The 62,445-nt window shown below is 35.0% G+C and overlaps 5 protein-coding genes across 6 annotated transcripts in view; 4 read left to right on the plus strand and 1 right to left on the minus strand.

Moving 5' to 3' along the window:
• The first annotated feature begins 1,040 nt into the window (after positions 1-1,040).
• On the plus strand, positions 1,041-2,529 carry LOC137718696 (BRI1 kinase inhibitor 1-like). The gene has a single exon (XM_068458243.2). The coding sequence runs from the start codon at positions 1,282-1,284 to the stop codon at positions 2,260-2,262; it is 981 nt and encodes a 326-aa protein (XP_068314344.2). The 5' UTR covers positions 1,041-1,281; the 3' UTR covers positions 2,263-2,529.
• A 6,414-nt stretch (positions 2,530-8,943) lies between these two features.
• Positions 8,944-15,466, plus strand: LOC137718516 (phosphatidate phosphatase PAH2). The gene is made up of 12 exons (XM_068458070.2): positions 8,944-10,728; positions 10,945-11,830; positions 12,378-12,709; positions 12,858-12,931; positions 13,192-13,276; positions 13,678-13,764; positions 13,866-13,938; positions 14,273-14,316; positions 14,466-14,594; positions 14,690-14,788; positions 14,877-15,025; positions 15,122-15,466. The coding sequence occupies exons 1-11, from the start codon at positions 9,697-9,699 to the stop codon at positions 14,931-14,933; spliced, it is 2,898 nt and encodes a 965-aa protein (XP_068314171.2). The 5' UTR covers positions 8,944-9,696; the 3' UTR covers positions 14,934-15,025; positions 15,122-15,466.
• Positions 15,467-15,689: 223 nt separating this feature from the next.
• Positions 15,690-16,285, minus strand: LOC148695214 (calcium-binding protein CML24-like). The gene has a single exon (XM_088698770.1). It carries the CDS (start codon positions 16,259-16,261, stop codon positions 15,974-15,976), a length of 288 nt encoding a protein of 95 aa, XP_088554896.1. The 5' UTR covers positions 16,262-16,285; the 3' UTR covers positions 15,690-15,973.
• A 39,137-nt stretch (positions 16,286-55,422) lies between these two features.
• On the plus strand, positions 55,423-58,578 carry TIC22-IV (Tic22-like family protein). The gene is made up of 9 exons (XM_068457104.2): positions 55,423-55,876; positions 56,131-56,190; positions 56,557-56,631; positions 57,018-57,065; positions 57,442-57,501; positions 57,604-57,675; positions 57,859-57,894; positions 57,986-58,127; positions 58,210-58,578. Exons 1-8 carry the CDS (start codon positions 55,481-55,483, stop codon positions 58,076-58,078), a joined length of 840 nt encoding a protein of 279 aa, XP_068313205.2. The 5' UTR covers positions 55,423-55,480; the 3' UTR covers positions 58,079-58,127; positions 58,210-58,578.
• A 1,491-nt stretch (positions 58,579-60,069) lies between these two features.
• The window catches only part of LOC137717666 (UDP-glucuronate:xylan alpha-glucuronosyltransferase 2), a 4,209-nt gene continuing 1,833 nt past the window's right edge, over positions 60,070-62,445 (plus strand). The window contains exons 1-2 of one of the 2 annotated variants that reach the window (XM_068457103.2): positions 60,070-60,825; positions 61,120-61,765. In XM_068457103.2, coding sequence (XP_068313204.2) covers positions 60,625-60,825; positions 61,120-61,765 — 847 coding nt within the window. In that variant the 5' untranslated portion in view covers positions 60,070-60,624. Of the gene's footprint in view, positions 60,831-61,119; positions 61,766-62,445 lie in introns of both variants that reach the window. The other variant, XM_088699243.1, reaches the window with a different exon arrangement.

Consider the following 62,445-nt stretch of genomic DNA (forward strand, 5'->3'; position numbering starts at 1 on the left):
AATAAGCCTTTGAATTTTGTGGATGATAGCCTCCCGTCAAGTCCTCAGCTTCTGCCAAGAGCATGCTGATAACGTGTTATAGATTATTTGATTGAACGATCTAGGGTTTAGAGAGAAAGGGGGGCCGACCACAATTAGAGAGAGTGATTTAATTATGAGATGTGTTTGATTCATCCTATTGTGTCTTTATTTATAGTAATATGATAGGTAAAAACCTTTTCCCTTTAGGATTACAACATTAAATAAGTAATCCACTCCTAAAAGGAATATAAGATATGTTCCTAGCTTCTTTAGAATTTACATATTCACATTCGTATTCTAAATATGACTACAACGTATTTTGCTTGGTTTGAAATCTTATCTTCTCGATCAAAAGGCCTTCAACTCCCACGAGTGACATCTGACATCACACACCAACATACATAGATATACTAAATATCTCCAACAGCAACACCTTCCCCAACGTTGTACACCACTACACTACACATAGTAATTAAAAGCGAAAGGCAGGAGCAGATAAGTGCCTTTGGTTTATAAACTCAAAGATTCTCTTGATATCTGGGGCAGTAACAAACCCTAGCTAGCTAGGGTTTTGCATTTTTCACTATGTGGTGTGTACAGTGTACCTGAGAGAGAACATGAGAGGAGGATGGAGGACCAGTCCTCACTGGCAAAACAGTTAAATACAGACTTGTAGCAAAAACAAAGTGTTGCCTCGCCATTCCCATCTCCCTTTTTAGAGCAAGTTTGGATCTTTCTGACCTCATTTCCCAAATTCTCCTCAGTAGCTGTTAGATTTCGACAAGGACCCACCAACCTATAGAAACACAGCTAAATTTATCATCTCATCCCATTCTATTATTTATATTATATAACGAAAATTGCTTGGCTCCTTCTCAAAATGGATCGTTACTCGTTTTAGCAAATCACAGTTAATGATATTACTCTAAAAATTTATACAAAACATATTAGACAGTGACAGAATTATCTTATAAAAGGAGGAGTGAAGTATTCTCCATCGATAAGCCATTATTCATAAAAAAGAACTAATAATGCGTGGCAGTATGGATTATTCTGCATAAAAGACATTGGAAGCCCAACTGCACAAGACTGACAAGACTCCTTTTCTCTCTCCTCTCCTCTCTCTCCACTGCTTCCTGATCTTCTTATCCCTCCCCCAAAGGTTTGGTAGTATTCAAAGAACCAAACTCTTTTAGAGAAAAATAATCAGAAATTGGGTTTTGATCCTTGTTTCAGTTTTTCAACAAAATCATTTGAGTTATGGCCACCCATCAGCTGGAAAAAACCAGAGAAATTGCTCTAGACACCCTCAGCAGGCATGAAGAAGAAAGGTTAAAACAGTTACCAAAAACTGCCCCTGCCTCACCACCTTCATCTTCCTCCTCCCCCTCCCATGAATTCTCCTTCACAATCTCTCTCCACACTTCTTCTTCTTCCACGTCAAACCCTAATCACCAATCCAAATCCAAAACCAGCACCACCCCACCTTCTTTCGCCATTGATTTGTCCCCCGCAGATGAAATATTCTTCCACGGCCACCTCCTCCCCCTCCAGTTTCTCTCCCATCTCCCCGTCTCTCCTCGCTCCTCCACCAACTCCCTCGACAGCTTCACCCTCCCCCTCAAAGAGCTGGTAGAAGATCAAAAACCAACCAGAAAAACCGCCACAAACAATGCCGAAAACTGCATTCGAAACCGAAACATCCTAAACAAGAAGAACAACAGCTGCAGCAGCATCGACAAGAGAATCCCACGTCAGGGAAGCAAACACGAGACCAGGGGAAGAACAAAGTCCAAGTCCTTTTCGATTTTCGGGCTTCCTAGATGGCGAAAATATTGTGAAAATAGCGAAAAGGAGGAGAACAACAAGGAGATGAAGAACAAGAGGAAGGTAAGGTTTGATGTGAGTCACATACTGAAGAGGTACGTGAGAATGGTGAGGCCGCTGTTGTTGTTTAGAGGGAGGAGAGAGAAGGGGCAGTTCCGGCGGCAGCCCTATTCGTTTTCGGGGAATTTGAGCATGTTAAACAAACATGAGTTGAGAGGAAGGATGGGACAGTTTTCGGCGCCGGCGTCAATGAGGACATCTCCGACGAATAGTGGGCATCTTGTTGCAACTGCAGCTACTAATGTTCCTTGTTCTTCAAGTGACAGCACCATGGAAGAGTTGCAGGCTGCAATTCAAGCTGCAATTGCTCATTGCAAGAACTCCATTGCCACAGAAGAGAAGCCCAAATGTTGAAGAAAATTAGATAGGAAGGTATAATTCAGGGGGAATTTTATATTTGTATTTGATTAATTATTTGCATATAAAGGGGATTTTCATATATATATATATATATATATATATATATATATATGATGATGGTGCATGTATTAAATGAGTTAAAAAAAAAAGTTCAGTAGATTACTCCATCTGCATTCAAATTGGTTTAAAATCCAAACATGAGCAATTCACGAATGTAGATGCATTTTCTTTTTATGGTTACACAAGTAGACTTGTTTTTCATGGCACTGATTTTCGCGCCTCCATTTTTGTCTCTTGATTCTCCTTTTATTTATTTGATCTAAAAATTAGAAAAAATGAGAATAAATATAGCGAGAGAAAAAAAGAGTTTGAAAATCATTTCCCCTTTTCAATTATATCTAGGCATGTTCTTGCATTCTCTGGGGACCAACTGTTTTTTCTTTCATGTAACACAGTTAACTTCGGTCTAAATTTCAATCAAGATCTCCATCTTCCAAAGTTTTGGAAAAAGTTAAAAATACGAGTATAAAATCATCACGCAAATGAGCATGAGAAGAAAATTTATTATGTTATCAGTTGTGTACAATCAAATATTTATTTCTCTCCTCAAAAGAGACAAATACAAAGTTGTATACAACCGATGACACTCAATAATCTCCCATACACAAGTATAGAATGTTATAACAAGAAACAGTTGAGCTTTGACATGATGACTTCCTAGTCCCTACAAAAAGAGGCAGTGAGAAAGGAGTGGAATCCTTTCCTATCAAAAGTGTACTGGAAACAGAAATAGAAATGTAGGGGCTGCTGTGATTGTGGGTCGTTAATGGCCCCAGAATTTAGAAAAAGAAAGCAAGTTCACAAGTACAATTATCATTCAAGATAACAATAATGCACAAGGTACAAATGATAATCTGGTATCACAAATAAAAAAACACATGAGCAAATCAGGTAGCTCTAATTGAATCAGTCATACTTAGGATTAAAGATGTGGTGCTCAAGTGATTCGATGACTCGTTATCTTTTTGTGGTTTCATCTTTTATGTTTGTTATAGTGTCACATGGCATTCACAATCCCACCAAAGCAAAAAAAACCACCCAATTCCTTGAAAGTGCATGCCTTTTGTTCCTTTTAATCATTTAATCCTACAAAAAAGAGAAAGGGGACTCACCAACAAAAACCCTTTTCTAATTGGAAGTTACAGACATAAAACACACTAGAGAGAGTGCTTTGTGTGTCGGTGCTCACTAAGACTAAAGCTCGTTGGCCTTAGCTGCGCAGATAAACTTCCATAAAACCTGTTGCATGTCTTCGCTCTGTAACTCTCTTATCACACGCCATCTGACGAGAGAGATGAAGATATCAGTATAGACAACATGTGCTAGTAAGCTTGCTTTTCTCCTCAGCTAGCTGCACATATGCGACAGTTTTCAAAAGCATTAGATTTGACCAATACAAGTTTCTCTTTCTCAGCCACCAAGGAAAACAAGATAATAAAAGTTGTTTGCTGCTTGGCTCAAGGAAATCTTGCAACTCATGATTAAGTTTGCATCTTTTCCTAAAGAACATTTTTTTTTAAGTCAATAGAAGCTGATCAAAGCCTAAAGGGGTTGAGGCTGAATAATGAGTTCTCAGATGCGTTTTACCCTCCTTACCAAATATCAGAATACAACTAAATTGGAAAACAAGCATTTTTACTTACACATTAAACACTTTTAGGCTTCATTTGTAAAGTGTAGAAATATATCCACTCGAGGCCTCTCAAATAGTTCTAGAGCCCCTTGGGTAGTGCTCGAACTTCTCCTCTGTATGCTCGAGCTCTTTAGATTGGTTAAAATTCCGGAAGTCTAAACAACTAGGCTGAACTTATTAAACATATCCCAAATTTAGCTCCGTTTATAAATTTTGCATAATTCAAAGAAGATCACCCAACAGAGAGGGAGGATAATTTGTTTTCAATTTCATTAGAAATGGATATGAAGCCTGCTTCGTGTAAGCTTATTATTTGAGTCGGGGCTCATATGGCGATGGTGACAAGGCTCAACGAGGACATTTTGTATAAGTTGGGACTCAGTCCAATTGTGTACCAACCCAAAGCCCTAGTCGCGTATGGGCTATAATAGGATGAGAGACTGGTACATGAACCAAATTTGATGTCTGTGACATTTAACTATTTAAGTGAAAGGTTTCAAATTCAAATCACTTTTTAATTTTTAATTTACAATAACATACTTACACTTAAGAGTAAAGTGATAAATTAGTATTGAAATCATCATCCATGAAATTTAAAACTTAGACCACTCACTTACAAGAAAAAAAAAAAGTAACATTTATGCAAAATCAGTCTCCACCCAAAGGCTAATAAGAGTCTGCCATAAAGAATTAGCTCGCCAGCCCTTGGCTTACTTTTTCCGCGAGTCCCACCATCACCATGTGCAGCCAACAAGTGCATTGTAAATTTTGTTTTGAACAAACGATATTATTTACACTAAGGATAAAGGGTGAACTTAACCTCACAATGAGCTAGTGATAATGTGGTTTAAACTCGCATTTTATGAGAATCGAACCTAAGACCTCTCACTTACAAATAAAAATAAATATCATTAGACTGTAGTACTAAATGATACAAATGAATTGTAAATTGAATACCAAACTCTTAATAATGACTTATTATGTGACTTAACTCAAATGCTATCATGCCTTAAAATAGAATACCCATTGACAAGTGGGAGCAATAACAATAGAAGCTGTGGAAGATCGTGTAGTAGTAATATATCTGCCCATCGCACAGTTCAAGCTACATATGGGTGGCGTACAACCTAAGGGCTTCTTAGCCGAAAGAAAAAAAAGAAAAAACTATGCCCGGTTTGGTACCTTTAGTCTCAAGATTATATCAAAAAATTTAGTCTATTGTTTGTCCAATTAGATATAAGTTTGTTTTTCCTAGTGCCTCAAGCTCTTCTTGGTAAATACCTAACAAGGAAAATATTGGTTCAAGATTGTTTTGCAACTTCAAATGCTTCTAAAAGGAATATATATATATATATATATATATATTTTTTTTTTTTCAAATGAAAAATATTGTTATATTAGTAATCGACGGGATTTGAATCTAGCATGTCATGAAAAGATCCAACATTTTTTCACTACTGTGATAAATGATTACTTGCAAGGACTCAAAACCCTTTTTATAATCTAAGCACCTTGAAAACTAGAAGAAATATCCTAAAAACATATGCAGATATTTTAAATGGCCCGCTTGTTTGCATGGTCAACACCCAACCACCAGCAACTAATGAATTCCATCTTATATTATAGTTTAGTAACTGGGATACAAAACTGATCAGGATCATATCATGTGCATCCAACAAACATATACATAAACGTTTAAACGTTTAAACGTTAATCAGTTAGTATTTTGAGTTGAACCTACTGTCTATGTCGCTTCCATTTTATCCAAATTGTAATTTTTTGACTGGTTTCAAACACCGTTAATTGCTGAGGTCTGGTCTTGCTCGACAGTTGATGACGCACATTCGAAGCTATTTGTATTGCCTTGATATGTTTATTTGATGATTAGAGCAAATGAGAACCATAGTATAGACAAATTAGTACCGTTTGATTTAATATGCGGTTAACTGCTGAATCAAGTTGACGGCCAACTTGACTTATGTCACAACAGTTGCTGACTTGGTCTACATATAACTTAACTTTCCTTTATATATTTATATATCCATGTAAATGATGTATTACAAACCAACAGGATCCTCTCCGGATCGGATCTTGTTGGTGAGGATCCTAAAGATTCGTAAATCATGTCCGTTCATCGTACATGTTGCGTTTAGTTTTAATCAGGTACTGTTTGTATTTAATTTTAAATAAAAATATTTAAAATGATTTCTGACCGCATGACGTAAGATGAACGGATATAATTCACGAATTCCCGAATCCTCACAAAAAGGATCATGATTCTATAACAAATAGCAGAAGGGACAAAGAATGGTTGAAAAGCGCAAAAAATTGGAAATTGGAGGTCTCAAGTTCGAAATCCACTGTTGATGTAGAAGCCAGATTTGTGGTCAGGGGGAGGCTGAAATGCCTCTACGAGTTTTTCTGGCCCCTGAAAGGGATGGATAATCATGATTTGCCACCAGTTGTCCTCATTTTTAAAGAAAAAAAAAAACACAAAAACGACAACAAAATTAACCATTGTAAATTATGGGTTTTGAGCTCCAATTTGGGTCTGTACTAGTCTACTAGAGTCAAACCCACTGCAATGATGCGATCTATGAACTTTTTAATCCAAATTTATATCATTTATTATGTTTAATTCGGTTTTTAAGTTTTATAGATTTTTTTTTCAAAATTTTTTAATCTTTTTTCGATTATGATTCCCAGCAACCCTAGGGTTGAATCTCATTCAATCATAAATCTTGAGGATTGAAAAAATGGTGGTGCTGTTCACACTTATATTTTTATATCTAGCACAACCCTTTATCTCCTGTCATTTGATTATCTTTATTCATTTGACGGTCAAAAATTGTTAAGTGTTAAGTAAAAAAAAGTGTCCAGATACCACAAAAAATTATAAATTTAAGATAATCTCATACGTTTTTGTGTTGTTGATAATATAACCAGAGTTACCATTTAATTTTCTTTCTTATATTTTCACACATTCTCAATCAACATACAGATGCAAAACAAATCATAGAACAAAATCCATCATGAGAATCAAAAGATAGGATGATCAAATCATGAATGGTACTTATATTTATCTATTAATTAATCACTTAATTTATTTATCATACAAGTGACATTCTATATTAATTTACATCAAATAAAAAAAAATTATATTCAAGACGCGTTGAAAATAAATTATATATGATAATTTTTTCGCTGTAAAATATGTACACACCTATTTTCTATTCTACAAGAAAGAAAGTCCGACATGTTTCCACATGGCGGCAAAACTTAACGTGTTGAAGAAAAGGTTACATGGAGCCCACTTAATTCAAATGCTCACCTGTCTCAAATAAAATGCCACCCCTCCTAAGAAAAATCATGTTACATAAAGAACAGACTTTTCAGATATCTAGAACTAGTCAGAACATCGCATAGCATATTATAAATAATACTATATCGAAAAATATGTTATTGTTTCTTATACCTTAAGAAATTTTTTCTTGAAATGTTATATGAATTTATACATTTTTTTTTTAATTTGTCATATAAATTAAAATTTTAAGGGATTTTTATATCAAATTTTCAAGATTATGATATCAATGTTATTTTGGACATTTTAAGGGAGTTGTTCTTTAGAATCAGGGCCGACGAGTCGACTTCCTCAACTTCTGCATGATGCTGAATCTATCTTGAGTATTTACACACTCAAGGGGGAGGGGGAGTGTTGTGAACTTTTCTAGTTTAAGTGTGATTGTATAAATCCTAGATTAGATTTGATTTTAGTTATTTTTTCCTATATGAACTTGTATTCCTTGGGGATGAAGGATTTCTTTTCTCCTTTTATTACTATAAATAAAAACATTACGTAGGGGATAACATATCCTCAACACACACATTTTCCTACATTCTACAAATACATCTCTTCTCTCTCTCTCTTCCTTTGCCGCTGACCATCTCTTCTTTATCAGATAAAATAGACTACAATACATTCTACAAGAAAGAACGTCCGACATGTTTCCACATGGCGGCAAAACTTAACGTACTAAAGAAAAGGTTTACTTGGAGCCCACTAAGTTCAAATGCCACCCCTCCTAAGAAAAATCATGTTACATAAAGAAAAGACTTTTCAGATATCTAGAACTAGTCAGAACATCGCGTAACATATTATAAATAATACTATATCGAAAAGAGGTATGATATTCACATACCCTATTTTACTTTTCACACATTTTTTTAATTTTTAACTGTCGGATCGAATGAATTGAAGAAGATCAAAGGACATAAATTATCAAGAGGTGTGTGAGAAGTAAAATGGGGTGTGTGGATAACATACCCCTATTGAAAAATATGTTATTGTTTCTTTTATGTTAAGAAATTTTTTCTTGAAATGTTATATGAACATATACATTTTTTTTTCAATTCGTCATATAAATTAAGATTTTAAGAGATTTGTCAGATCAATTTTTCGAGGTTATGATATCAAGGTTATTTCGGACTTTTTAACTAACCGCATCCCTTTAGGCTTATTTCGAACATTTCAACCCCCTTTTTCTTAAGAACATGGTAGACGTCGTTGAATTCTCAAAACTTGCAATTAGTTAAATTCCATATAAGTGAGCCTAATGTACTTTTTAGTAGTTCACTATAAGTTTTGAAATGAACACAAGTCTAATGTCCAAATCAATTTATTCGTCTACCTGCTAATGTAAATATATCTTTGTGTAAAAATAAAAAATAAAAGAAAAATCATGAAAATTAGGTCAAAAAATTGAAATAATCCTGAACACAAATGAATGTCACTTACTTTGGAAAAAAAAAAAAAAAAAAACTTAACATAGTTAAAATGAGATGCATTAATAATTTCAAAAAATTAATACAACAAATAGCTTAAAAGTTTGTTCATATGACAAAATCCGTATAAAATTTATATGACTTTCCAAAAAATTTCGTTCGTGATGTCTTGACATTTCAAAAATCCCTCCACTTCAACCATCTCTCGTATGCTTACGTGCAACAACTCTCTCTCTCTCTCTCTCTCTCTCTCTCCCTCCCTCCCTCCCTCCCTCCCCTGACCTGTTTCTTTCAGCTCAGTTCATTTCTCGACCCTTTTATTTATTTTAGTTTAGATTTATTCCTCTTTTTTTTCTTATTTATTTCATCAATCATCACTGTCAGAAGAATAAGGGGATGGGAAAAAAATGAAAAAAATGAAAAAATGCGGCGCCTTTAAATATTTGTTGGAATTTTAATGGTGATTGAAGGCTCAGCACATTCGAATAATTAGCACCGAATATTCTTTCATCACCATAACTGCTATTCCCTCTTCCTTTGGCGGTTCCTCAGAATTATATCTTTAGTTTTTGGTCTTCCGTTGATGCCTTCTTTCTTGGTTGTCTGTTGATTTCGAGCTGTTGGGTTTTTAAAATCCAATGGTTTGTGGGGGCTTCTGATTGAAAAAAGGGATCTCAGAGAGGGATTTCGTTGCTTTTCTGATGATGCAATAACTGCTTGGAGTTAAAACTGTGGTAAATTGTTAAATTTTGGGTTTTGATCAATTGGGTTGTTAAATTCTTGGTAAATTGGTCATCTGGGTTGCCTCAGAATTCAATCTTTGGATCAAAGTTTGTTGCTTTGAAGGTTTTTCGTGAGGAAATCGACCGGGTCCGGGTGTGCGTAAATTATGATTGAGTTTTGAGGTTTTGGTTAATTGGGTGTCCTGAGAAATTAGATAGGGGAGGAATAGGATGTATGCGGTTGAGAGGCTAGGGAGTTATATATCCAGAGGGGTATACACCGTCTCCGGCCCGTTCCACCCTTTTGGTGGAGCTGTGGATATAATTGTAGTTGAACAACAAGATGGGAGCTTCAAATCGTCGGCGTGGAATGTGAAATTTGGGAAGTTTCAAGGGGTTTTGAAGACAAAGGAGAAGGTGGTCAACATTAATGTCAATGGGGAGGATGCTACTTTCCATATGTATTTGGATCATAAAGGGGAAGCTTATTTTCTTAGGGAGGTTGATGCAGAAGAAGGGGAGGCTGTGTTGTATCCTTCGTCTTCGAGTGATGAGACGGATGAGCAATGTCGGGAAAACAGGCAGCCATTGAAGTCCATGAGTTGCAATTATGATGCTGAGAATTTGACAACAGTTGATCAGATTGAAACGCTTAACGGGAAGATTTTGTCCAGGACTAATTCCCGGAGGTCACGAATTTTTGGGCTATTTGGGAGCAGGTCGATGAAGGAGCGCAAGAGTAAGGAGGAAGAGGGGGTTGATAGTGAGGTGAGAAGGGTGGATTCATTGAAGCGGGCCGAGTTTGCAGCTAACCTTTTGGAGGTGAAGTGGTCCACTAGTCTTGCCACTAAAAAATTCAGGAAGGATAATGCTTCCCGTTTTTCGTCTCCTAATATGTTAGTTAATGAAGATATGCAGATTGATGCCGAGGAAAGCCGGCTGAGCTCATCTCTGCCTGTGTCTAGAGTATCCAGTGATGTTGGTGAATCTTTTATTGCGGCAACTGAACAAGATGGGAATGCGATTGCTGTCATATCCAATGTCACAGGTTCTGATCTTGAAATTCAAAGTTCTTTTGAGCTAGAAGCTTGCCCTGGCAAGCATTTGGATGAGAAAGATGTTGTATTACCTGGCTGTGACATTTCTCATGCGGCGGGTGGGATAGATGGAGTCCAACCCTTTATTTATTGTGAAACATTGTACATTGCCAGAGAAAGAAGTGGCCAAGTTCATGTTCATGCCAGAACTGAGCTGCTATCTAAGGTAATCTTTCTATCAAATCTGTTGCAATAGGAACCAAAACTTTTAAACTAATTAGGAATTTTAAGATACAATGTTTACTATGACTTATTTACCAACGCAAATATGCTCGAAATTTAGGAAACGCAGTTTGGTTATAAATATCAATTGGCTAATATTATTCTTAATTAAGTGTACACCTGGATTGTCGAGACTGAGATATTTAGTGTACTTCATCAGGATTCAGTTACTGAGCAACATGCTGATGATACTTCCATGGAGGTACATTCAGTGGAGGCTACTGAAATTTGTTCACAAGAGACAGATGCACATTCATGCACAGACTGTAATATTGACCTTGACGGGCCAGCAATAGTTCAACAATGCAATATTCAGACAGTCCAGCGAAATTCATTACCTGGTTCAGTTAAAAAAGTTGAGTCACAGAGCATGTCTAGTTTAAACAACTCTGGTGATCAAGTTCAAGAAGAGAAAAATACGAAAGAGGAAGAAATTGGATCATGCGATTTACAAACCCCGTCTGGGTCCGTTATTGGCCATGTCATGACAGAAGCAGCAAGTGTGTTGCCAGTGGGATTAGAGGAAGAACAATTTCTCTTCAGTGACGATGAAATCAGAATCACTGAGGTTCAGTGCACGGAATCGTGTTCTTCATCATGTGTAGACAGAGAAAATAGTCTCTCGTGTAGTCCAAAAGACAGTACAAACTATGAATCATATTCATCTCCAGAAAAGTTTGTTCCAGAAGACCCCTCAACTGATTTTGAGAAATCAATTGGAAAACTGGAGGCAGCATCAACTGCAATTGGTATTCCTAGAAATCGTAAGGCTGCTGCTGATAAGGAAGTCGGGAAGCTGGTCGCGTCATTACCCAATATGTGGCCTCATACTGACAAGTTGAGTGCACTTGATCTTCATTATCCCTTGAGCTGTTCATTGGACTCAAATGTCAATCCCTTGAAGTCAATATGGCAAGGTAAAGATGATTTGAGCTGTAGAAAGTTGGACACAGAAGAAGAGAAACAATTAGCACAGGAAACACTAAATATCGAGAATACTCAGGGTTCAGTGGAGCTCAAAGATGGTCCTGCCATTCCTGCAGTTGGTGAGAAACTTAGATATTTACATGTATGCTATTTCCTGCACTGAAATGCTGAAAAGTATTCTGTTTGCTTTCTTGTTGGTAGTGTGTACATACTACAGTCTACATGATGATATTACAGTACTAAGAATTCATATTTTCCAAAGTCAGAGTGAAATATGATTAATCTGACCATTTTTTCACTTCATTTTTTGTTAGACTTATTGCCAGAATTTTCTCTCTGATGAAAATTGGAAGGGCCTAAATTGTTTTTTGGTGAACAAATATGTCTCAAGTGGTAAAATGTAGAAAGTGAAATAAATTTTGCTTTGTGCAAAAGCTCTCTCGCTGGAAACACTTCTTATATGAAGGGATGAAAGCTGGTACTGCCTTTCAAACAGTTTCGGAAAAATTCGATCTTGATAAATGTACTAATTGATAGACTTGTTATCTGTAGTTGTTTTCCATGGGATGTAGCTGCTTTATTGCTTTAGATTCCATTTTGGAAAGTGCAAATATCTGAGCTGAAAGGCATATTAGCTGTCGACTGACTGGGATAAAACTATTACAGGAGATCCATCTAAAGCAAATGTTGCCACCAGTGGAAGTTGGAAACTCTGGCCCTTCGGTTCAAGGAGATCAAATTCCAGGAAAGCAATGCAGCCAGATGTGAATGGTGGTAAAAGTCCTGATGCTCAGAATGCTACAGAGAGCACCGTTGCCACTGATGGAGATAAGAATATGCTTACAGATGGAGATAAGAATATGCTTGCACCCAAGGGGATGAAGAAAATGGAGAGGGTACTCGCTCCAACGTCTGAGCAGCTGGCGTCCTTGAAACTCAAAGAAGGGAAGAATACAGTAATCTTCACATTCTTTACTGCAATGCTGGGGAAGCAGCAGGTTGTTTATTGGTCTGATTTTTATTTGGGTTCTCAACCTGGCTGGTCATTTTTAGTCTGATTTCTTTCTCATCGTTTGTTTTTCAGATGTAGTTACTGTCCCTTTGATGTAGTTACTGTCCTTTCTAACAATTCTTGTTGCTCAAAAGGTTGATGCCAGAATTTATCTGTGGAAATGGAACACTCGCATAGTGATCTCAGATGTGGATGGGACAATCACAAAGTAAGGCTGTTCTTTCCAAACAATTCTTTGGTAAATTGCATTTTGAGAAATTTTTTCTGTCTTGCATAAGTAATGAAGTACAGTGATTTTTAGGTTTTTTCTTTTTTTTTTTTTTTTTTTTTTTTAAATCAAATATGAGCAACAGTTTTTCTTTAACGATTCAGTTGTTCTTTATGCATTCACTTGTTGATTACTTGTGGGGGGAGGGGGGCGGTTCTCTTTGATTTGTCTGATCCCGCTTGATTTGCTTTGTTTTACAGGTCAGATGTTCTAGGTCAATTCATGCCCTTGGTTGGGGTAGATTGGTCACATATAGGTGTTACAAATTTGTTTTCTGCCATTAAGGTTTGTTTATCTCGTCCTTTTTATTTCTTGTGCTCGTGATCATGATTATTTTTAGTTCATGCTTATTTATTGACTGCAATTTTCACATTGCATTTCATCACTCCTTACAATGCATTTTGAGTACTCTGGTGGGTTGGCCTTTAGCCAACATAGGTAGCCGAAAACACATAGAGGGACTTCTCATTAACCTAATCTGTTGGCCCATCTGTGGTTCACTTATTCAGTCATACAGTGTCATCAGCCTACAAATTATAGGCATGATTACCTTTATAATGTGCCCGCCTCTCATCTCTTATTGCCATTGTCTCTTACACAAACATGTTACATTTTATGTATGAATTACTCATAACTACACTGACATTGCATCTTTAAAGGAATTGATTGTTATTTCCATGCTGCAGGAAAATGGATATCAATTGCTTTTTTTGAGTGCACGTGCCATTTCTCAAGCCTCTGTCACCAGACAATTTTTATTCAACCTTAAGCAGGTTATGGTTAACCCATGCTAAATCCTTGATTTTCATTTTTAAACTAGAGTTAAGAAATCAAAATGTGATATGTATTTATTTCTTTGCTTTCAAATATGCAGGACGGGAAGGCTTTACCAGATGGTCCCGTTGTTATTTCCCCAGATGGACTTTTTCCTTCTCTCTTTCGCGAAGGTAAGTGATGTTGGTGCACTTCTTTTTTCTAGAACTTCAACAGAGGTCTAATTTAAATTGCTAAAGTGTTCCATTTAGTTTTTCAGGCATTTTATGTGTTCGGTTCATTGCCCTTTTTTTGCAATAATCCTGATAAAAAACTGAAATGATAAACTACGCTTCATAGAGAGGAAGTGCATCCTTTCCTAGTTGAATAATGCAGAGAAAACGATTTATATGGGTAACAGAGTGGAATGTAATTACGTTATTTGATCACTAGACATCACATGCAATTTTCTGGTCACTAAGTCGTATGTAGTTTCTAATGCATAGACCGACACTCTGTTTTCCTCAGTTATCAGGAGGGCTCCTCATGAATTCAAAATCGCATGCTTGGAGGTTAGTTTATTAAATCTTTACCTGATCACTTGTTTTACTGCCTTTCACGTTCTTGATGTTAAATAATTTGTTTCAAAGGATACTTCCGAACAATAATACATGTGGGTTTAAGTATCCTTTTAAATATCTTACGTTTTTCTCTGTTTCAGGATATCAAATCATTGTTCCCTTCTGATGCAAATCCATTCTATGCCGGTTTTGGAAACAGAGATACCGATGAGTTCAGCTACCTTAAGGTTGGAATCCCGAAAGGAAAAATATTCATTATTAATCCCAAGGTAATTATGACCTTCACTATATAGCAGCAATTTAAATATTTCTAATTTTGTAATGTCTAATGCCAACCTTTCTTTGTTATGGTTTGGGTATGCAGGGTGAGGTTGTTGTGAACCGCCGTGTTGACACAAAGTCATATACCTCCCTTCATGCTCTTGTGAACGGCATGTTTCCACCCACAAACTCATCTGAGCAGGTTTTGATTCTGCCCTGTTCGCCCTTTCCTATGTGGCCACTAATCATTTGAGCATGCTTTTTTTATTTATTTTCCCTGTTGTTTACAGGAGGACTTTAATTCGTGGAATTTCTGGAAACTCCCACCGTGCGATATTGATGTTTGAGGTGTCGAAGAGAGTTTATTGCTTTTTCTTCTCGCCTGCGCTAGATATGGAGATGGATGAGTTTTTCCATGCACGTGTTTTGAAGTGTCGAGGTAAAATCCTCATTTCTCATTTGCCTAATCTGTCTGTGCATGGAATTTTTTGTTGTAGTATGACAATGCTAATTCATCAAGACTTGTTGGTGACAGATCTCATAGGTCGTGCCGTTGTATGTAGCTAGGAATGATTGGCTAAATGACTGCTTTGCCGGGCGGGGTGATTTATCGGCGACCTGAAACAATATATGGAAGAGTTGGATCAGTCCCACCTCCATGCTGCTGCTCCATTTTCTCCTCCTTTTTTTTTCTTCTTCTGTTCAATTCAAGTTTGTGTAGTCTGTTTCTGTACATTCCATGACCACTTCAAGTTGTAAGTATTATTTGGAAGTCAAATGGGTAAATAGGCATTCACATTCACATATAATTTAACTGTAAAGTCCTTGTTTCCAAATGTAAATTGATTTCTCATGTGGATTCAAGTATCTAGTTTTGCTCTTTCTGTTGTACTTAATCCGTACTCAGCATTTTGCCAGATGCACGTACTTCATCACATAATATGTAATTACGCGAATTGTTATGTTTTCATATGCCATCTTAAATTGGTAGATATGTATGCAAGGATGCGAGTGATAGTAAATGCTTGTAACCAACTAAGCTACAAGCCCGTTGCAATTCTTTTAAACTTCGTGGGAACACAATCCTCGTGAGAAAGCAAGCATACGGGAAGGAACCGGCTCATCTGCATTGCCAAGTAATCTCTGAAGAATACAAATGATGCCACACAACTCGTGCATTTTAATGTCCAATTCAATCACATTCAGTTATGTAAGTACATATACATAGGACTCGTAAAAGGAACGAGAACAAGCTGACATCAAGAGCCACCATGTTTAAATGTGCCACCAGGACCATACAGAATAATACATTTTATTTTTCTATCTCCAATTAATTTACCCAAGCTATAGAGGTTAGAGACTTAATACATATACCAGATAGAGCTGATCAGAAGTTTACGATCTTGACACCCAAATGCTTCTGTGCAAACTCTACAAGGTTGTCGAGCTCGTCCTCATCAACGAAGCCATTGCTATTGGCGTCTGCAGACCGCACCCCAAGCCTGCTCTTGAACCTGGCAAACCGGCCCCCGGTGGCGCGGATAGCCTCCCGGAGCTCTTTTTTGCTTATTCGACCGTCTTTGTCGACATCAAATTTCTTCAACCATTTCTTCAACTCCTCCGTCGTCATAACACATTTGCCATCGCTCGTGACGCAGCGACTTTTAATCGCCATAATATTATAATAAACTTTTGTTTTGTGAAAGCCTCAAAGCCCTGTATTTATAATCTATTTGTAAATTGATTAATTATTTTTTTGTTGGCGTTGGTTCACTCTCACTTTTTGTTAAGGTGTCATTAATTAGGTCTAGTCCATGATTTTATTTTTTTTATTTTTTTATTTTTTATTTTAACAGAATGAGATTCTGATGGAGTATGCTTTTTTTGACCTATTTGTTAAAGTGTGATATTAATTAGGTCTAAGCCATGCTTATTTTACCGAATGAGATTCTGATGCATGCATTTTTTTGATCTACTAGGCTACTATCAATTTTTATTCACAATTTCTGTACAATCGTTACTTTTTCATTAAGGGTGAGTTTGGCAGATGTTTAGATTGAGACAAATGACTGAAAGAGTATCGATAAAGATAATTAACTAGGTTGGTAAACCTTTTACCTAAAGAAAAAGATAATTAGGCCTACTACCAACAAAGAAAATAAGGACGAAGTATCGAATATCTACCAAATGCAACTATGGATATATCACAACATCATAATTGATATTTTCAATATATGTAATCATCCAAATCATCCCATAGTGGGTGGATGATCCAAATTTAAATGAAAAGAAATTGCAAATTTGAGACTATTATTTCATGTAAACTTTATTTTTTTATGTTTACAAGTATTAATTTTTATGTTCTCATTTTCTTTTTTTACACTTGATACTAATTTACTCATCCACTTCTTATTATAAATATATTATATATAGTTGATAAATAAATATGAAAAAACCACATTTAAGTACGAGATGTTTTTGTTCTTCTCTGCAAACTAGTACGAGAATCACTTTTTTCAAACGGGTAACGAATTTGCTTGGTTATCCATATATTCCTGGAAAAAGAAACATATATGAATCCATTTTCCGTTTTCTAAGTGGTATATGGCATATGTTGCCTTGTGGTATGCTGACCTTTTATAGATTCCACTTTGAATTTCCAATAGTGAATTCTCCTATTGGAATGAGCTCATTTTTCTACTTTCAAATAACGTGTCTTTACTATAATTTTTTTTTATAATCAAAATTATTCAATTTCTTAATCTTCGTTTGAAGATCATCCTTATTTGAATCGAAGATCGTTTAGTCATCTAAATGTATCAAATAAATCGACGGTTGATTTATTTGCTATAGTTGGATGACAAAACAATCTCCGATTGAAATGATTTTTTTATTTTTTTCTATAGGGATGACTTTCAAGTGAAGAGTAAGATATTGAACAGTTTCGATTACGAAAAAGTTACAGTAAAGATACATTTTTTGGGCTTGGGGATGAGCTCATCCCTCAAGAGGGAATGCAAACATTATCCTTCATTTATGATAATACTTGTGTTTCCCCATAGGGAAATGCATATATTCCACCTTTTACGGATAACGTAATTCACTATATAAACTTTATAATCGTAACCGTTCAACTTCTTAGTCTTGATTTGAAGATCATCCCTACAAAAAAAAAAAAAAAAAAAAAAAAAAAAGACTTATTCGAATCGGATATCGTTTAGTCACTCAAATGTATATAATAAATGAACGGTTCATCATGAGTATGTTACTTGATATTCATACTGTCAATTTGTTCTATATATTTGGATGACTAAACAATCTCCGATCCGAATGATTTTCAAGTCAATATTAAAAAATCGAACATTTTCGATTTTGATATTCATACGGTAAATAGACGCTTTTTTTTTTTTGTTTTTTTTTTTTTTGGGGTAAGGAGTGGAATATGTGCATTCCATGAAGAACACAAGTATTATCCAAATTAAACTTTGTAAAAAGATTTTAGTGGGAATTCCTTTTTTTCTTTTAATTTAACTTTCATTTGGTTTTAAATTTTAGATCTGTGTATTTTTCCTAGCTACCTAATTGAGCAATTCATATTCTGGATGCGCAGGATGCATGTCAAGTTGCTTCGCTCATCTTACCATCCTTTGTACATCTGTAAAAATATGACTTCTTGATTTAATTTTGTGTACAATATTTACAATATCTAGAATTATTTTTAGTGAACTATCAAACCCTATGACCCAATATTAATTGAAATCTAAAATGATTACAACTGTAAATTACTTGACATTCAAGGAAATACTCTATTCTAACAATCTATAGATGATGAAATTTATCATGCGGCCTACCTATGTATGTGTTAGTTTGTGTACATACATGATATATATACATGCATGAATATATTGCGGAAATATAGACGTCTGTACCTAGTAAAGCAACAAAGTTATTTCTTTACTTTGCTCTGGCTTCATTAATATATATAAGTAGGGATCAAATACATTTACCCTGTCCAACGAGGAGTCAGCGTCCTTCATTGGTTATACTATACACACGCATACAGAAATATATATAGAAATACCAGACACGACGAGTTAGATGTAATATAGCAGGCACGTAAGTGAAAAAACTGATTACACCACTTTAACTAAAGGGTATACCCAAGTTTTAGGGCATAGTCGACAAGCTTGTCCAGCTCGTTGTCTAGAGAAATGAAGTCGTCGCCGTTGTCATCTGCATGCCAAAGACTTAACCAAGCTCTAACGCTGGTCCATATCGCGCCGAGTTTCGCGAAAGCTGCCTCGGGCTCAGCCTTGGAAAGTTGGCCGTCTCTGTTCTTGTCGAAGCTTTTGAAGACCTTCCTTATCTGCTCCTCTGTGTAGGGCATTCTGGCCTTCTTATGGTGATCCGGCCTAAAGGGATGATCAACCACCCTTGGCTCCGTGGAGGGAACTTCCGGCTGATCCACATCATTTATCCACCTCATTATACTCTTCAAATTGATCAACTGGCGTGATCTTAACTTGCAAAATACTACAAGAAATTATAAAGCTGAGGTGACTTGCTTCCACATTTGAAATTATAGGCAAATTAATATATAGGGCTCTGCCTGGTCCCCTGTGTGCCATGGCACACTCTGGACCATACGAAGTATTCTAATTCTTGGACCGAGGGGTCCTCGTGTAGAAATATAAGTAGTCATTTTGTTTTTTTTGTTATCACATAACTACCAATCTATAGTATTTTGGTCAGCACTTGGTTGATATATATTTGGGACATTAAAAAGAATAATGTTATTTAACTACACTTCGACTACCTATCCACATGTCTAAGACAACCAAAAACTTTAACAATAATTACTAACATTAGTTGTATAGAATGATGAGATTGGTAAAGACCTATAAGTAGCTAATGAGGTGGAAAAAACAATATCCACCCCTTAGCCACTGATAAGGCTTTATCCATCTCATTTTGTTCAACTAACATTAGTGATTATTGTTAACTTTTCTTGTAGTAAGAGAAGGAGTCTATAATATGATTGTATATTAATGTGAGCCGAATACAAGCAATCATCTTGTAATATTGGCAATGTACCAAGTCCTATAGTTTGGTATATATATTACTCCAGCCAATCACTCTCTAAACAATAATTGATTCTCATGGATGAAATTAATAAGTTCTCAATCTTCTCTTGTTGAGTCATTTTTTTTTTGTTCTAGCTAACTTGTAGGCGCTATATGTTGCAGTTCAATTTTAAACGGATTATTTATAATTTTCGTGTATATATGTGGACTAGATTTTTGCGTGCACATAAAGCATGGAACTTTGCAATAGTAAAGCTTATAACAGTAAAATTATTCGTCTGCCAATTTTTGTTATGGACAGTAATGGCAAGGAATAGTTTGTTCAATTTTTGGGTTTGTGAGGCATTAGGATTTTTCTTTTTGTTTGGTTGGTAGATTTGGGAAACCTCTTGGAAAGTGTTCAACATGTTGTATCGGTAGATTTGGGAAGCCTCTTGGAAAGTGTTCAACATGTCGTATTTTAACGATATATATGTTGATCATTTCTTTTTGTTTCGTTGGTTGGCCATATGATTTTTTTATTTTTTTTATTTTTTATTTTTTATTTTTTTTGTTTATGAGGCCTTATTATGTAATAAATTTTCTATTCAGTGTATATAGAGGTAGGATTGAGGAATATATATTTTGACACATTTTTAGGGGTTCACTCTATATTGTACTTTGACGATCAAAGCGTCTAATTTTTAAGTGTTTTCTAAAAAATAAATTCTAACAAAAGTATACCTAAATTCAAAAATATATGATCATTGGACTAAATGATAGTAATTTTAGTATTTCTCTGTATTACATATTCAGGATGACATCTGAATGATGAAATGAAATCTTTACAAAAATGTTTGCCAACAAATTAAATTTCAGTGAAATAAATGTTTGCCAACAAATTAAATTTTTGACTCACAAACGGCTTACATGGCACATATCATGGGTCCTGCCATATTGTACACATGACATGTAACTTATCAAAACCGGAAAAATCATCAAATAGTGACACATGTCAACATATGAGACATTTGTCAAACAAATCAAATCAAGTACAAAAGGAGGAAAAATAACCCTAATCTAATCAAATTATATCAACTAGGGTTTCGTTTCCTAAAACAAAGATTGTGATTCAATTTATGACAAAATTAAATCAATTATTCTAAGGTGAATTAAATCATAATATTATCTGACCAATTACGGGATTGACACTGGGTCTTCCAAACCATGCCCAATTTTTTGCTTGTAAATACTAGGCACTAATTCATAAGAGGGAGAAGTAAAAAAAAAAAAAAAAAAAAGGAAGCAAGTTGAGGCTACAGAGACATGCACACATCTCCTAGAAGCTCAAACACTCTACACACTTAAAAGACTCATAAAGTTCTTTGCATTCTTCGTGACACTCGAAAAGAGCCATCTAGCACCGTTACACACGCCCATTCCTCACCGCCATAAGCCAAACTCTTGTGGCATCCATTGGTTTAGAAGACTCAAAAAGCTCTTTGTATTCTTCGCCATACCCGTGAAGAACCATTAAACACCACTACACGTGTTGGTTCCTCTATTGCCACAAGCCAAATCCTTGTGGCATTCGTTGGTTCGAGAACAAGTCACTTTGACCCTTAGATCAACATCTCTACAAATACATTCTACAAGCCCGAATGTCGAATAAGAGGATTCAGACTTTGCATTGAAGATTATAACCCTAAACTTTCATTAGTACAAAATTTATTTTGTACCTATATTCTTGTTTCATTTGTCGCTTGACTTTTTATGTTTACAGTTACAAAATAAAAATCATAAATAAATGTATCAAAATGTATAAAATAAAAATCATAAAAAAATGTGTCAAAATGTATATAAAAAAATGTGCGTCCCCGGATATAATTCATATATATCAAAGCTTTCTTTCTTGTAAAAAGTGAAGTCAAATTAGCTTGACTTGTATAAACAAGAATGAAACTATAGCACAAGAGTTGTCGTTATAAGAATAAAGATAAGGATGGTGCCGTCTCAAAATATCTCACATGGAGTAAAAGAGAAGGATGGCACAACTTTAGGTTATACCTTTAAAAGTTGTATATCTAGTTTTGCAAGGGCAAATTTACGAGACAACAATCATGCCCACTAGTGGAGACACCATATATGAAAAATGGAGTAGGATTTTTTATTTTTTATTTTTCTAATATTATCTCATTCTCTTCTTTCATCTCACATTCTTCTTTTTTGTCTTTTTCTCTATATAAAAAAATTCAAAACAAAATATAGACATATTATAATCGTAACTTTTTAATAAAAAGAGACTAAAAAGGAGAGAGATTAGAAAATGAGATAATCCCTACTCCATGAAAAATAGTGTAATGAATATGAAACAACAAGTAGTACTGCAAAGCGATAGCCGTAACCCGACGGCCTTCGTGCGCACAATTTAAGACATTACATTTAACAAATAACAATATTAACATCATGTGTGATAATTTATTTATTTTTAACATTTGACCAAAATTTTCTTGAAAAGTAAGCATATATTTAATAAATTAGAGATAGGGTTAATATTTGTTTATTATCCTGGAGTTTTTTTGTTTTCAGCATTTCTTACATTAATTTTTTTTTGTCTCAGTCTAGTACCTAAATTCATAATTTTGAAGCATTTTCATACATTCATTAAGTTTCCTATCAGAACATCCTTTAACTGATGACGTGACATCCATGTGAACAATGACTCAGTGCCATGTGTCATTATGGGCCAACTGGTTTTGCTACGTGGGTTTTCGAATTAAAGGGTTAAGAACTTAAGATGGAGAGTTTTTGATACTTTTTGCTATGGTGAGTTTTTGATATTTTTTGCTATGGTGTTGAAATTTCTGGTTTTTGGTGAATTTTTTTAGCTATGGCGGATGTGATGAGAGGGTGTAATCGAGGAGGAGGCAGGGGGAAGTGAGGATATTGAAGAGGGAGAGGGAGGACAGATAATTATTATTATTGTTTACTTTTTTAATAGTCAATAGGCCTATGTTGACACGTGACGTTCAGTTATTGTCTACGTGGATGCCGCGTCATCAATTAATAAAGAAATTTTTATTGTAACAGGAACATGAGTGTTACATCACGTGTTTTTATGCAAGTGATGAGAAATTTTATTTTTAAAGTTGTTAACTTTTTAACACACATATCCTACCATTTGTATAATGACACATGGTGTACCATCTCGTGTGCCGTTCACTCTGAAAATCTCTCCAGTTAATAGAGGTTTTGACTGAAAATTTAACAAATGTATAAAAGTGTCATAGAATTATGCATTTAGGTAACATATTTAGATGAAAAAAACTTGATGTATAAAATGTTCAAAATCAAGAAATTTCATAATAGTAAACTGATATTAACCTTAGATATCAAGTACATATAATTGACATTAAGTACATATAAAGGATTACGCACTGGAAAAATATTGTAAACATTCACCCTCGCTCCGAGTTCGATCTACTCGATCTCCCAATATTAGACTTTAGACACTAACTGATATTAGACTTTAGACACTAAACATTCACCCTCGCCATATACAGCTACGGCTACTCATATGTAACTAAAAACTACTTTTATACATCCACACTCTCACACACACAGAAGTACCCAGCTTGAACTAGGATAAACCCTGTACTTCAACTTATTTACATTTTATACCCACGTTTTAGGGCATAACTGATAAGTTCGCCGATCTCCTGCATAGAAATGAAGCCGTCCTTGTTGGCATCTGCATGCCCTAGTGCTCTCCAAGCTCTGAAGGAGCTCCAAAGCGAGCCTAACTTCTTGAAGGATGCCTTCAGCTCTTCCTTTGAAAGCCTGCCATCTTCATCCTTGTCAAAACTTTTGAACACTTCCATCACCTGCTCCTTCGTCCACGGAATTTGGACATTCTTTTCGACAATTTTAGGCGGAAAATGGATCTCTCTGACCATATTAGTCTACAAATTCTAAGCCTCTGTGATTGTTTTGCTCACTTTCTAAAGAAGGATACAAGAAAGGATGTGTGTGTGTGTATATATATATGGAAAGGGATCCTCTCCAGATTCTTTCCTCCTAATTAACCAAATCAGTGGATCCGTACCATTAAAATTTAATTCAACGACTACAAACAGGGGCTCACTTTAAAAGTTATAATAACTTTAACCGTTGGATCAAATTTCAATGGTACAGATCCACTTATTTGATGGATTAGGAGAAAAGGATCCGGAGATAACCGTTTCAAATATATATATAAGGAGAGGGTTATAGGCGTTTATTTGTAGCACTATATTCTTGTGGGGTACCCTAGCCTTATGTTCGAGAATTAAATAATATTTAATTCAATTGACTAAGCTGAAAAATTATGGTTCATCCAAATAATTGGTATATTTGATTTGATTTGATTTTTTTATTTATTTTTTTTTTTTTTGTGCGTGTACGTAAAGCATGGAGCTTTGCAAAGTGATGGATAATGTATATCTAGGTTATTCTTGTTGACTAGATCACATGGGTTTGGATGAGCTAGCTTTGATTTTTTTTGCAGTTTCATATTGATCACTACAAGTGAGTGATGGAGAGCTGAAAGCTAAAACGGATCACAATAGAACTCGTCGTATCTGTCAATAATTCACAAAGATAGAAAGGAATAATTCAACTTTTTAGGTTTGGGAAGCCTCTGTGTTCATTTCTTTCTTTAATTTGGACACGTAGAGACAATTATTTATATTAGCTAGGTATATAGAGGAAAATTAATGAAAATTGTTTGAAAATTTTGAGTTTTAACGATAAGGACAAAATAAAGAGTAAAATGAATAGTATCATGATTGACTTTTTAGTGTAAAAATTTGATTTTTCATTAAAATAAACAGTACCGATAACTTTTCGTTAAAGTTACCGACATATAGACAGCTATAAAAGCGTGATATGAACTAAATAAATCAAATTATTAGTATTTTATTTCATTCATCAAACAATCGACCTGATATCTGGGATTGGAGAGAATCAGAATTCACCATGGGGCATCAAATAAAAAAGATGAGAATCTCAATGGATTCTTTTCGCCGGCCCTTCATCTTAGGACCCGTGGAAAATATATCCACAATTTTATATCAAAGGTTTGGTAAACTAACCATATCAGTCAAAGCGTCCGTGCAAGAAGAATTTCCCCGAAACACACAAACGGTTTTAATTTACCATTTGCCCCCTAAACTTTTGGAGTTTTCCATTTTGACTTTTTAACTATTTTTGGTCTCAAATTGGTCCTTAAACTTGGAAAATATGTAAAATAAGGTCATCTACGAGTCAATCACAAAAATTGATAGAATCACTGGTGCGCTCCATTCAATGCGTGGTTGGTTGGAACAGACCACATTGTCAACATCAAACTGACATCAAATCTTCGTAACTTCTGTAAACTTCAAAGAGAGATGAGAGATTGGCAAAATAATGTAACACTAAAATGACTAATTAAATTGTTACACATGTAATTTTTTTCCATTAAATTACATTATTTATTCAAGTCAGCTATAGCTATGCCCCTACGGTGAAACTAGCTTCATCGATTGGATGCCTTTTTGTCATATTTTAAATAAAAAACATTCAAACTGGATCAACTTATTATTTTTGTTGGTTTTGTCTATTTTTTAGCATAAATGTATATCATTGACAAACATAATCACGTGCCAATAGATTAAGAATAGTTTAGTAATTGTAAATGAATTATTGAAATGCCCTTAAAAAAGTGGTGGCATATCTGTTACCTTTGTAACAAAAGTTACGTTATTTTTTTCGCATTATTTAACACACTTTAAAAGTTTAGAGACCAACTATAGATGAAAAAGTTGAAGGATGAAAGTAGAAAACTATAAAAAAATTCAGAGGCCAAATACGAATTCAACCCTTCCCAAAAAACAACAAAGCGTGTCTCACCAACTCCTTTTTCCTTTTTAAAAAAAAAATATTTATGATTATGGAGCCATGGATATTCATATAAGAATTATGGTTGTGTGTACCAAAAGTGGGAACAATCTGGTCACATGGATCGAAAGTTTTTTTTAGAATAATGGTTGTGTCCTCCATGGGACTTGAGAAATAAACATGGCATATGAAGTGTTTTTTGTTTTTCTTTTCTAAGAAATGGATTCAGTATGGGTAGAGTGAGTATATATTTATATAAAAAGACATTACACTAGAATTCCAGTTAGTAATCAAGTCGAGTTCGGGTTAGAATTCGAGTTAGTACGTAATCAAGTGAGTATACATTCATCACATACAAACATAAATAAATACATACGCGCTTAGTCGAATGTATATGTAAGAAAAGGGACTAACAATTACGGTGGATTAGTGGTACTCTGACTTCTCAGTCGGCAAGGATGTTGAGCGCTTATCCCCTTCCTTGTGACGGGGCTGCTGGTCCCCAGTAATATGCTTATGTGCTGCTATGGTTCTTCTTAGGCTCTACCCATACTGAATCCATGTTTTCATGTTTTCATCTGGCTTCTATGGAGTAGTGGGTTATTGTTCTTATCTTGTATGTGCTCTTTGTTTGCGCAAGGTGTCTTGATTTAATTAGGATCAAATCTTTCTATTGCATAAATTCTCCTCTGTTGGGTTATGAATTGTAATCAAATCTTGTATTTGATCTCCTTTTTTTTTTTTTTTTTGTTATATTACATAAGCATTACATACATAAGAGGGGCAATACACGATCGCCTTCTTCGCTACAAGCATGCAGCTACTAATAACCCAGTACGTACTATAATTAATTTAGCTTATACCCACAGTCTAGGGCATAGTTGACAAGGTTTTTGATCTCCTCTTTAGAAATGATCCCGTCATGGTTGGCATCTGCGTGACCCAAAGCTCTCCTCGCCCTGAAACCACCCCAACGCGACCCGAGCTTTCTGAAGGCTGCCTTCAGCTCCTCTTGGGACAACATGCCGTCGCCGTCCGAGTCAAAACTATTGAAGAGATTCACCACCTGCTCCCTAGTCCATGGAACACCGGTTGGCTCCTTATGAATGACATCCCTAACCATGATAGTATATAGATATATATGGTGATCTTGAAATTTTCTTCTGTGTTTTGTTCTACACACTACAAGAAAACTAAAAGGCTTGGCATGAATTGATGAGTGACTTGCACTATATTTATATAGGGGTGTACCCAGCGGCCTGGCCCTACGTGTAATATTCTAATGCGGTACACGTAAAGCGTCTTTGTAGGTGAGTCGTTATAGATGCTTATTTCACTTTGGTCAAAAGGCGGCATCCCCAAAAGAGTAGCAAACATATATATATTAAGTGCCATTTACTAACTCATTTCATTATGTTGCTTTAAAAATTTTGTGATTCCAACCCACTCTTAAAATTTTGTTTTTTTACTTAAAAATATTCATATCTTAACTTTGTCTTATCTTATTAAGCCCAAATTTTATTTTCAAACTCTTCACCTAACAATACTTGTAAATATACATGGATTGCTATCTCTATTGGACATACATTTTTCTTACGTGCATAACAAAACTAACTTTGTTACCTAATTGTTGTTAACCAAGCTTGATCTTATGAGAGGAAGAAGAATATAGCAGACTTAGAGAGAGAGAGAGAGAGAGAGAGAGAGAGAGAGAGAGAGAGAGAGAGAGAGAGAGAGAGAAAGAGAGAGAAATCTTAGAGAAGAAGTAATTTGTTTATTTTGATTAATTTCCTTAACTGTTTACATCATCCTTATAGTATATATACAACTAAGGTTGCTTACAACATAAGCTAACTACTTGTCTAATCTTATGACATCTGTCAAGAGTATAGCCCTGAGATTGATTACTCCTTACAATTGTTACCTCCCTTGAAGATGCTCATGTTTATTACTACAAGTGATAAAAGTATATACTACAATAGAAATGCATATGGAATTATTCGCAAAGAGTGATTGAATGGAATAATATTCAACTTTAGGGTTAAGAAGCCTTTTGATATGGTTTATAGAAATTAATTTATTAGTTTAATATTGTAGATGATCACCAAACAATCCCCAAAAGTTGCACACTTTAATTTATGAACCATACTTTCCTCATTCTCAGTAAGGAGAAAAGTCTTTATTTTGAATTTCACGTTTGTACAGTAAAATAATGTCACGTTAGTAGAATGATGACTTTTCTCTTTACTGAAAATGATACAAATTTCATCCTTACTTTTGTAGTCAAATAGAGAAACTCTTAGAACCATTTGGATGGAAGGACTCTCAATTGCATGGAAACGTACATAGAATTTTTACAATAAGCTTGTATTATTTTTGGTTGGTTAAGATTAAATCTTTTTTTTATTTATTATTACAAGCTAATTAAATCTTTTTTATTATTATTACAATCTATCTTTGTTAGGATGCTGACTAGGATGATGACTCAGCACAATTAGTTAGTTGTTATAACTAATAATGGGCGGGAAAAGTTGGTTAGTTAGTTCTGTTAGAGATAAGGTTGTTAGCAGATAGCTTAGCAGCTAAGATAGCTTAGTGCTATATAAGGAAAACTATAAGGAATAATGTCTTGTTGTACAAGTTGATTACTATAGAAAATAAATTGTTGCTGCTATTACATTGAGTAAGAAGTGAAGCTAGGGTTCTATCATTGTTATCAGAAACAGGTTTCGATCCTGGGACCTGTTTGTAGAAAAAATGGCCTTTGTTTTCATTGCAAAGAAGAGTATCATAGAGGTCATTCTTGTGAAAAGAACAACTGCTTCTTATTGATGTTCAAGATCCTGATGATGTAGTAACCGTGGAGGAAGAAAATCTGGAACCTAGAATAACTGCATGTACCTTGTTTGGTACTCCTGGCCCTAAATCGATCAAAACTGTGAAAGTTGGAGGAATGATAAAAAAACTGCTCAGTAGTTATGCTTATTGACTCAAGTAGTTCCCATAATTTCATTGATCTGTCCTTGGTCAAAAGAATTAGGGGACAATTAGACATTACTCAATATCATTAGGGTCACATAGGTCTCGCGCTATACCAAACGAAACTCAATATCATTAGGGTCATTCTCAGTTTGTATGTGTTATGGGTCGAGCACTTCGGGAAAGAACAGAGCATGAACCTTCTGTACAATTGTTACCGTCTGAGAAACAGCTTGTTCCAAGTCAGTTTATTTTACCTGATCGGGTCAATAGGAAATGTAATTGAGAAGAATCCCAGCATCCACAAATCTTGGAGAAAGTATTGGTTTTTTACGACCAGAAAATGGGAACTCTCTGCGAGCGATTTGTTTAGAGGAGCTTCAGTGATGAGAAGGTTTACAGAGAAAGATGTGAGGTCTATAGGGATGACTTCGAAGTGTACGATATCTTTTGTGAAAATGGCTTGAACATTCGACCCGATGATTTAGTGACCCACTATGCAACATGAGTTCAAAGCCAATCTTGAGATTTTGAAAGCCCTGTGCGAAAGTTAAACGTAAACCTCAAATCAAATGTTGCATGATATATTTTTTAAAATTTTTTTCAAGGTTTGAGCATGTGCAAATAAAATAAAACTTACAAACTATGCAACAAAATTTTACTTAGCAGTGGTTATTAGTTTTATTTGTAATAGTGGGAGCTTGGTTCTTGATTCGAACTTGATTGTGAACATCCAATTTTGGTTATTGTTTTATTGTGAAAAAAAAGAGCTAAAATTAAAAAGACAACTCCTAGATTCGAACACCCACGGGCCCGCATGGATAAAAACACGGATTACACTATGTTGCCAATGTATTCAATTACACTCATTCCTTTTACAAGGAGGAAGAAAAAAAAAATTTGGAGGCTTATGCAGTGGCACTACTTGCACCTTTTTAGGGCCGGCTCTATGTAAGCTGATGATCGGATTTTTTTTTTTTTTGTTTGGCAGGTAATTGAGAGAAATTTTATTTTGACTGGGAAGGAAAAGAGACAATTGGTAATAATCCGTTCATTGGGAGAAAATGTTATTTTTACTGAGAACGTAAAAAGTGTGCCTACTCTCATATTGTCGCATGCAGTTATACAAGATACACCAACTACTTTTTCATTTTTTCAGATATGATAATATGATTATGGAGCCATGGATTATGATTGTGTGTGTACCACAAGTGGGAAGAATTTATTCACATGGATCAAAAGGTATTTTGAGGTTAATGTTTGTGTCCCTCCATGGAGAGAACTTACTTGCCCACACAAGTGGGAAGAATTTATTCACATGGATCAAAAGGTTTTTTGAAGATAATGTTTGTGTCCCTCCATGGAGGGAACTTACTTGCCTCCTCGATTACGATTAACAAACTTTTCTTATCCGAATATTATAATAGAAACCGTTCATTCACTTTATCATCATCTAAAGATCATATCATAAAAAAAATTATTCAATTTCGAGATCCATTAGTCCTCCTTAAGTATTAAACTAATCAACCGTTTCAGTAACAAGCAATATCATCATGATGAATCCTCTATTTGTTTATGCATATGAATGACTAAAAGATCTCCAATTGAATAACTTTTTGAAAATATGATCTTTAGATGATGGTTAAAATTATAATATTCGGACAAAAATGTTCGTTAATTGTAATGGAGAACAAGTGAGTTCCCCCAATAGAAAGGACACATGCATTATCCTTTTTTATTATTATTATTATTTTATTATTGTCATGATCAAAAGGAAACTTTTAAAGAAATTGAAATTTTTAACATCATTGGAGCAAATAAACATGACATATGAAATGTTTTTCGTTTTTCTTTTCTAAGAAATGGATCGAATTATGGGTCGAATGAGTATGTATTTATATATATATATATATATATATATATATATATATATATATAAAGACATTACACTAGAATTCGAGTTAGTAATCAAGTCGAGTTCGGGTTAGATTTGGGAACTGAATGCATAATATATGTGCATATACATACATACATACATAAATACATACGTGCATAGTCGAATGTATATGTAAGACGACATGTGGACTAAAAATTATGGTGGATTAGTTCTGACTTCTCAGTCGGCAAGGATGTTGAGCGATTATGCCGTTCCTTATGACGGTGCTGCTGGTCCCTAGTAATATGCTCGGGTGCTGCTATTCTTCTTCTTAGGCTTACAAGTCAAGGATTCATGTATTCATCTGGCTTCTATGGAGTAGTGGGTTATTATCCATATCTTGTATATGGTCTTTGTTTGTGCAAGGTGTATTGATTTAGATCAAATCTTTCTATTGCATAAACCCTCCTCTGTTCAGTTATGAATTGTAATCAAATCTTGTATTTGATCTTGTTCAATGAATTTCACTGTTCGCAAAAAAAAAGTTTCTTGTTATTATTTTTTTATATTACATAAGTATTACATACATAAGAGGGGCAACACATGATCGCCTCCTTCCTTCTTTACAAGCCAGCAACTACTAATAACCCAGTACGTACTATAATTGTTTTAGCGTATACCGACATTTTAGGGCATAGTTGGCAAGGTCATTGATCTCCTCTGCAGAAATGAGCCCGTCACGGTTGGCATCTGCATGCCTCAGAGCTCTCCTCGCCCTGAAACCACCCCAATGCGACCCGAGCTTTCTGAAGGCTGCCTTCACCTCCTCTTTGGACAGCATGCCATCGCCGTCCTTGTCAAAACTATTGAAGAGATTCAACACCTGCTCCCTAGTCCATGGAACACCGGCCGGTTGGCTCCTTATAAATGACATCCCTAACCATGAATCTATATAGAGATATATAGTGGTCTTGAGATTTTCTTCTGTGTTGTGTTCTACACACTACAAGAAAACTAAAAGACTTGGCGTGAATTGATAGTGACTTGCAAGAAATATATATAGGGGTATACCCGGCAGCCCGCTGGCCGTGTATATAATATTCTAATGCAGTCAGAGATCTTAGAATTATCAATAAACAATCCAACTTAGCGTAATATCAAAGCTTCTAAACCCTAATATTAATTCTTGTTTGGATTAACTGCTTTTGTGCGAACAGGTAAAGCATGGAAGTTTGTAGGAGACTAGATATAGATGCTTATTTGACTTTGGTCAAAAGGCAGCATCTCCGAAATAGAAGCAATTTTTTTTTTGTTTTTAAAACTGTCATTTACTAACTCATTTCATTATGCTACTTTAAAAACTTTGTGAGTCCAACCCACTTTTTCGACAGGCTCATCAAATTTTTTTTTTCACTTAAAAATATTAATATTTTAATTTTATCTTATCTTATCAAGCTCATATTTTATTTTCAAACTCTTCACCCAACAATACTTGTAAATATACTTTGGGTTGCTATCTCCATTAGACATATATTTTTCTTTAAGTGCATAACAAATCTAACTTTGCTACCTAATAGTTACATCCCTTGAAGATGCTAATGTTTACAAGTAATAAAAGTATATACTACAGTAGAAATGCTTATGGAATTATTCGCAGAGAGTGATTGAATGGAATAATATTCAACTTTAGCGTTATGAAGCCCTTGATATGGTTTAAAGAATTTATTTATTTTTATTATTAGTAAATATAATATTGTAGATGATCACCAAACAATCCCCAAGAGTTGCATGAATTAATTTATGAACCGTACTTTCCTCATTCTCATTAAGGAGAAAAGTCTTTATTTTAGATTTCACGTTTGTACAGTAAAATAATGTCACATTAGTAGAATGAGTACTTTTCTCTTTACTGAAAATAATACAAGTTTCATCCTTACATTTGTAGTCAAATAGAAAAACTTTTAGAACCATTTGGATGGAAGTACTCTCAATTGCATGGAAACGTACACAGAAGTTTTACAATAAGTGATGAAGATTAAATTTTATTATTATTATTATTATCATCATCATTATTATTATTATTACAAACTATTTTATTATTACTCTAAAATATATTAAAAGGAGGGAGAAAGTCTGAACCTACGATGCAATGCGTTATAGAATAGGCCTTATCAACTAAGAAAACCTACCACTTGCTAAAACTAAAAACGTTAAACCTAGATCAATGAATTTATTTGGATTAAAAAAAATGTTTTGAGGTCTCAATCCTAGAAACGCTAGGGGTACTCCTAGTTGAAATTCTCAAAACTTACAAACAAGAAGCAAACTAGGGCACATGTAGATTGTCGTAGTGGTGTCCTTATAAGAATAAAGGGAAACATATCATTGCCTCAAAATATCTCACATCGAATAAAAATGAAGGATTGGTATGCATGAACTTTTGGGTATCCTTCACTTACAAGTTTGTTTGTGAGGACAAGTTTTACTCATAAATTATTTTAATTTAATTTGCATCAAAATTTGATTCTTTGATTTACAGCACACCTTATGACATCGATAATTTTCTCAAACTACGTATTTTTTCAAGACTCAAGATCCAAATCTAAGAAGTCTGTAACATTATGAATATTATATACAGAGACAAATCGACAACCATTACCACTTTAGATTCCAAATGGATAAAGAGTACTATGGAGCCTAAAATAATCTCAAAAATTCTAGAGTCGACACGTGAATTTTTGCTTTAAAAAGACAATATTTCCCTCGTTAAATAGGCAGGCTTCTTAGATATTCCTACACATAGCTCAGCGCCCCCTGAAGGTCTAAGTAGTTGAATAAGACAACCCACAACTCACCTGCCCATGGCAAGGAAAAGCCAAAGACATTAAAGATAAGGGTTAATTATCAAATTCTATCGTTAATACATTCCTAATTAAAGATTAACTCCATTCAAATAAGTAATCCATATTTAAGTCAATCAAAGATATTTACAACATTATTTCAAGATATTATTTCCTATTAAATATTTTGAGAATATTCTCTCTGTAAACCTTGGCCAATAGGATGCCACCATGTGTAGGGTAAAATCTTAACACTATGGCTGGTCACTCCCCTGTATATACCTTTATCACTACCAAATTTGGGTCAGCTTTTGCTACCCCTAAAAACCCTAAACACAGACTTTTTTTTTAGAGAAACTAACTTAGGCATCGGAGATCCATTGGCCTAACCTCCTCCCCCTAACCTCGTGGGAGCATGAGGCTTAAGTCACTGATCAAAGGTATTGATTGTCTTTGATCAAATGTGTTGATTGTTTTGCAGAAGCATTTTATTTCATTTATAAAAGTATGGATATGAAATGAAATGATGTACAATCCCATCATCCAAATTGGGGATTTATTCAATAATTTAATAATAATGCTTGTGTTTCCTACAGAGAGGTTTACTTATCTCTCATTTATGATTAACAAATCTTTATCACCATCTAAATATCATATCTGCAAAAGATCATTCAATTTAGAGATCCTTTGGTCATCGATAAATATTATACTAATAAACGGTTTTGGTAACAAGTAACATCCTCATGATGAACCATTCATATGTTTAATCCATATGAATAACTAAAAGATCTCGAAATGAAATAATTTTTTGCAGATATGATATTTAGATGTTGATGAAAATAATAAACAATTCTGTTTACGATGTTTGGACGGTAAAGATTCATTACTCGTAAGTAGAGGTAAAGTAAGTCATCCTATTGGGGACACAAACATTATCCATTATTTAATGTACAATATTATAAACCACTACAAGGTGGCCTAGTGGTTGGGCAAGAATTTCAGGCCCGTCTTTTGCACGACATGTCTTAGGTTCGATTCTTGGCATTGGGGTGAATCACACGATGGTGGTCGGGGGAAGACTAAAATGCCTATGTGAGTCTTCTCGGCCTTTGAAAGGGTGGACAGTTGTGACGAAGCCACCCTGTTACATCCCGGCCCGGGCCCTCACCGCATCCCGGGCTCAACTCCACCGTAGCACTATATTATCCGCTTTGAGCCCCGACCACGCCCTCACGGTTTTGTTTCTGGAAATTCACAAGAAAACTTCCCAGTGGGTCACCCATCCAGGGAATGCTCTCGAACGAACTTGCTTAACTTCGGAGTTCCGATGGAACCCGAAACTAGTGAGCTCCCAAAAGGACTCGTGCTAGGTAGAGATGGGAATATACATATGAGGCTTACATGATCCACTCACCTGGACGATATAGGATGTTACACACCCGTTGATTTTTTTTATTTTTTATAAATATAATATAAAAAAGAAATATTATTATGTTAGTAATTACTTTCTGATAAAAAATGATAACAATCTATTCAAGTGGTAATTACCTTTATTTGGTTTTGGTTAGAAATATCCGTTTTGACTAATACATAAGTGAAGATAATAATTTGCGCAGCGAGTTTTATATCTAAATCATAACTAATCATAAAACAATGATAAAAGTATGAGAGTAAATATGTAACCCTCGTATTTGTTGACGTTAATATCTAATAAGGTTAACAATGGTGGTTTTTAGGGTTTTAAGATGTGAATATTAGGGGGTTTTGACTTTGGGCCTGATATCCAGTAGGTGGTTAGTGATGAAATTGATATAGAGATATATAGTGGTTCACTCATAATCAGGTACATCCATTGTAGTAATATTATGTATTTGCATAAGGTTACAAATATTACATGAAAGGAAAAGAAGCCTTCAGCTTAATACGCAGTAGGGAGATTTGGAAATGGGAATATGATGTAGACTTCTTGCAGTCGGTATCTGAACCAGGATGGTCTAAGAAATTTCTACTGTTACTTGAGGTTTGACACTTGAACCCCTTTCCTATATTTCCTTCTTATTTTATATAATGGTTAGCCAATTTCTAACCAGTGCCTTTCCATGTGTTGTGATGTCATTGCCTGCCCTGATCTGAACTTTTCATCTGCTTAAAACACTTTTCTCCCCTCAACACCAGGACCTATTAGGCTAGATTCCTCAGCCTTTGTGTCAAGGGTTAGTGGTCGGTAATGCTTTGAGGTGGTGGCTGAGGGACAAGGATTCTTGCCGGATTCACTTTGTGGGGATTAGGGGGATTTTGTAATCATGTCCGTTCATCGTACATCGTGCAGTCAGTTTTCATTAGGTACTATTTATATTCAATTTAAAATTTAAAATGATTTTGGACCACACGATATATGATGAACGGACACGATTACAAGATTCCACGAATCCCCACAAAGAGGATCCGATGAGGATCATTTTCGATGACTGGTCTCGATCTGTGGCAACATGTGTTAAATGTGGTGCCAAGCACGAATTTCTTTTCTAATCATGTTAAGGATGTGTTTTTGGGATTTTCATGTCTCAGACCCATTTATTGGATATGGGTTTCTGTTACGTTTTTATAATGGGTCATTGAAAAATGATCCTATCATCTGTTAACAAGTCCCCAAACTCGTTATCTAAGAATTTCCTCTTGATATGGAGTTTTTCCCAAAAAGAACATGGCCTTTCTTAACATATCACATTATAAAAAAAAAGTGCTACCTTGAGGTGCACTGTTCTATATATTTTTGGATGTGATCAATATGCTAGTACCCCAACTCCATATGCCTAAAAAGGGATCATCTCTGTATCCTTTCCTCCAAATCCTAGGGATCCATCAATCCAAGCCATTGAAATTTGATCTAGCGGCTACAAACAGGGGTTCACTTTAAAAGTTATAATAACTTTAACTATTGGATCAAATTTCAATGACGCGGATTGGTGGATCCTTAGGATTAGAAGGAAGGGATTTGGAGAGGATCACTTTCCTAACCTAAGGAAATGCAGTAGAGGTACAGGTCAAGAAAGAGTAATCAGTGTGATGTGACGTTTGGTGAGTGGTGGCTGATGGTACAAGCATTAAAGGTCCGGTCATTTCGTCTTCCCACAATTTTTAATTTGTCCATGGATAGGGTGATCTGGTTAAGTTGGGGCCCAAACAGTTGGACGATCGAGATTAACTTTCAAGTGTGAAATAAAAAGGAGTAGGAAGAGAGAAAATGCTTAATTGTGCCATTGGAAGAGAAGCATGGTAGAAGAAAGAAAGAAAAATGGGAGTGTTTGTGCGAAAGACCTGCATGCAGAGCTAAACATCTTTGATCAGAAAAATTTGGTAAGTCTTCTTCCCTTGTTTTGAATCAAATGTAACCTTGAATTTGTTGGTTGGCTCGATGATCATTGTGAGCATAGGCCAAAGTTCTTTGTAGTGTTACGGGGAGGAAATAGTGTTTTAATTGGTGAACAAACAACTGTGGTGCAAGGAAGGATGAAAAATAATGTCAGGGTTTGGTATAGAAACTCAAGACTTTCTCTGAAAGCTTTTCTTAGAGAGTAAGAAAAGTATGTTTCTCATTAATTAACAAATGAAGAATACAACCACTAATATATAGCCTTTGACTATTCTCTCTCTAACTAACCAAAACAAAATACTTTACAACACACCTATAAAAAAACTAATAACCATATGTTGTTATGACTTGGCATCTTCATCTTTACACCCCCTCAAGCCAAACTTGGAAAAAGGCAAGATTCCAAGTGAGAGCTTGGATTGTATAAACTGAAACATGGATTTAGACAAGGACTTTGTATGAATATCAGTAATCTAATCCTGACTGCACACATATTGGACTTTGATTAAGTTGGCAAGAACCAATTATATAGTGATAATTTATTTCAACATGCTTAATATGAGCATGAAAAATAGGATTAGAAGTAAGAGATATGGCTGAAATGTTCCCACACCAGAGAATGGGTTTAACAGTCATGGGAAAACCAAAATCTTTCAACACTTTGCATATCTAAGTAATCTCTGTTGTCGTTTGAGCCAAAGACTTATACTTTGCCTCAATGGATGAATGAGCCACTACGGTTTGTTTCTTTACACACCAACTAATCAAGTTAGAACCTAGAAAGGCACAAAAACCCTTAGTGGATCTTCTATCAAATGTGCAGTTAGCCTAGTCTGCATTCGAGGAGGCAAAAAGATGTAATAAACTTGGTTTGAATAGAAGACCCTGAGATATAGTGCCCTTGAGGAATCTTAAAATCCTCTTGGCTGCTTGCATATGTGTAATTGTTAGTGCATGCATAAAATATCACACCTGATTTACAGCAAAAGAAATATTAGGTCTAGTTCAAGTGAGGTATTGCAGACCACCAACTAGAGATCAATATTCAGTGAATTAACTTTGCAGAATTGAGGGGTTTACAACAGGGTTTAGCTCCATCCATATTAGTCTTTTGTAAGAAATAAAATAAATACTTGCCTTGATGCATAAAAAAACTGTCTTTGGTTCTATGAACTTCCAAGCCCAAAAAGTAGTGTTAGGGTCCTAAGTCTTTGACTGGAAATAAAGTACTCAACTATTGAATAAGTTGTTGGCAGAGAGAAGCATTGAGACCTTTGATGAGAATATCATCAACATAAACCAGTACAATGACCAAGGTTGGAACTTTAAGAACAAACAGAGAGGCATCAGAAGATGATTGAGTAAAACCAAGAGATTTGAAAGCCTGAAACAACTTATCAAACCAGGCCCTAGGGGCTTGTTTAAAACCATACAAAGATTTTTTGAGCTTACACACATGATTTGGAAGAGATGGATCTTGAAACCCAGGAGGCTGCACCATGAACACTTCTTATTTTAAATCCCTATGAAGGAAAGCATTGCTAATATCAAACTAATTAAGGAACCGGTTGAATTGCATAGCAAATGTTAATTAGATTTTGATGGTGATAGGTTTAGCTACAGGGCTGAATGTTTCTTTATAATATAAACCTTCATTCTGATGAAAGCCTTTGGCAACAAGCCGGGCTTTGTATCTTTCAATAGAGCCATCAAGGTTCTTTTTAATTCTAAATACCTATTTGTAGCCAACAACATTATGAGAGAATGTACGAGGGACAAGAGTCCAAATACCTGTACACTGAAGAGCATTGAATTCATTTTGCATTGTTAATCTCCAATTTGCAGATTTTGAAGCTTGCAAATATGTTGTAGGAATCATTTCGATGGAAGAAGGAATGTGATGTTTAGTTGCACTGAATGCCTTTGGTTTATAAATGCCATTCTTAGACCTTGTCATCATGGGGTGTACATTTTGAACTTCTTGCATATATGGAACTTGCTGCACAGAAAAATGATTAAATTATATGGTGTCACTTGGCATAATTGAAGTAGTGAATGTAGGTTCAATACAAATTGGAGGAAGAGTTGAAGCACATGATGGAGCATTAGATGAAATGCATGAGGGTAGAGAAAACTCCAAATCATTAGGCTGAGATGTAGGGGAAGAAATAGAAGACACAGGTGATGGAAATGTAGTCTCATCAAAGACTACATGTCTTGAAATATAAACCCTTTGTGTTTCTGCATCCATACATCTATAACCTTTATGTTGTAGGCTATATCCCAAGAAAATACATCTTTTACTTTTCCTATCAAGTTTGGAGGACACATAAGGTTTTAACTATGGAAAGCACAAACAACCAAAGACTTTGAGCCTTGAGTAATCTGGAACTGTATGAAATAATAACTCCCAAGGTGATTGTGAAATCCCAGATATTGGTAATCTGTTAATGAGATATAGTGCAGTAGTGAAGGCTTCAACCTAGTATTGGTAAGGAACATGAGATTGAACCAATAAAGTTCTAGTTGTCTCAACTAGATGTCGATGTTTCCTTTCTACACAACCATTTTGTTCTAGTGTGTGTAGACAGCTTAATTGATGAAGAATGCCATGAGTTTGAAGATAAGATTTAAAAGATAGACTTGTAAACTCACCCCCTGAATCAGAACGTACAATTTTGATTGTATTTCCAATTGTGTTTTCTACATAGTTTTTGAAAAGTACAAAAGTAGAATACACTTAAGACTTGACCTTTAGAGGAAACATCCAACTATAGTTGCTGAAATCATCAACTATGAAAAAATAGTACTTAAATCCACTCACTAAAGTTACAGGAGTAGGACCCCATAAATCACACTGTAACAATTCTAAGCTATGAGTAGTTGATGATGTGGAAGAACCAAATGGTAACTTGTGATTCTTTGCTATAGTAAACTTAGAGCAAAAGAAATCCACAGTTGATGTTCCTTTGACTACAGGTTTATTAGTAGATAATAGTCTGTGAAATATAGATGAAGAGGGATGGCCTAGTCGATTGTGCCAGAGCCTAATAGGAGCTTGAACACTTACCAGAGCATGAGAATAGTTGGATGAGGATAAACCAGGGGAAGAAGAGCTTTGCAAAGGATAAAAATCATCCTTAACTAGACCCTGCAATAACGTCTTCCCTATAGAACTATCATTTACAATGGATCCATCAGAATCAAGAGTCAATGCACAGTAGTTATCCTTTACAAACTGATAAGTAGACAACAGATTATGCTTCATTTTTGGAACATGAAGAACATTGCACAATTTAAAGGCAGCATCAGAGGTATGCAATGAAGAAAAACCAATATGTTAATAGACATACCTTTACCATCACCAATGTAGACTTTGTGTTCTCCAGTGTATGGTGTAGGTGCAATGATGTTGGCAATGTCATTTGTGATATGAGAAATGGCACCAAAGTTAATGAGACAAGAAGGGGATGGGTTGGAGCTGTAATGTGCACACATGGCTGTGAGCTTTGCAGGTGGAATTTTTCTCGAAAAGTCAGGATTCATGCGATCAAAGCAATCAATGGCTTCATGACTGGTGGAACCACAAATCTGACAGATGATATGATTTCCAATGAAATTAGAACCACGATGGTTTTTTAGGACCAGAAACTGGGAATTCCTTGCGAGCGATGTGTTCAATGGAGCTTTAGTGATGAGAAGGTTCAGAGAGAAAGGTATGACGTTTAGAGGGATGACTTTGTAGTGTATGATATCGTTTGTGAAAATGTCTTGAACATTTGACCCGATGATTTAGTGACCCACTATGCAAGAAATTTTTTAGTGTGATCGGTATACGAAATGGTACATTACGTGTCACTATACAAATAGTGGGATATGTGTGTTAAAAAGTTAATAATTTAAAAAATAAAATTTCCCACTATTTATATAAAAACACGTGATGTACCACCATATTCCAGTCATAATGAAAAATTTCTCGGGAAATTTTATTTGAACCCATGTAACATCTCTCTACACCCAACTTACTATCTACACCCATATTCATTTTTATTAAAGAATTATATCTCTTTAAACCCATAGTTATTACCTAAACTATCCTCCAAACCTAGTTCAAAATGTAAAATGATCTTTACACCCATTTATAGCATTTCCCATGGCTACAAATGCAACCTCCTTCATGTTTCCATGGTCGCCATCCCCGACACATACACGTTATAATAGTTGTGCATCAAAATTTAAGCTATTAAGTGTTTGATGCTTCATGGATGTTCAATCTACAAACTGCGTTTTCAAGAAATGGGTTGTGTAATGGCATGAAGAACAAGCATGCAAGACCGAGATGGCAGCCAAGAGGTCCAACAGTACCAATGGTTGTTGGAAGCAGTAATAATGAAGCTCAAGTGGGTGTTTCAGTTTTTTTTTTTTTTGGGGGGGGGGGGGGGGGGTGGTACGGCTTTATCTTGAAATCGACTTGGGTACCTCCGGAGCAAGGTTTGCACTGATCGACATGCAAGGGACTATTCATGCTGAATGAAAGAGAGAGTACCCTTTGTTTTTTTTTTTTTTTTTTTTTTTTTTTTTTGCTTTGAAAAGTTCCACAAACACCAACTTTTCAATTATGTGTCATACGATGCTTGAAGAAATCTCACCTCAGTAGCCTCAAAGTGCACTGAAAGCTTGCAGTTGGAAACTAACATTTTTCTTTCACCTTGTCTGGTTGCAACTCGTTATCAATAGTTAATGTTGCATAGACAATAGAAGCATTTTCCTCGGATTGAAAAACACTTGTTTTTCTCTATAAAAGTTATAAGGTTTTAGCCGAAATGAACATAAGATAAACAAGGAATCATGGTGGAGTTTAATTATAGTGTATGGGTTTATTGATAAATTTTAGTTTAATTATTAATTTCATCTTGTACTTGATGGTAATTATGCAATGGGGTAAAAAAAGACAATTAACATCTAAGATTTAAGTTAAGGGTAGAAAGAGATTACATGAGTTTAAATAAAATTTCCCAAATTTCTCCCACTATGCGATGTGAGCTCATGATTGTTTTTTTTATTTTTTTATTTTTTATTTTATTTTATTTTATTTTAGTTTTTTTTTTGTAGGTAATTGGGAGAAAAATGTTATTTTTTACTGAGAAGGAAAAGAGGCAATTGGTAATAATCCGTTCATTGGGAGAAAAAGGTTATTTTGACCGAGAAGGAAAAAAAGTGTCTCAGACTCTCATATTATTGCATGCAGTTATACTAGATACACCAACTACTTTTCCTTTTTTCAGATATGATACTATGATAATGGAGCCATGTATTATGATTGTGTGTGTACCAAAACTGGGAAGAATTTATTCACATGGATCAAAAGTTTTTTTGAGGATAATGCTTTTGTCCCTTCATGGAGGGAATTTATTTGTCTCTCTACTTACGATTAATAAACTTTTATCATCTGAACATCAATAATATGAATCATTCTCTTTATCATTATCTAAAAATCATATCAGCAAAAAAATATTCAATTTGGAGATCTAGTAGTCCTCCTTACGTGTTAAACTAATCAACAGTTTTGAAATAAATAGCATCCTCATGATAAGCCATCCATTTGTTTATGCATATGAATGACTAAAAGATTGAATAATTTTTTAAGAAATGATCTTTAGATGATGGTAATAATTATAATATTCGGACAGAAATGTTCGTTACTTATAAGTGAGAGTACAAGTGAGTTCCCCAATAGAGGGACACAAGCATTATTATTATTATTTTTTAATTTTCATTATCGAAAGGAAACTTTTAAAGAAATTGATTTTTTTAACATAATTGGTGTAAATAAACATGGCATATGAAGTGCCTTTCGTTTTTCTTTTCTTAAGAAATGGATATAAAAAAAAGAAAGACATTACAATAGAATTTCGAGTTAGCAATCAAGTCGAGCTAGGGTTAGATTTGGGAGCTAAATGCATAATATGTGTGCATATACATACATACATAAATACATACGTGCATAGTCGAATGTATATGTAAGACATGTGGACTAAAAATTATGGTGGATTAGCTAGTGGTATTCCGACTTCTCAGTCGGCAACGATGTTGAGCCTTTATGGCGCCGTTCCTTAGGACGGTGCTCTGGTCCCCAGTAATATGGCTCAGGTGCTGCTATTGTTCTTCTTAGGCGTACAAGTCTCTCAAAGAAAGGTTTCTTATTTAATTGTTTTATATTACATAAACATTACATACATAAGAGGGGCAACACACGATCACCTCCTTCCTTAGCTACAAGCCTGCAACTACTAATAACCCAGTACGTACTATAATTAATTTAGCGTATACCCACATTCTAGGGCATAGTTGACAAGGTCTTTGATCTCCTCTTTAGAAATGAGTCCGTCATGGTTGGCATCTGCATGAATCAAAGCTCTACTCGCCCTGAAACCGCCCCAAAGCGACCCGAGCTTTGTGAAGGCTTGCCTTCAGCTCCTCTTTTGACAGCATGCCGTCGCCGTCCATGTCAAAACTATTGAAGAGATCCATCACCTGCTCCCAAGTCCGTAGAACTCTGGCTGGCTTCTTATAACAGTCGTTCCTACCCATGATACTGTATAGATATATAGTGATCTTGAAATTTTCTTCTGTGTTGTGTTCTACACATTACAAGAAAACTAAAAGGCTTGCCATGAATTGGTGAGTGACTTGAACTATATAGGGGTGCACCTGGCCACCTGGCACTGTGTATAATAATATTATATTGCAATCAGAGGTCCTGTGGAACTATCAATAAACAATCCATCTCAACGAAATATCAAGCTTCCAAACCTATTATTAATTCTTGTTTGGATAACTGTTTTGTGCGTAAAGGCAAAGCATGGAACTTTGTAGCTAGGTGACTGTGCATAGATGCTTATTTGACCGTGGTCAAATGGAGCGTCTCCGAAGGAGTTGGTAAAATTTTTGGTTAAAAATACTGTTATTCGCTAGTTGATTTGACACTTTTATGTTATTTTAAAAAATAAAGAAAATTAAAGAAAATAGTATAAAAATTTTGAATTTTAATTAAAACAATAAAAATGTGTTGTAAGTAAATAGTATCATGAATGACCTTTTAAGTAAAAATATATTTTTCGTTAAAAATGAAGAGGAATATTTCATTAAAAGTCCTTAAAAAATATACACTCTAACTCACTCTTTAATAAACCCTTCAAATTTTATCATTTACTTTAAAAGGTCCAAATTTCAGTTCTAAACTCTTTACCCAACAATACTTTAAAAAAATACATGTGGCAGGATCGAATTTAAGATTTAGCATTTGACCTTTTAAAAAGTTAAATAATAAAAAAAAAAGTGCCCACAATGTGAGTGGTTTTATTGTGCTAGTTTGGATTTTTTTATTTTTATCTTAGAACCATATGGATGGAAGGACTCTTAATAGCATGGAGGTGTACATAGAATTTTTACAAAATGCTTGAATTATTTTTGGTAGGTTAATATTAAGATTTTTGCCACTAATACTACGGTCTAATGATGTTTCTCTTCACTTGTAATTAAGAAGTCTTAGGTTCGATTCGTGCCAAAGGCGAATTCAAACCAAACTATTATGGATAGCCTAATGTAAAGTTTAGCACACTCCTCCACCCATTAGTGTAGATAATATCGTATGTACTAAAAAAATATTTAGATTTTTATTGTTATGATTATTATTACAAACAATGCAATTATTGCTATAAGATATAGAAGACGGGAAAAGTCTGAACTCATGATACAATATGTTAAAGAATAGGGCTTTATCAACTAAGACAATCTATCACTTAGATTCGATTCTCGTCAAAGGCAAATTTGAACCACATTATTGCTAATCCATTATGAGGCTAAACTCATCCCCTCCCAATTAATGTAAATAATATCGTTTGTTCAAAAAATAAAAAATAGTTTTAAGGTCTCAATCCTAGAAAAGTACGCTAGGATACGCCGAGGTGAAATTCTCAATACAAACAAGAAGCAAACTAGGGCACATGTAGATTGTAACAGTGGTGTCCTTATTAAGAATAAAGGGAAACATAGCATTGCCTCAAAAGATCTCACATCGAGTAAAAGTGAAGGATTGGTATGCATGAACTTTTCGGTATTCTCTGATGAAATTTGGGATTTCATCATAAAACAAATTAGTAATATACGGAGTATCTCAATTTTTATAAGTCCTTGCATGGTTTGGTCCTTCACCAATGTGAAACTTTGTCCTCACATTCTCATATGCCCCTCACGTGTGGCAAATTATTAAGCCTAATAAGTGGACAACACAAACAAGTGACGTTGAACAAGTGTAGCCGTTGGGTTTCACATGTGAGCTAACCTGATACCATGAAGAAGTGATTCCACCATAAAACCAATTGGCTATATAGAAAGTAACCTAACTTCTTATAAGTCATTGTAAGGTTCTCCTATCACTGATGTGGGACTTTATTATTTTCACATTCTCACATCTTTCACTTACAATTTAGTTTGTGAGAACAAGTTTTACTCAAAAAATATTTTAGTTTATTTAGCATTAAAATTTGATTCCTTGATCTACACCACACCATGGCATCGATAATTTTCTCAAAATATGTATTTTTTTTTTTTCCATGACTCAACATTCAAAAGTGAGATGTCTTTAACGTTACGGGTATCATATGGACGAGTAGACAACGATTACCACTTTAGATCCCAACTGGATAAAGAGTATGGATATGAAACCAATTAATCTACATCCCCATCATCCAAATAGTGGATTTATTCAATTATTTAAGGATAATGCTTGGGTGTCTCTATGAAATGACTTATTTGTCCCCCCCCCCCCCCCCCCCCCAAACCCCACCACTTACAATTAATGAGCCTTTACTATCCAAACATTATAATCGGAATCATTCGTTCTCTTTATAATCATCTATATATCATATTTGTAAAAATCATTCAATTTGGAGATCGTTTAGTCATCTGTATAGTCATCTATATGTTGTAAACCAATCAACAATTTTGATAATAAATGGCATCCTCATGATGAACCGTTTATTTGTCTTATGCATATGAATGAATAAAATATCTCTAAATTGAATAATTTTTGCAAATATGATTTTTAAATAATGATAAAAAAGATGAACATTTTCGATTATAATACTCGGACGTTAAAAATTCATTAATCGTAAGGGGGGGAACACACATTATCCATTATCTAATACACAATCTTATAAAAGAAATATTAATATGTCGATCATAACTTTATGATAAAAATGATGATAATAATCTAATCAAGTGGTAATTAATACCTTTATTTGTTAATTGTGGATGGATAGGTCGGTTTTGACTTACATATATAAGGGAAGATGCAAACTGAGGCAACACCTTTGTTATGTGATAATATGTCAGCTATATCTATGGCTAAGAATCTAGTTTTTCATCAGAGAACTAGACATGTAAACAGAAGGTATCATTTCATAAGGGAAACTCTATAAGAGGGTGTGATTGATTTGCAATTTTGCAGAAGTGAAGAACAACTTGCAAACATTTTTACAAAGGCTTTGCCAAAGGACAGATTTAATCAATTGAGATTAAGGGTTGGAGTTAAGCAAGTAAGCAGCTTAGGATAGGCTGTTGAGAATTAAACTGCATACTAAGCTTAAATCAACCTGCAGATGACAATCCTGCAGATTGAAAGTGAAGAGAATGAAGAATTCGAAGAGATAAAGAACTTGTTTTTTTTAGAAATAGTCGTTAGCTTTAAACTTGTAACGGCTAGTTTTATTTCCTGTTTTAGAAACCTACATAACTGTTATTCTTATCTGTTTGGGATGTACTGTGTTATCTGATACTCCTCCAAGTGGAAAGATCGTAGCCTTCAATGGCCTGAATAGCTGGAGATGAGTCATTGATCCCTAAAAAATAGGATCTGAGCATTTGACTGATTAAAAGAATATAGGCTTGTATTCTTTAAGTTTTTTACATAGAAAAAATATTGAACATTCTCATTTTCTTAGTGTTCTTCCTTCTCTGCATAGATTTTTTGGTTTAAAGTTTCAATCTTTGTTTGTTAATCTACCTAAAACATAAAGTCTGATACCATTTCAACACGCTCTGGGTGAGGACTTACTCATTGGTCTAGGAGGGACTTAAACATACCGACCCAAGAGGGTTGGTATAGTGGTCTGCCTCCTATAATAGATTTGGGCACATCATCTGATGATGCCGTTGAGGATGAAGACGAATTGAGCTCTCGATGGTCAGAGCATAACTTGGAAAAAAGATGAGGAAAGAGCTGGTGCTTTTATGATGGGGGATAAGAATCCCTTATCTGTTGACGATTACTTGGTCTTGTCCGAAAATGAGGCTAAAAGAGGTAGAAACAGGTCAGTCTAGGCCTTTTACCAGATATATTTATTAGAACACCTTGCCCTTGTCGACCTGGTGTCCCTCTAGATCCTGACCACTATGATAGGGTATATTGGATTGCTGACGACTTCACTAGTATATTGGAAACATCAGGATGGGTCACTATACACACTAATCTTTTAAGCATTGGATCAAGCTACCGCTTCATCCCCTTGTGCTCCTCTGTTTATGGTAGAAAACAAACATCCTTCTCGTGAACCTACATGACTTGAAGCTAGGCCTCGTGCCATATCAAAAGAAACCCAATATCATTAGGGTCATTCTCGGGGTGTATGTGTTAATGGGAAAGAACATAGCATGAACGTTTTGTAGATTTGTTACTGCCTGATAAACAACTTGTTCCAAGTTGGTTTCTTTTACCTGATCGGTTCAATAGGAAAAGTAATTGAGAAGAATCCCAGCATCCAAAAATCTTGGAGAAAACATTGGTTTTTTAAGACCAGAAACTGGGAATTCCTTGTGAGCAATGTGTTCAGTGGAGCTGTAATGATGAGAAGGTTCAGAGAGAAAGGTATGACGTTTAGAGGGATGACTTTGTAGTGTATGATATCGTTAGTGAATGTCTTGAACATTTGACCCGATGATTTAGAGACCTACTATGTGAGAAATTTTTCAGTGTAATCAGTATACGTGATGATACATTACGTGTCACTATACAAATAGTGGGATATGTGTGTTAAAAAGTTAATAATTTAAAATAATAAAATTTCCCACTATTTATATAAAAATACATGATGTACCACCATATTCCGGTCATAATGAAAATTTTCTCGGAAAATTTTATTTGAACCCATGTAACCTCTCTCTACACCCAACTTACTATCGACACCCATATTAATTTTTATTAAAGAATTACATCTCTTTAAACCCAGAGTTATTACCTAAACTATCCTTTCAAACCTAGTTCAAAATGTAAAATGATCTTTACACCCATTTATAGCATTTCCCATGGTTGCAAATGCAACCTCCTTCATGTTTCCATGGTCGCCATCCCCGACACATACACATGGTCTCTCTCTCTCTCTCATTACCAACACCAAGTAGTTATAGTAGTTGTGCATCAAATTTAAGTTGTTAAGTGTTTGATGCTTTAGGGATGTTCAATCTACGAATGGAGTTTTCAAGAAATGGGTTGTGTAATGGCGTGAAGAACGAGCATGCAAGACCGAGATGGCGGCCAAGAGGTCCAACAGTACCAATGGTTATTGGAAGCAGTAATGATGAAGCTCAAGTGGGTGTTTCATTTTTGTTGTTTTTTTTTGGGGGGGGGGGGGGGGGGGGGTGGGGAGCGGCTTTATCTCGAAATGGACTTGGGTACCTCCGGAGCAAGGTTTGCACTGATCGACATGCAAGGGACTATTCATGCGAAATGAAAGAGAGAGTACCCTTTGGTTTTTTTTAAAAAAAAAAATTTTTTATGTTTTTTTTGCTTTGAAAAGTTCCACAAACACCAACTTTTCAATTATGTGTTACACGATGCTTGAAGAAATCTCACCTCAGCAGCCTCAAAGTGCACTGAAAGCTTGCAGTTGGAAGCTAACATTTTTCCTTCACCTTGTCAGGTTGCAACTCCTTATCAACAACTAATGTTGCATAGACGATAGAAGCACTTTCCTTGGACTGAAAAAAAACTTGTTTTTCTCTATAAAAGTTATAGGATTTTAGCCGAAATGAACATAAGATAAACAAGGAGTCATGGTGGAGTTTAAGTTAAGGGTAGAAAGAGATAACATGGATTTAGATAAAATTTCCCAAATTTCTCCCACTAATGCGATGTGAGCTCATGATTGTTTTCTCATACTCTCGTATTATTGCATGCAGTCATACTAGATACACCCACTACTTTTTCTTTTTTCAGATATGATAATATGATAATGGAGCCATGTATTATGATTGTTTGTGTACCAAAACTGGGTAGAATTTATTCACATGGATCAAAAGTTTTTTTTGGAGGATAGTGCTTTTGTCACTCCATGGAGGGAATTTATTTGTCTCTCTACTTAAGATTAATAAACTTTTATCATTTGAACATCATTAATATGAATCATTCTCTTTATTATTATCTAAAGATCATATCAGCAAAAAAATATTCAATCTGGAGATCCATTAGTCCTCCTTAGGTTTTGAAACAAATAGCATTCTCATGATGAGCCGTCCATTTGTTTATGCATATGAATGATTAAAAGATCTCCAAATTGAATAATTTTTTAAGAAATGATCTTTAGATGATAGAAATAATTATAATATTCGAACAAGAAATGTTCATTGATTGTAAGTGAGAGTACAAGTGAGTTCCCCAATAGAGGGACACAAGCATTTTTTATTTTATTTTTAATTTTCATTATCGAAAGGAAAATTTTAAAGAAATTGATTTTTTTAACATAACTGGTGTAAATAAACATGGCATATGAAGCGCTTTTCGTTTTTCTGTTCTTAAGAAATGGATATAAAAAAAGACATTACACTAGAATTTCGAGTTAGTAATCAAGTCGAGCTAGGGTTAGATTTGGGAGCTAAATGCATAATATGTGTGCATATACATACATACATAAATAAATACGTGCATAGTCGAATGTATATGTAAGACATGCGGACTAAAAATTATGGTGGATTAGCTAGTGGTATTACGACTTCTCAGTCGGCAACGATGTTGAGCGTTTATGGCGCCGTTCCTTGTGACGGTGCTCTGGTCCCCAGTAATATGGCTCAGGTGCTGCTATTGTTCTTCTTAGGCGTACAAGTCTCTCAAAGAAAGGTTTCTTGTTTAATTGTTTTATATTACATAAGCATTACATACATAAGAGGGGCAACACACGATCACCTCCTTCCTTAGCTACAAGCCTGCAACTACTAATAACCCAGTACGTACTATAATTAATTTAGCGTATACCCACATTCTAGGGCATAGTTGACAAGGTCTTTGATCTCCTCTTTAGAAATGAGTCCGTCATGGTTGGCATCTGCATGACTCAAAGCTCTCCTCGCCCTGAAACCGCCCCAACGCGACCCGAGCTCCTTGAACGCTGCCTTCAGCTCCTCTTTTGACAGCATGCCGTCGCCGTCCTTGTCAAAACTATTGAAGAGATCCACCACTTGCTCCCTAGTCCGTGGAACTCTGGCTGGCCTCTTATAACAGTCGTTCCTACCCATGATACTGTATAGATATATAATGATCTTGAAATTTTCTGTGTTGTGTTCTACACACTACAAGAAAACTAAAAGGCTTGCCATGAATTGGTGAGTGACTTGAACTATATAGGGGTGCACCTGGCCACCTGGCCCTGTGTATAATAATATTATATTGCAATCAGAGATCAGAACTACCAATAAACAATCCATCTCAACGAAATATCAAGCTTCCAAAACCTATTATTAATTCTTGTTTGGATAACTGTTTTGTGCGTAAAGGCAAAGCATGGAACTTTGTAGCTAGGTGACTGTGCATAGATGCTTATTTGACCGTGGTCAAATGGAGCGTCTCCGAAGGAGTCGGTAAAATTTTTGTTTAAAAATACTGTTATTCACGAGTGATTTGACACTTTTATGTTATTTTAAAAAATAAAGAAAACTAAAGAAAATAGTATGAAAATTTTGAATTTTAATTAAAAGGATAAAAATATGTTGTAAATGAATAGTACCATGAGTGATCTTTTAGAATAAAAATATTTTTTTCGTTAAAAATGAACAGGAGTGTTTCATTAAAACTCCTTAAAAAAATATACACTCTAACTCACTCTTTAATAAACCCTTCAAATTTTATCATTTACTTTAAAATAAATCTTAACTTTATCTTATCTTAGGAGGTCCAAATTTCAGTTCTAAACTCTTTACCCAACAATACTTTAAAAAAAAAAATATGTGGCAGGATCGAATTTAAGAAGTAGCATTTGACCTCTTAAAAAGTTAAATAAAAAAAAGTGCCCACAATGTGAGTGGTTTTATTGTGTTAGTTTGGATTTTTTTTATTTTTATCTTAGAACCATTTGGGTGGAAGGACTCTTAATAGCATGGAGGTGTACATAGAATTTTTACAAAATGCTTGTATTATTTTTGGCAGGTTAATATTAAGATTTTTGCCACTAATACTACGATCTAATGATATTTCTTTTCACTTGTAACTAAGAGATCTTAGGTCGATTCGTGCCAAAGGCGAATTCAAACCAAACTATTATGGATAGCCTAATATAAAGTTTAGCACACTCCTCCACCCTTTAGTGTAGATAATATCGTATGTACTAAAAAAATATTTAGATTTTTATTATTATCATTATTATTACAAAATAATGCAATTATTGCTATAAGATATAGAAGAGGGGAAAAGTCTGAACTCACGATACAATATGTTAAAGAATAGGGCTTTATCAACTAAGACAATCTATAATTTGGATTCGATTCTCGTTAAAGGCAAATTTGAACCACATTATTGCTAATTCATTATGAGGCTAAACTCATTCCCTTTCAATTAGTGTCAATAATATCGTTTGTTCAAAAAATAAAAAATAGTTTTGAGGTCTCAATCCTAGAAAAGTACGCTAGGATACGCCGAGGTGAAATTCTCAATACAAACAAGAAGCAAACTAGGGCACATGTAGCTTGTAATAGTGGTGTCCTTATTAAGAATAAAGGGAAACATAGCATTGCCTCAAAAGATCTCACATCGAGTAAAAGTGGAGGATTGGTATGCATGAACTTTTCGGTATTCTCTGATGAAATTTGGGATTTCATCATAAAACAAATTAGTAATATACGGAGTATCTCAATTTTTATAATTTCTTGCATGGTTTGGTCCTTCATCAGTGTGAAACTTTGTCCTCACATTCTCATACGCCCTTCACGTGTGGCAAATTATTAAGCCTAATAAGTGGACAACACAAACAAGTAACGTTGAACACGTGTAGCTGTTGGGTTTCATATGTGAGCTAACCTGATACCATGAAGAAAGTTGGGATTACACCATAAAACCAATTGGCTATATGGAGAGTAACCTAACTTCTTATAAGCTATTGCAAGGTTCTCCTATCACTGATGTGGGACTTTATTATTTTCACATTCTCACATCTTTCACTTACAATTTAGTTTGTGAGGACAAGTTTTACTCAAAAAATATTTAAGTTTATTTAGCATTAAAATTTGATTCCTTGATCTACACCACACCATGGCATCGATAATTTTCTCAAAATATGTATTTTTTTTTTCCATGACTCAACGTTCAAAAGTGAGATGTCTTTAACGTTACGGGTATCATATGGACGAGTAGACAACGATTACCACTTTAGATGCCAAATGGATAAAGAGTATGGATATGAAACCAATTAATCTACATCCCCATCATCCAAATAGTGGATTTGTTCAATTATTTAAGGATAATGCTTGTGTGTCTCTATGCAATGACTTATTTGTCCCCCCCCCCCCCCCCACCTCGCCACTTACAATTAATGAGCCTTTACTATCCAAACATTATAATCGGAATCATTCGTTCTCTTTATAATCATCTATATATCATATATGTAAAAATCATTCAATTTGAAGATCGTTTAGTCATCTGTATAGTCATCTATATGTTGTAAACCAATCAACAATTTTAATAATAAGTAGCATCCTCATGATGAACCGTTTATTTGTCTTATGCATATGAATGAATAAAAGATCTCTAAATTGAATAATTTTTGCAAATATGATTTTTAAATAATGATAAAAAGGATGAACAGTTTCGATTATAATACTCGGACGGTAAAAATTCATTAATCGTAAGTGGGGGAAACACACATTATCCATTATCTAATACACAATCTTATAAAAGAAATATTAATATGTCGATCATTACTTTATGATAAAAATCTAATCAAGTGGTAATTAATACCTTTATTTGTTAATTGTGGATGGATAGGTCGGTTTTGACTTACATATGTAAGGGAAGATATATAATAATTTTATGTAACGAATTTGATATCTAATTATAACTAATTATAGGCTAACGGTAAAAATATGAAGGTAAATATGTAATCCTCAGCCTTGATCAGGTGCCAATATGGCTTTTAGGGGGATCCAACTGAGTTACATAACTCAAATAGTCTCTGGAACCGAAGAGACTTATTTCACCGTTCACGTTGTGGTGCCTAAAACTGATCATTAGAAACTGCCTGTTAAGCAACACTAGCTTGTGGTGTTCTGATTTGGTGCCTAAGAATCAATAAACACCTTTAAAAGGTGTCTATGAGGAAATACGATATAGCCACACTTCAAGAACACTGTCCTTTACCAAGATTTCTAGCGGTTAGAAGTAAGGAAATAGGGGAATGATTATTCTAAATTTGCATTATTTTAAAGCGAAAACAAAACTAAATAATTAGTAACATAGTCGTCAATCCTATATGTTTGTCATCTAAACTTCTGTGAATCTTATGAAATATGACTTTGCTTTTTCTAAGCCATAATATTAGTAAGGGTAATGCTAAGGAGACTAAACTTGTAGATAAAATTTTGGAAATGCTAGAGAGACTGAATTTGTAAACTAAATTTTGTAAACCAAATGGTGTGGTTGTTAATGATTGGATTAACTTAAGTATCAATTAGCATGTTTATTTCCTATTGGTAACGCATCATTTAGTTTGTAATATGGTTTAAAACTTTAAAATTTGGTCTACCTAGCATTATCCTTAGACTATCTCCAACCGAAAGGGCTAAACATAGCCCCATCCAGATTTATAGCCCTGCAAGAAATGATTTTTAATTGAAACAATGTTAGGTCGTATACATGTATCATCTCCAACCAAAGGGACCATGTTACTTCAATAATTTATTAGTGTTAAATTTTTACTTTAAATTTATTGGTTAAACTAATTAAACAATCGTTGAATGTTTCCAAACCTAGCTGTTCAATTTGAATTAACAATAGAAGAGTTGTGCCCCAAAAAAGGCTAATAGGGGGCTATACTTGGCTAGCCTGATGCCCCTTGGGCCAAATAATAGCCTAGTAGGCTCGATAAAATTATAGCCTAACCATTTATTAGAGATAAATTTTAAGATAAATCATCCCATTTTTTAAGTTTTTGAACTTTTAGCCCTCCCATTTGCAACTTCCCTTTCATTTAAATTTGGATCATCTTCTTCCCACTATGGAAAGATTTGGATGATTAGATAGAACATAATGAATTATGATGTTGTGACATATCCATAGTTGCATTTGGTAGATATTCTATCCAATCCTTCGACTTTATTTTCTTTGTTGGTAGTAGGCCTTAATTATCTTTATCTTTGGGGAAAAGGTTTACCAACCTAGCTAATTAAATTATCATAATTAATTAGCCTTGTTTACTCTTTTCAACCATTTGTCTCAATCTAAACATATCTCAGACTCTCACCCTTAATGAACAATTAACGATTCTACAAAAACTGTGAATAAAAATCGATGGTAGCCTAGTAGGTCAAAAAATGCGTACTTGATCAGAATCTCATTCGGTAAAATAAGCATGGATTAGACCCAATTAATCACACTTTAGTCAACAAAAGCATACTTCATCGGAATCTCATTCCGTATTATACCTAATTTGACTGAAAGCGACAGTGACCCAACGCCAACAACTGATACATTAATCAATCTACAAATATATTATAGATACGGTTCCAAGCTTTCACAAAACAAAAGTTTACTATACTATTATGGCGATTAGAAGTCACGTAAAGCATAATGCCAATGATGGAGCCACGAATTATTCGGTGGGTGAGTTAAGCTAAAACTATTACTACAAAATTAAATGGTCAATTTTTTTTGTTGCTTACATAAAGTTATATAATAATAAATTTGAAAGTAATAAATTGGAGTAAGAAATTTACAGTCTCTTTTTTAGGCTTGGAGCCTTCAAACTTTTAAATGAATAAATAAAGGGACCGCATGTGGTATAGAAATTTTAGTTATTATTAATAAATTTTAATTTTGGTTAAAGTAATGAGTTTATATAATATTTATTAACTCTTATTTTTTCCTAAAAACAGTTATATAATTCAGACTTTTCATTTGTTAGGTGATCTACGACAATTAAAAATTATAAAACAGGTCAAATAATTAGTATTTTTAAGCTTAAATAACTGAAAATCTTCCTATGCTATAGCCCACCAAAACTTTATACCTGGCTCTGCAGGTGCATAATACAAGAAGGTAAGCTATAACTTTGGAACTAACAAATATTGTTTCTACTTTAAATAAAAATATAGATTTTGACCCAAAAAAACCTACCAACTATGGAATGGGCCACCGAACTGTATGGGCTGGATTGTATTGGGCAACTAATTACAATTCAAACTGGGTTGCAATACTTAGCCCAACAAATTGTTTTATTTTTTATTTTTTTAAACAAATTGTTTTTTGAAATTTGATTTTATCGAAACAACCATTCTGCGCTACTCGTCAGTCGTCACTCGCACTGAAACGATGGAGTCCCCAAAGCCCTACCCGCGCCCAAACCCTCTGCTATCGCTCTCCAGCTTCATACACCAGCACTGCCTCCGCCTCGGCGCCGAGCTCTCCACCCGTCTCGAAGATACCAAGCGGCTCGCCGGAACCATAGCAGGCAACTTCGCGCCGGCGGCGAGCAGGCGCATGCGTTCGGCGCCGGTTTCTCCTCCCTTCGCGTGGCTGGCTCAAAGAAATCACGCTCTGGCCGCTACCCTCAGCTCTGACCACGTGGCGAAGAGCCTGGCCGGGACGGCCGTATATACGGTTAGCAATTCGAACAATGAGTTCGTGCTCATCTCTGATCCCAATGAGGCCAAGTCCATTGGATTGCTTTGCTTTCGGCACGAAGATGCCGAAGCATTCCTCGCTCAAGTTAGTATCTTTAACTTTTTTTGGAGGGAAAGTATAGTAGGATTGCTAATTAGTTGCATTTGGAGATTAATTGGATGGAGGAATTAGTTGCATTTGGGTCATTGATTGGAAATTTAATGCTTTGCTTGATTTTCGACCGAAAAAAGTTGCATTTAGTTAAATTGGGACTGTTGTGAAGTCAGTTATTCGGAATGTGTTATGTGTGTTCTCTTGTGGCTTGGATTTTCAGCTGGTTTTGTGTTTGAGTGATTCAGGTTCGATCGAGGAGAGAATTACGAAGTGCGGCTAAAGTTGTCCCGATTACTCTTGACCAGGTGACTTGGTAGAAAATGAAAAACAAGTAGAAGATATTTCCGTATTATTACATTGCCTGTGAACTTGCGAAGTAATCGTTTTTAGGCTAGAATTTGGTGTCCTGAGTAATTTCAGTAGTTGAAGAAGTGGGGATGAAACATGTGTGAGCGGCGAAAATTTGAGGAGGTTCCATCTAGTGGACAGCGTAATCTATATGGCCTCACAAAGTTATGGTGGCTGTATGACGTGTTATCCGCTTCCAGTGTAACGAGGGCTATTGCTCTACTTTATAAATTCCCACATTACTGGTTGCCTTAAACTTAGATAATATGTACAATGCTAGATCCATACTACTTAGCGTTCCTCATTTGCTATGTATCTTGTAGGTGTACATGCTGAAGGTTGAAGGAATTGCATTCCGGTTTCTGCCTGACCCAGTTCAAATAAGGAATGCACTTGAGGTTGGTTTCTCTAATGTTTAGTGTTTCGGTTCATTTTGTATTTGCTTCATAAGTGAGATGTATTTCTATTTTTTATTCCAATTCTTATGGACTTGTGATAAAGTATGCCGGACATCTTTCTTTTTTAGAAATTATCTTCAGAAGAAAATCTAGGAATAACTGTCATATATGCTCCATATCGACACTTCCGAATATTAACATTCTAGACATCCAGTACATAGTGGGAATATGCAGCTTTGATGAAATGGATATATTGCAACATGTTAAACTGTGTTTGATCAGAAAGCCTACTGTTTGTCCTTACAATTTGACTGTATGATATGGCTTTACAATTTCATTTCTGAAACAATTAAGATTGGCTCACTGTCATATATTCTGTGTTGTAGCTCAAATCCGCTGACAGGAGTGCATTTGATGGAGTTCCTGTTTTTCAGGTAGAATACTCAATTTGTTGATTATTAATGGTCTTAGTAGATAATTTAGGTTGCAGGAGTACTTCAAAACATGCTAACTTTGGGGTAGGATGGTCCAGGAGATGAACACCTCCAACTTCGTACTGCATAATATGGATGACAGTAGTAATTCACACATGAGTAGTGCATTTACGTTGCATATTAACAAAATATAAGTTTAGTAATTCAGACATTGCCTAACTTTATATGCTCATTTTAAGTGACTAATTTCTGTTCCTAGCTCTAATGCAATTTCTGGGAATTATCTGGGTGATCCTCGTGCAGTAGAACTTATTGTTGTGTTGTCTGCTTGTGTATTACTATTCCAATTCATCTTATGAGGAGTTTGTGTTTACAGTCCGACCTTCTGGTTATGAAGAAGAAAAACAAGCGTTACTGCCCAATATATTTCACCAAGGTATGTTGAAGGCCTTGAGCCCTTGTTGACATGTTTCTTTGTCAAGTAACTTGCTTTTATGAGATTGATTAGCCATTGTTTAATTTTGTTTCCACGGCGCAGGAAGATATTGAAAAAGAATTGTCAAAGGTATCCAGAGCATCCAGAGGACCAGGCGTTTCTCAACATATAATGGTAATATATAATCTGCCCTCAATACTTTATGTTCTTTAAAATAAAAATGTGGATGTGCGAAAACTTTCATGAGAGGTAAAATAGGACTAAAAAATGTCTCCTCAAGATTGAAATTCTAAATTATAGTCCTGTCCCATTTCGTTACATTATTGCATTCTCATCATTCATTAAATGTTTCAATAGGTTGGCAGTTTGGAAGATGTTTTGAGAAAAATGGAGGTATTTGGTCTTGTTACTGTGAGAATTATATTAATTCGTAGGCTCCTAATCTCTAGTATTTTTTGTTGAAAGAATTTCAATGTTAATGCAGTCAAGTGAAAAGAATTCAGGCTGGGAAGACCTGATTTTCATTCCACCAGGAAAAAGCTACTCACAGCACATTCAAGATGTGGTGAAACCCTGAAGCATACAAAGGCCATCTTCAACTAACCATACAAGGATTTAAATTAGCAGTGAGTCCCTTGCATGTTTCAGAAGGTTCATATATAAAGCAGGTCAGCCATCCTACTCACGCCTCTTTCTTTTCCCTTGTAGCTGGTCAATAATGTGCACGGAGAACCCGAGCTTGATAGAGAACATGGCAGAATGGAACAATCCGAATATGTTTTTGACCAAGGTCAGTGAATTGTCAACTGTGGACACTAGTGGAAAATCAGTCGATAAACTTGATATCATTGTTCTCTAGAGAGTGTATCAATGTTTCTGATATCGTAGAGGGGTTAGAGTATTCAACTATTTAAACACCATGTTGCTCTCCAAACCCCATGTAACACATGTCGAAAGGCCACACTAAATTATATGGAAATGCTATGACAGGAACACTATATTGTGTAGTATCTTGTAAGATGACGTTGTTTCGGGCGGTACTTTAAGGATCACCAAGAGTTCTAAATTTTTAAGCCATACCCCGTGTATTTTTTCCTTCCAAAGAAGTAATAATGCAGATTGAGAAATAGTTTGCCGCAAAGAAATGTGAACCACCAAACCCCAAACCAAATAATGTAAGCTTGACTAACCTGCTATTGAAAAACACTACGCGGCAAGAAAATTTTGGAGGCACGTTTAATTTTATATGAGAATTTGGTGTTGGGGTTTTGTTTGTTTATGTGGATTTGGTGATGGGTTGTTGAATTCTTGTGCGGGTTTAGTTTCTGTAAATTGGAATTTTATGTTTAGGAGTGGTTGTGAAGGAAAAGCATGATAAATATGTCCTATTCTTTTTCTTAATTGAGATTAAATTAATCAATTTTTAATAATATTAAATATATGTACCAACTATTGAATTGTTAGTTGAAGGATTTTTTTGGTTTAGTGATTGATTGGATTAGATTTGGTTGGATAATTCACTATGTTTAAAGTATATTCAGGGATAAAATGTAGAAAATTGATTACTGATGAGGGAAACTTATCCCATTCGGTCTGCACAAAATAGTAGGATTATGAGTTTTTCTTTCATGTCCAATCCCTCCAAAGTGCTTGAAATGAAAATTCATCTAATCACGCAGACCTTTAGGCTTGTTTGGTGGGATGGTTGGAATAGGTTGTGACCAATTAAAATGGATTCGAGTCCAGTTCTTATTTGTTGTGTCAAAATGTGAGATTGACATTATTGACTTGATGAGTTATGAATCCACAAATAAAGTGGATTATCTAATCTATTCTTGTACATAAGTTATATAAGTCGTGTCTCTGACAATTCAATCATATCCATAAGACTCAATTTTACCTTGCCCGCCAAACGGCAACGGACCCTCAATTACATAAATTTATCAAATCTAATTCAATCCTTCCAAAGGGGTTTGAGCCATCAGCGAGAAACCACTTTAAAAGTGCTAGAATTCTATCCTTGTCAAAAAATAAATTTAGGCACCAAACGAGCTTTTAAACCGTACCACTCTTGAAAATTTTCCTCGAGGCCCCATATTTCAGTTGGTCCCAAATCAAGACGTCAACATTTGATTAAAAAAATAAAGTGTGATGGTTTACCACACGATAGGTGATGTCCCTTAATCATTTCATGTACCATGATGTACTGATATCTAACCTAAATCAATTGCATTTTATTAAGAGTGAGAAAAGAATGAGAAAAATGTATGTATATTATAAATATAGGTGCAACCTCACAATTCCGCAAGGGGTAAAATCGACATTTCATTACATGAAAGAAGATGACGGGCCAACCGTTCGGTTGTTGAAGATGGAGGGCCGGCTGCTTGCTTCACGATTTCTGGATCGGATACCTTTGTATTCACATAAAAGCACCGACATTGCCATTCGTCACCCCTGCCTCACTGTCTGTTGCTTTTATTTAACGGGAAGATAAGACAATTTATAAACAAAAAAGGTTATTAAGAAAATATATTTTCCAGGCTTAGTTTTGTTTTCTTCAAAATTATGGGCGACTGCTTCAAACATCCATTCAAACAAACTTAATTGAAATGGATACATATCGTATTTTATCATATTTATCATGTATACTGTTGGCATGTCATGTTGTTAAGATTTGACTTTACGATCTTACATTTCGATGTTATTCCATTTATAATCAACAAAATTTGATATAAAGAAAGTTACAACTAAAAAAAAGTAGTTATGAGGGTATTTTAGGAATTCTGGAAGAAGTAATTGTCATTAACAATAAGTATTAAAGCTTTATGTGCTCCGAACTTGTTCGTTGTTGTCTGCGACGGGAAGGAAGTCCAAAACAAGGAAGCGACACTTGGAGCTTTTTAAATGGTTTTCTTTTCTTTGAGATTTACTCTAATTTCGCTGTCTTTAGTTCTCTAACCACTGCAGCTAACTTCATCACATGAAACACACATTTTATAATCCCCCGTGATTAACAAGTGTTTATGTTAATGTAATCTAATCGTAGAGAGAGAGAGAGAGAGAGAGAGAGAGAGAGAGAGAGAGAGCATATATATCATATATGCAGAGAGTCCCGAAAAGATGATGGAAGGATATGCTGGTCTTAAAAAGATGATGAAGGCCACACCTTCTAAAGCTGCTTTGTTGATTCGAATCAACTTGGTTTTTATTGCTTTCTTTTTCATGGTGTATGCTGCCCTTCTTCTCCAGCCATCCTCCTCCATATACTATGAAAATGCAGCTTCTCTTATTAGGTGCTCATTGCTAGAGTGCCATCACAAGGTAAGGTGAGCTCTTTTTTTTCTTTCTTTTTTTTTTTTTTTTATAATTTTATTTTAACAGGAGATATTCGTGTTACCTCGTTTGCACTGGTTTGTACACAAATGCACGCAAGTCCTTTCATAAATGATCTAATGATTCGACCATTTTCTAGTAGTTTACACGATTGCACAAGTATTCATCACTTGCGCATTTAGTAATCATCATTTTGGTGGTAATTAACAACTGATTTTGTTCTTTGGTATTTTTATGTATTTGTTTAAATATAAAAGGGATTTTTTTTTTCTTTGTGGGTAGGTGGACAATGGAGCTAAGATCACGGAGCCTGTATTGGAGGAGATTAAAGACAATACATCAAGGCCTAAAGCCAATATGAGCAAGCTAGATGTGCCAAGCTTTTTGAATGAAACAATGGGAAAAGGGATGAAAATTGGCATGGTAAATATGGATGAGAATGATTTGAGTGAATGGGATAAGCATGGAAAGACCATTCCAATCCATTTCGATCACGTTTCGGATAACTTCAAATGGGATGATTTATTTCCTGAGTGGATCGACGAAGAAGAAGAGAGTGACGTCCCAACTTGCCCGGAGATACCAATGCCGGATTTCCAAATTTACGAGAAGATGGACATGGTGGTTGCCAAATTGCCGTGCAAGTATCCAGAAGAAGGGTGGAGGAGGGAGGTGTTTAGGCTCCAAGTTCATCTTATAGCGGCTAATTTGGCTGTGAGGAAAGGAAGGAGGGATTGGAATAGGAAGACAACTAAAGTGGTGTTTTGGAGCAAGTGTAGGCCAATGCTCGAAATATTTAGGTGTAATGATTTGGTGAAACAGGAAGGGGATTGGTGGTTGTTTGAGCCAGATATGGCTAGGTTGCGGCAAAAGGTATCATTGCCAATTGGCACTTGCAATTTGGCTTTGCCTCTATGGGGACAACAAGGTATGTTTTAAATTCTGCCATAACATTTGAAATTTAATCGGTCATCTACAATTATGTGTCTATTTTCTTTTCTTATATAAATTAATTAATATGTGATTAGAGAAATAACTACATAATTGTACACCACCAACAATTGAGTATAAAGTTAAAAAGAGTTGTTACAAGATTTTGAAATATGATAAAAAATTTGTTAACTTGATTAACAGAACAAACATAGCAAAAAACATATGACAAAAGTAAAATTAACATTGATAATAAATGTGATCCAAATAACATTATTAGACAATTATAATTTATAATTAGGGTTCTTTAGATATAGGCTCTTGAAACTCCTATTTTCCAAATAAAAATCCACCAAAATTTAAACATTCAAATAAAACCCAAATTTCAAATAGCTTACCATGTAGACAATTATATGACCAACTATTACAATACATTTACAACTTATGCCACAAAATCCTAATTTACTCATCCTAATTATGATGAGCAATTAAATCCATATGGATATTTTGCCTTTCTTGTATCATAAATATTAGCTATATGTAAATTAATTTACCAAATTAAAAAAAAAAGACATATCTTGTACGGAAAAAATAATATTGTTTGAATCATGTAATTACCTACATACAAATCAATTTACCTACTTATAAAATATTATAGTAATTTACTTGCATTTTGAA

This window comes from Pyrus communis, chromosome 8 (genome assembly GCF_041283825.1).
Source record: "Pyrus communis isolate YQ-2024b chromosome 8, ASM4128382v1, whole genome shotgun sequence".
Lineage (NCBI taxonomy): Eukaryota > Viridiplantae > Streptophyta > Magnoliopsida > Rosales > Rosaceae > Pyrus > Pyrus communis.

What these genes read in the sequence shown, in the direction of transcription:
- LOC137718516 (XM_068458070.2), top strand. Translation starts at nt 9,697, where the DNA reads ATGTATGCGGTTGAGAGGCTAGGGAGTTATATATCCAGAGGGGTATAC. An exon ending in CAATGCTGGGGAAGCAGCAG is followed by an intron (nt 12,710 to 12,857) that starts GTTGTTTATTGG and finishes GTTGCTCAAAAG; the next exon opens with GTTGATGCCAGAATTTATCT. An exon ending in GTGGATGGGACAATCACAAA is followed by an intron (nt 12,932 to 13,191) that starts GTAAGGCTGTTC and finishes TTTGTTTTACAG; the next exon opens with GTCAGATGTTCTAGGTCAAT.
- LOC148695214 (XM_088698770.1), bottom strand. Translation starts at nt 16,261, where the DNA reads ATGGCGATTAAAAGTCGCTGCGTCACGAGCGATGGCAAATGTGTTATG.
- TIC22-IV (XM_068457104.2), top strand. Translation starts at nt 55,481, where the DNA reads ATGGAGTCCCCAAAGCCCTACCCGCGCCCAAACCCTCTGCTATCGCTC. An exon ending in CCGAAGCATTCCTCGCTCAA is followed by an intron (nt 55,877 to 56,130) that starts GTTAGTATCTTT and finishes TGAGTGATTCAG; the next exon opens with GTTCGATCGAGGAGAGAATT. An exon ending in AAATAAGGAATGCACTTGAG is followed by an intron (nt 56,632 to 57,017) that starts GTTGGTTTCTCT and finishes TCTGTGTTGTAG; the next exon opens with CTCAAATCCGCTGACAGGAG.
- LOC137718696 (XM_068458243.2), top strand. Translation starts at nt 1,282, where the DNA reads ATGGCCACCCATCAGCTGGAAAAAACCAGAGAAATTGCTCTAGACACC.